This window comes from Pterocles gutturalis, unplaced genomic scaffold (genome assembly GCF_000699245.1).
Source record: "Pterocles gutturalis isolate BGI_N339 unplaced genomic scaffold, ASM69924v1 scaffold23079, whole genome shotgun sequence".
Taxonomy (NCBI): Eukaryota; Metazoa; Chordata; class Aves; order Pterocliformes; family Pteroclidae; genus Pterocles; species Pterocles gutturalis.
The window spans coordinates 9,265-76,257 of NW_010131304.1; the positions used below are offsets into that span (position 1 = coordinate 9,265).

The 66,993-nt window shown below is 41.9% G+C and overlaps 1 protein-coding gene across 2 annotated transcripts; it reads left to right on the forward strand.

Moving 5' to 3' along the window:
• The first annotated feature begins 12,488 nt into the window (after nt 1–12,488).
• PKP4 (plakophilin 4) lies at nt 12,489–56,431 on the forward strand. 2 transcript variants are annotated; one of them, XM_010080578.1, is made up of 21 exons: nt 12,489–12,617; nt 22,963–23,075; nt 31,398–31,432; nt 35,590–35,721; nt 35,879–36,069; nt 36,885–37,443; nt 38,015–38,206; nt 39,769–39,989; nt 42,308–42,436; nt 44,103–44,316; nt 46,364–46,547; nt 47,951–48,068; nt 48,535–48,726; nt 48,876–49,049; nt 49,878–50,028; nt 52,115–52,310; nt 54,173–54,257; nt 54,360–54,477; nt 54,591–54,722; nt 55,429–55,490; nt 56,071–56,431. In XM_010080578.1, exons 1-21 carry the CDS (start codon nt 12,489–12,491, stop codon nt 56,317–56,319), a joined length of 3,576 nt encoding a protein of 1,191 aa, XP_010078880.1. In that variant the 3' UTR covers nt 56,320–56,431. The 2 variants fall into 2 exon arrangements, with proteins under 2 accessions (XP_010078880.1, XP_010078881.1); XM_010080579.1 differs by lacking the exon at nt 54,591–54,722 and having other exon boundaries at nt 54,360–54,489.
• The last annotated feature ends 10,562 nt before the right edge of the window (nt 56,432–66,993 follow it).

Genomic DNA, 66,993 nt, shown 5'->3' on the forward strand with positions numbered 1-66,993 from the left:
GCAGTCTTGGTGACTGAGTTTCCCTTTCAAGGACCTTGCTGGTGGACAGCCTTGCATGGTCCAGAGTCTAGACTTCTTACCAGTGTATTTGTTTAATCTGAGTGTGGAACAGATTGCTGTGAGGTTGCCTCATGATGCAGTGTGTTACATTTTTAACACCTATGACTTCATGGGTGTACAGACACAAACTGCGCCTTTCCAGTTTTAGGTACCTGTCAGCTTTCCACCCAGCTTCTCCTTGAAGGCAGAGCTAGTGTTCAATGCAGTTCATCTGGTCCAGTAACACTAGTGGCACCAGATGACGTAGTGCTGATGTCTGACTTTTTATTTTGGTTTTGCCTTTTCTGATTTGAAGTGTGCATTGGGAGATGCAGTGACTGCGTCTCTCACCTGGCCGATGTTAAGATCACTTCTTCATCGAGGTGGAGGGATGGTGGCTGTCAGACTTTGGTCAGTGTAGGGTTTGTGTCTAGGTTTGCCTGTTCTCTTCAAACAGAATGGTGATTTACGTGTGCAGATCTGCTTGGGTAGGGGATGTTCAGCATCTCCCCAAGTAGGTTATCATTTATAGTAACACAACGGCAGCTGTGGAGGTTTTCTCCTGTGCTGCTCATTTTGGGCTGGTTTCAGGAGCCGTGGCCTTGACTAGCTCTGACCTGAGCAGACAGAATCGGATCCCCATTGCATCCCAGGTGAACTTAAACCAAAGTGTGAAGTCTTACCGTAAAACCAGGAGACAGAGACGCAGTGGCTTGAACTAATTGTTTTCAAATGCTGCCTCCTACCTTTAGACACGGTGGAACCTGAATGCATGATTCTGAAAATCCCGTGGATGTCCAGATGTACCCGGGCTGTTCCAGTGCTGAGTGGATGCTAAATGTAGTAACAGCTTTGATTATTAATAAGTTCAGCTACTGGATGAGCATACCTGTGTATATTTTATTCAGGAGCCCTAATTGAAATGGCCCTACCACCGAAGGAAGCAAGCAAATCACCTTGATTTGACCTTAACATTTTGGAGTTGCAAAGAAGCCAGCAGGATATGAATCAAAATAATACTGACTGTAAACACATCCCAGAGGAGCTGGTTGCTTTCTGCAGTTTTAGCTGTGTGATTGAAGTAGTTCGACTTTCCTTATGATAGATATGATTTTATTTGTATACCAATGTGCCCTTTTGCCATAAGAAAAAATAAATTAGATATAGCAATATGATAGGAATCCATTCTAAGGATCCTAACAGCGCAGTTACAATAGTGAAGAAAATAGCCACCAAGAATTCTATTCTCAAGTAATATATTCAGTGTATTTTTTTTCTTTTCCAAGGTGTTCATTACACTGAGAAATTTCCTAATTTATAGTAAGATATAAACTTCTTTATTGTCTTTTAAGACCTATTTGGTCTTCTCTCAAATGTCTCGTTATCCTCGTTTTTACCCCCGAGCATTCACAGAAACCATTACCTTCTCAGTCTCTGTTTTGTAATGTTTCTGCCTGACAAAAGGAGCCCTTGGTCCCTTTATCATCACAACAAGCCTTTGAATTCAGTCAGACCAGCACAACCAACTGCAAATGTGAGAAACAGGACCTGCGCCAGGCACCGGGTTAACTTTGATTTCATTGTGATGGAAGCGACCCTTCAGAATCTCTGCTGGAAGCGTATCTTTGACGTGTTCTATGATGGCACGTGACATTTCTGTGGCCATCTCCCAGGAACAGCTGGTGGGTCCATATTCTTCTCACCAGTCACTTCTTTGTGATGACCTTACTGCATGTTACAGAAGCTTTCCCTGGTCACCGTCTGCGGCTTGGCTAAAGAACAGCAGCAAGATCAGTTCCTCGAGGTCTTCCATGATAACATCCCAGCTTAATGCCCCAAGCCCTTGCCTGCTGAAGCCCCCACAGGTCTGGAAGACACATGAAGGCCGGTTGTTTTGACAATGTTAGACATGATCAATTACGAGGGAATTGCTAGCAGGGAAACTTCTTTCCAGATGGAGCTTCTCATTAACACTGCTGCTTTGTCCTCCTTCCCACAAGCAGGCTGCATACATAATCCCGATCATTTGAAAGCGGAGACCTTGTCTGGCTTATTCTGCCCTGGGTACCTGGGAGGGTATTACCTGACCGTGTTTTCTCTACATAGACACATGGTTTTGTTGCTCCTGGCATGCCTTTGCTGCTCTAGCAAGTCGTGTTTGGCTTGACTGGCTGTAACTTTCACATAGTGCCATTACTATTTGACTTGGAAAACAACAGTTGTCAAAATTCATGGCTGTGTAGATTTCTCCTCTCCCCTTAGGGTGTTCTGCTTGGTCACTTGTATCTCTTCTAAAGTAGGTGTGCTTCCCAGACAGGTAATCGGTGGCTCAGATGCATGCTGCATGCTTCTGTGTGTCGTCCCCTCCACCGCTTTGGACAGATGCAGATCTCTTTGGTAGCACCAGCATCAGGCAGCTCTGCTGAGCTCAGCTGGTTGATTTCACCACGAGTTTCCATTTCATAATATTTGTTCTTCTCAAATCAATGACTTCAGTTACAGGTCTGCCTACTAAATTATCCTTCTATTTAAAATTTAAATCAGTCTGTACCCATGTGGTCCATGGCTATTTCAGCAGCTGATTTTTTTCCTGTTCCGTCTTGAGTTTGTTGAGTAACTCATCTTTTTTTGTTGCTTTAATTGCTCTTTGGTCACCACATCCGTGAAATGAATGCCTGTGCCCCACCATTACAATGATTATTCGTGCATCAATCAGTGCCTAGAAAAGCTAGGTCTCACAGGACCAGGTTTCCAGAGGTATTTGTTGTTAATAGAGCTTCCACCCCAAAGTTTGAGTGGCCACTACTAGCAGCTGGCTCATCTCTGCTGTTGGAGAGTCACCACAAAGCGTTAATGGTGATGGTGTGAACTGTGTCCTTTGTCAAATGAAGGAGCACCAATTACAACGTGAACAGTCTCCAGAGAGGTGACTTCCCTCTGAAGCTGGAAGCTGGTAACCTGACTATTCCTTCTTTTGAATTTTGCTTTGGTCGGTGGGGTCTTACAATTCACCGAGGGATTCTGTGTATAGCTAATAAATTGGAGATATCACAAAGCAGTCTGTTGTGAAGACCCTGAGTCGATAGGGTATTAAGGAAGACTTCTTTCCGTTGAAAGTTTGTAGCGTTGAGCATGCAGTACCTGGCAGGGAGACAATCTTTCCCTCTTTCGCAACAGGTCATAGAACATCAGCTCTTCAGAACTCGCTGTGAAGCTGAAGCTCGTGTTGCCATTCCAGTGAATAAAGTGTTTCACTTTCATGAAGACTTATTTTGGGTCAATGAGGTGCCTGGCTGGGTGGTGGCTGCCCCATGCCAGATGCCAGCATTGCCCCAGTCCCCGTGTGCCGCTTCGTGACTGTGAGGACAGAAACTCTGCAACGCCGTCGGCGTGTCACTCCAGTTCTGTTGCAAGTACGTGCAACCTTTTAAGGTGCCCGTAAATGACAAGTTAAGGGACTTCTGACTTACTCCATGTGTCTGACACAAGTGCTGGGCATATCCTTCCTGTGGCTCCACAAGAGGATGTTGACAAGCAGCCACAGGATCGGTGTTGGAACTGAGCAAAGGCGGGACAAGGTAGTGCATGAGTGCGTGTGTTTACACTGCCATATTTGGGCATGTTGGTCTGAAGTCTGCATTAATAGCCTTGCCGGAGTCTATTTTTAAAACATATAAAAAAAGATTTTAACAATGTTCATCAGAAGGTGCACTGAGAGTTCTTTGGAGTTAACCAAGAGCATTACCATAGAGAAACAAGTTACAAACTGCATTTGCCATTGTAAGGAGGAAACGTCTTTAAAATTGTTACTTGAAGAAATAATTATATGCAGAACGCAGTTTTAATTGTGCTTTTGTTTGACAAAAGGAGTGTTACGCACTTCCCTTCAATGAGAAGTGTAAGGTAGATTTTTGAGCGTATTTTTGCCCATCCTTCACTGGGCACGTTGACATTTGCTCTGGCTTTTGCAGCTTTCCCTGTCTGGTCCTACGAGAGCTGAACTAATAGAGAATGTACCGGGTGAGCTTTAAAAGAAAAGGCGAAAAGGGGTTACACCCTCTGTAGGACCTCTTCTGTGCCTTTGCTGAAAAGCTCTGCTTTAAAGTTTTTTGGAGTTGAAGTGGTCTCTCACAATCAGAAAGGCAAAAAACGCAGTTAGATACGTATCCTGTTAGCATCTGTCATTTGTCCTGCTGCCTGCGATACCTAAAGATACTGACTTAGAGCACCTCGCTGAAATGGATCATTTTTAGATAGCATGAATGCTATGGGTAACAAATATTTCCCGTTCCTGTGATATAGTTATACATACGGGTGTTTCTTGTAGATCCCTCCCTTGGAAACAGGGCTGGCTTTCGTGCTTTATTCTGCTGGAGGGTGCTGGGGCTTTGTTTGGCGTGGGGTGCTCTCCCGGCTGCTGCTCAGCTGCTTCCTCTCCCTTCCTTCACCGTGCTCACACGGTTCCGTTCAATAGCAGCTATCTGAAATTGTAGAGGTTTTTGTGAAGCTTAAGTAAGGCATTCTAAAAATGGACAGACATGCCTCTAACTACAATTACTGTTTAAGCGTTACATGAAATAGCAATCTTGCAAGTTCTGGAAGTGCATTCTTTTCTGCTGCTGTCATCCGTGAGTGTATTTCCTGAGTTATTATATCGACGTTCTCCTGGACTTGCACAGTGCAAGCAAGAGCAGGCTCTCTTGATTTTGAAAGTGGAAATCCCCTAAACCAGTAATTAATTGTTGTGGGCTTTTAAGACTTAAAATTGTGTCATTTTTCAACTATTTCATGTTATCAAGAGGATTTGCTTTTGATAGCTGTGTTTTAAACCCCTCATTTTGAGCTCTATGTTAAAGCACAGAGAAGATAACTGATGATGTTTATAACTTTTCTGGTGGTAGAGTTGTTTATTCAAATATACCAGTACTAACTGTCAGGCATATCTAAATCATAACTGGGAGCACTTTTTTCTCTATTATCTGTAGTTATGAAAATGTCTAAAAAATAAAGTTTGTTTGAACTTGGAAAGGGGGAAGAGCACCCCAGTATCCCATTTGGAAGAGACAGGAACTCTGAATTAATGTCATTGATACTGCCTGACACCTGACAAGGAGATACCAGTGGCTTTTAAATATTATCCTTGATTATTGTTTTGTCTTTCCTGCAGTGACTTCAGTATTTCAGCTGCTACCACTTTTCCCGTAGTCTCTGTTTTGTATCCAAAGGCAGACAGCTCCTACATGAACTCTGCACAGCTCTGGTTGCTCTCGTCTGGCTGCCAGTGATGTGCCGTGACACTGGGCGCACGAAGCTGGGCATGCTTCCTTAGCTGGGCAGTCCTGTTTCAGAGCAAAATGAAGAGTGAACTACTGCTTAGCAATTGATACAGCTTCATTTTAGTAAAAACCTTTGCTAATCCATAGCCATGTTTATTAGAGAACAGTGGTGTTCCCCAGTCTATCTTTGATATGCATGAATTTGATGTTTCTGCAGTAGTCGTTTGACAAGGAAAAACCATAGGCTGCATTAAAGAACTTCTAAGTGCATCCCAGGTAAAAGCAGAAGTTTTGACATCAGCAGTTTCTACACTTTGGAAGGGCATAGTTGGATTTTTCTCCCTGCTCAGCCTGATCTAAGCTGCTGCTTGTTGGTCACTGATTCCTGAGTCATGGCTCCCAAAGCAGAGATGGAGCCTGCAGTGTCAGGAGGAATGTGCGGGTCTGTGTTATAGGGGAAATCACACCACTGAGCTGCTCTGGTGGGTTTCTAAAGGCAGGATGCGACAAGGGGTTGGTAGTGTCTGGTTCCAGACCATCTCAGTGATGGATAAACCTTACACTGCATCCCTCAAAAACTTGCGTTGGCAAAACAGGGAGCGCTGTGGGTCTGAAACTCTGCAGCTGTCTTGTACAGTTGTGCTCGTAGCTGTTAATTTTTACCCCCGGGAAAATTGTTTATATATTTTTTTTTCAATATGCTATATGACAAAATTGAGAAGCATAGTTACAAAGGCATATAAAATAAATTTGGTTTATAGGCGTTTTCAGGTGGGAGATCGAAAAGCATCAGGTTGGCGCTTTGCAGCCTTTGGTAGCAGCCCAGCACGCGCAAGGCAGTTACTCGGTCACTGCAGTTTTTCAGTTCTGTTGTTCTGTGACATCCATTCTGAATGAGTTCATACCCTAAATTAATTGAGAGTATTCCAACACTAAAGTAAGAATTTATCCTTCTGTGGATGGTTGAATGAAAAATTGAGTAATGTCTTTGTCACCTGGCAGTGGAAAATCGAAAATCCGCTGGTGACACTGCATATCCCTCCTCCCCCTAAGGCTGGACTTTGTCCCTGGAGATAAGGCTGCTGTTTGTTTGCCTGTCTGCGGAACTGGCTTCGAGCACTGTGCTCCGGGGAGGCAGTGGGTTTGGGTGTATCGGCGGAACAGAGCAGTGCAGGCTCGGGATGTTCCACAGGCAAGGGTCAGATTCGGGGGCTGTCATTTGTGGGGTTTTTTAAGGCACGGAACTTCATTTATTCCCAATTAGCTCGTGGTGCTCCATGTATTTGTGAAGTATGAACACTTTCCAGACATCCTTCAGGTGACAAAGATTTTATTTTTTTTTTTTAAGGTTAGCTACAAAAGGTGCCCCAGGCCTCGAAGGAGGGATTGTCAACATGCCTTTATGCAAAATGGTCGTCTCCGTACCTGCCTGATCTCTTCTGTTGAGTGGTTAGTTTGAAAGCTATAAAAATATTAATCTTGTGAGCGTGTTACGACTGGATATTTGCGGATGTAGAATCTTGCCTGCTCATTGGAGTGGAGTTGAAGTATGTAGCCATTGGCAAAAAAAAAAAAAAAAGGCTGTCTTTTACTGGCAGCTGTAACAAAAATACATTTATCCAAAAGCTAGGCTATAGTTTTTAACATTTAAAAAGGCCATAGCACGTGATGCCTTTTGAACTTGCATGTATTTAACAAAAAAGAGAGGAAAAAATGTATCCTGAAAAGAAAAGGGGAGGAGGAAGCTGGTAAATTTAGCAGTGAGATAGTTGAATGCCTCTCCCAAATTCCTCCAGCAGCGTATCGGTTGCAGGAAGGTTTCTTTTGTTACTGAGGGACTCTGTCTGCACAGTAACACAGGTGTGTTGTTTATCTTGTCATTACCAAAGTACATTTCTTCCATGTTTTCATCAGATAATCTATTTAGTTCCCGAGTTTCATCCTTAAGTCCACATGAACAGAACTCGTGTACCATGAAGACAAGTGGTATCTTAACAGAGCCTTTCGCCCACAGTGTGATATTTGCAGGATCTTGACTTACTGCATCTGGAAATTTAAAACCTATTTTCATGTAAACATTTGAGCCATCTTTCACATAATCCATTTTCAATTGCTTGCATCATCTTTGCAAGTGATAAGTAGTCGTCTGCTGTCTTTTCATCCAGACACATGACTACAGGCTGCTGGAGTTTGTCTCCGTTCAGTCCCTTGGCTGCACCAAGCTTGAGGACGTAAATCGCTGCCCGGTTTGTGGGTGAGCAACGCTCTGTCCTTGGAGCAGGATGGAGCTAACAGGAGCTGCTCATACCTAGAAGTGTACTGACATGTCTGTGGAGGAACTGAAAAAATCAGATAAACTTTAATCACGTCTTCATCTAAAAACTGCAGAAATGTCATAAGTCTTGCTTTGGTTTTGACTTTCACATACACTGTGAAGGATGAGAAATGAAGAATCTCTGACCAAGTGCTGAGATGTGCCTTGTTGCTTAAGTGTAGGTTCCTAAGAAGAATGTGGCTGTATGATCAATAACATGTCAGTGTCCCGGTGAGTTGATTTTAGCTAATTGGAGTTGTTTTCTTCTGTACTAATGAGCATTGCTCTGATGTCCTTGGTGATGTGCTCCTGTTGCTTGAGTTAATCTTGTAGCTAGATAAATATGCGGATTTTTGTTGATGAGATGCTGCTCGCTGTTCTCATGTTTCCCTCAGGAAATAGATACAGTCTCTCCTACTATCCATCCGAGCTGGCAGTGTTCATAGGAATTCTGTCACCTCTTCAGAGTGGGTTACCCTGGTGACTTGTCACTGGCTTCAGGTCAGCAATGGGAGGCTCAGGAAGAGGCAACACGGCTAAGGAGAAAATCTGGGAGAATCCCCTGTGCAAGGAAGGCAAGAGGAATACGAAGGGAAGTGCCTAGGGAGCTGTGGAAAAGCACCACTTTTCCTGTCTTGTGGGGAACCTGGGAGGGTCTGGGTTCTCCTTGGCCCACGCTGCAAGGAGAGGGATTACTCGGTGCTGGGAAAACTGTCTGGGCATCTCTAAGATAATACCAGGAGGAGCAGTGGAAGGGGGGGAGTAGAGGCCAACGAGAATGAAGAGTCAAAGCACGGTTTCCTACGCTCAGTGTAGTGATTTCTCGTATTTCTTCTCTCCTCTACTGTGTGTGCTTGTTCCTTCCTTGCATCAGTGACTGCCCGGCTGGTACACATCAGCTGGGTCAGAAAAATGCTCGCTTCCCCCCCAGAAAGCATAGCTTTGTGTGCGATGGCCTCACTGAGCCTGTTTGCCTTGCAGCTGTTTGACCCTTTGATCAGACACAAAAGAGAGCATCACCCACTCTGGCACCCTACCGCCTCCGGCTGCTCGCGGGGGCCAGTGAAAGCCAGGACTGGCTAGCTCCTGAAGGCAACCCGTGAACCTGCCCCATCATCGGTGCCGGGGTGCCAAGGGTCTGCTGCGTGTGGACAGAAGGAGAACATCTGGGGGGTTAGGAGCCGGTGCTACCCTGTGCTAGAGGGGAACAGGCTAGTGGCACATGGTGGGGGCAATGGGGGTCCTCGAAGAGGAGAGGGGCTGTTTGAACGCGGCTTACTCGGCAGATCCTGCAGCTGCCTAGAGATGGTCTGTGCCCCGTGCTGGCTGGATGGAAAGCCAGCTCTTTGATCCCACTTACTGCCTGCTTTCGTGAAAACATTCCAGTGAGCCTCCATTGTAGAGAGGACGGAAAAGCCGCTGTTTTCAGGAGTATTGCAGGGTGTTTCAGACTAGAGGCTTCAAACCGACCAGCTTTGCTTTATTTTCCCTGCACACTCGCATCTAGCTGGGAAATGGAAATGCAGGGCAGCCAGAGCTAGGTTGTCACTGCTGCTGTTCTTTTGTCCTTTAAATAGAGAATTTCAACATTCAGAATAGGTGTGAAGAGTTCTCTCAGACATATGGTACAAGATGAAGCATTTAGCAATTTTTCTGAAAAATTATTTAAATGATTGAAGATACATGATTTTGATCAGTGACTGAAATCTACAAAAAATAATAGCGAATTCTTGCTGTTCTCCTCAAGTCTGCTGTTAATCTCCCCCCAAAATTTCAGAGGATCTCCCATTTGTTCCATCACTGTGGAACAAATTTTTTGAGGGATGAAGCCTGGTTGCTTGTTTTCTAATAACGAACCAGTTAGTTATACTCAGAGGAGTGAGTGACACAACTCTGGAAGTCCCTTCAGCCAGTAAATCCCAGCCTTGCATGAGGAAGAAAGAGGTTTTCTCAATAACTCCTCCCAAGTTCTACCTGTACCTGTTTTTGAGGCTCTCGCAAATCCTATGTTTGGTGTTTCCTGTTCCCGTAAGGTGACTATGAGAACCTAAATGGACCTTGTGGTTCCTTTCCTCAAACAGCGTGTCTAGACCGAGGTGGTGGGGACGGGTCCCCTGTGGGGCTGGGCTTCAGGGAGCATCCCCCTGTTCCTTCCCTTCCCTGTGCCCCGTCACGCCAGCCTGCGCCTCGCAGCTGCCTGGCACAAAGGAGGTGGGACGGAATGAGCATCCGAGCGTGCGTTAGCTTAAGGAGGTACGTGAGTGTTTGTAGGATCAAAGCCAACGGTTGTGTAATCGTGAAATGGAGATTAGAAAATCAGTAACGTTGCCAAGAAGTGAGTTAATTGAAAGAGCAGCAGTTGGAGCAACTGCCCGTGTGGAAGGGTATAGCTCTCTGATCGCACCTCTGAACACTGAGACAGATGTGCTTTTAACACTCACATCTTTATTAATAATTAATTTGATTGGTTTTCATCAGTGTTATTATTGGAAACTCGGTATTGGGTATATTTTCTGTTCACAGAAATTACCGTATCTCCCAACTAGTTCAGATGTACATTTTCTTGACTGGTTTGTTACAGAAATTTACTATGGATAGGTTGAAGAGATATTTCAGTGTTGGGATGAGAAGAGAGTGACAAAGTTACAGAAAATAAAAATTGAGATAATCTCACATCTGTGCTCGTGGTATCATATTTTTGTAGAGGATTTTAGTCAGTCCAGTTTTAAGCATGCATTTGACAACATACTTTGATCACCTACAAGGAACTGGCACGTTTTTAAAGCACTTTTGTGGCACATCATAGATAGAAGTTTCAAAAAGTCAAGGGTTTTTTTTAAAGTGAAGTGAAAAAAAGTCATGCTTTTTTAAAAGAAAACAAAATTTGAAAGTCTCATGATGGAGTAAATATTATTTATGGAATAAATATTGCACTGATTTCGATGTTTTAAGCTATCCCATAAGTTATCTTTTTTGTAAACCATAGCTAAACCTTTGGAAAGACCAGGCAGTTTAAAAATATGACCATAAAGGCATGTTCCACTGGCTTTGGCTGGGATAGAGTTTAATCTTTTTCATAGCAGCTCCTATGGTGCTATGTTGGGGATTTGTGACCAAAAGAGTGCTGGTAACACAGGGATGCGCTAGTTACTGCTGGAGCAGCGCTGGGGCAGCCTCGAGGCTGTTCCTGTTCCTCACCCCGCCCCAGCGAACAGGCTGGGGGGGCACAAGGAGCCAGGACAGCTGACCCCACTGACCCAAGGGTTATCCCACACCATACAGCATCGTGCTCAGGAATAAAAGCTGGGGAAGAAGGGAGGACATCTGGAGTTAAGGCATTCGTCTTCCTAAGCCACCGTTATGTGTGATGAATCCCTGCTTTCCTGGCAATGGCTGAACACCTGCCTGACGATAGGAAGCAGTGAATGGATCACTCGTTTTGCTTTGCCTGTGTGTGCAACTTTTGCTTTCTCTGTTAAACTGCCTCTATCTCAAGCCAGGAGTTTTCACACTTTTACCTTCCATTATCTCCCCACCCCACTGGGGGTGAGTGAGCGAGCAGCTGCGTGGGGCTGAGCTGCCCACCAGGGTTAAACCACAACACATCTACATATTTAATTGCTCTAAAGATACAGACATGCATTACTCTGCATAACTGAGAACTCAGGGATGTTTTTTTTTTCTTTAAAACATTGGCTTTGTTTATTATTGCACTCTATTTTGTGTTTCTCACCTGGAAGACCCAAAACACAAGGGATGCTCCACTGGTTACCCTGCAGGTGCAGACGTGTTGGGATGTATGGACAAGACAGCAGCCCCTTTCTGAGCGAAGCTCATGGGTAACTTGTGAGAGTTCTTGAGATTTGGCCTTTTGATTACTTAGCAAATATTCCCAAATGAAGGAAAAGCTTGACTGGGTAGTTTTATTACTTCATGATATGCTTGCAAATTTCACAGTCCATTTAGAAACCTGAACCACTGAGTTGTAGTCGTGGAAAGTGATTTAAAAACCAGGTGTGACCCAGGGAATCGTAGCATGTATTCTGTGATTCTTTGGGTTATTACAGCGTGATGAATGGGTTGATTTTTACAAGTAAAAGCATTAACTTTTAAAAGTCCTATCGTATAACTCTTAGAGCACTTTTTAAACTCTGCTCTCTTCAATGCTATTCAACTGGTTCTTCTAGAAACAAGGGTCTCTGAAGCTCCAGGTGTATGCCGAGCTTACAGGAGTTGCTGTCTTTACACGTACTGGGATTGTTGGCGTGATGCTGAAGCTTGGGGTTCTCGATGCTAATCCTGTCAGTCCCTTCCACACTATCCATAGCCCAGGGCAATTGGTTTAACTTTAGCGCTTTAATTTCCTCTTTTGCAAAAAGAACACTAGAAGCATTGTTCCCATTAACTTTTTATTGCCCTAATTAGTCTCTTCCATGGTTTGTTCCTAACAGCAAAGCACTCTGCATGTCGCTCTTCCATGCTAAAAACTGTATGTGCTAAACTGTCACTGATCCTGGGTGGGCTTGCTGTTTAACATTAGTATTTTTCATGCATCTTGAAGTTTGCTACTTTTAGTAGCTACCACAAAATAGTATTTTTAAAACAGTCTTTAAATTTTGTGCTGCTCGGTTGCTTCTGCCTGGCTCTCACGTCCTGTATGTGATTCTGATTTCAGTCTGTCAATGTGAAGCACGGTAGTAGCAACGTACACTGATACTAGTAATACCAAGTTCTCTGCTAATGTGGTTAAGTTTGGAAAGGTTTTAGAAAAAAAAAATATAATGCTGAAAGCTCGAATTTTCTTAAACATCCCTGGTTCAAAATGTAAACTATTTTAAAATATTGTTATTTCAGGCAAAATGCCAGCCCCTGAGCAGACCCCAATGGTGGAGGAAGGGCTGCCGCAGACAACACAGGAAACTTCCCCAGGCCCAGGCATGGAACCAGAGGCCACTGCCACTACCATTTTAGCTTCTGTGAAGGAACAGGTACGTGCCTTGTGTTCAGCAATTCAGAAATTCCCTATGTGTTGTGGAGTTAACCATTGTCCTTTATTGCATTGCTGGAAAAACCCTTATTGTTCCTACAACGTCTTGCCTAGCATTGGTATAGTGTCTGTTGTAGGTCAGAATGTTAGGAGCTGGATATAAAGGGTTCACTTATTTGCACTGAACAGAAGCATCATGATGGTATTCTGTTTCCCTTGGAATGTATGCACTGTTGTTGTACATCAGACTTGAAATGTGGGTTGATTGTTTAAAAAAGAAAAAAAAGAAAAGCTAGTCCAGGATTGATGTGACACTGAGAACCAGTCCTTTCTGTACATTCTGAAAAGCTGTGTACAGTGTTACACAAATCTGCACACAAAGGCTTTGGTATGATGACCTGTGTTTTGTTAAATGAGTTCAGTTTCACTTACCAACACCAAGGTAGTGATGTATTTTAAACCTGCAACACATTCATGGCCATGTATCCTAGTGATAGCCTCTATAGGGAAAATCAAATTGTGTTTGAAATCAAGTTCAGCCTTAATTTGTAAAAGTCATTCAAGGGGAAAAAATTTTTTACAAAGAAACATTCTGACTAAACTTTTTAGTTTTGCTTTGTTTTTTTCTTTTAAGTCAGTACTCCCTTCAAGATATTAACTCTGAATGCAAACACTTGATGTTTGTCCCATGTTAATATTAAAAAAAGAAGTGTGAATTGGATTATATGGTCTTGATATCAACAGATTTCATACCCATAGAACCTTCAGTCTTACATGAAAATTTTCCAGAGGATGATGAAATTGGAATCTTCGTGCCTAAATCAGTCGTTTCAAAAGCACGTTAAGATGACAATAGCAATGCTAATAATCTCTTAGTTATATTCAAACTAATATTAAATCTTCTAATGCGAAGGATATTAATGCTGGAGGCTATGGAGAGCTGAGTAATAACAGTAATGTGAGTTACAGTGATCTTGAGTCACCGGTGGCTCATGGTCTGAGACAGCAGCTTGCCTTGTGCTGCCTTAGCTCGTCACAAATATCCGTTAGAACTCATCTGCCTGAAGTACATGGGTGGTGGTTTTAGGTTGGTCCATTTTACTTTGCAGTTCACAAACATTCTCATGATGGTAGCTTATTTGATGAGCAGCCTTGCAGTAAATGTCAGCCCTGTAACTGCTAGTGATCAGCAGGCAGTGACCTTATTGCTGTGGTTACTGTCCAGAGTCGCTGCTGTGCAGGGCTGGTGCAATCGCGATCGCTTAAACTGGACACAGGGTTATGGCAGCCTGGTCTGTAGTGGGTTGATACACGCTAAGTACACAGTAAAAAGGCATTTGTTAACATCTCCTTTCCTGTCCAAGAAATGTTTTTATCTTTTTCTTGTTCTCAGAGGAAAAAATGATAATGGAATGTTTCTTTATTTTAAATAGGCTGAAACCTCTTCCCCTCTCCATTTAACAGGATGGTTAAATATATGGACTATTAAGTAACTCAATTCTGATGAAAGGAAAAAATACAATTAAAATTGTGTTTAATAGTTTGTGAAACACAAACTTCAGAACTGCAGCCTAAATGTCTATCTGTATTAGAATGGATACAAGGGGGAGAGAGGTGTGAGTCGTGCTGCGCTCTTGATAACGTGAAAGAATGAAGAGCTGGACTGTTGCTTTCTGGTGCTTTTTCTGTTGATAGTAATTACGGACACTGCCATATTCAACACCCTTCCTGTATGGCAGAAAGCCCAGAACAGAATATTTTCCAGTGCAGTTATTTACTTTATTAAGCTTGAAGAGAAACTACTATCCATGTTTGTTATGGCTTAACTTCCCTTCGTACCGGGGTCTCTCTTCGTTTGCAGTTGGTCTTGCAGCATGTGTAAAATAGAGTTGCTGCACCTCGACTTTGTTATTTCAGAAATACTACAATGGAAGCACAAGTCAGAAAAGCCTTCATTATGATTCTACTACTGGATTAATTTTAAAAGTTCTTATTAATCTGTGAAGAGATGTGGATCACTACAGCTTTGTGCTTTTCTGACAAAGCTCAAGGTTTGTTTGAATATGAAAACACGTCCCTAATTAGTATAAATTGTGACACTGTCACCACCACCACCCCTGGCTTTGGCTGGCGCAGGGGGGATAGCTCTGTCACCAGGGTGAGTTATTCTGTTTGCAGATACACTAGTGGATGTACTTTTGGATGGAAATCAAGGGAGGGACCGACTCGCACTGCTATGAGTTGCAGCTCTAGTGCAGGAATTCTGTTTTGAACTCAAGGAAATCCTGAGGCTGACTGTAACAAAGCGGAAACATGTTTTGGCCTCTTCTTTTTTTCTTTCAGTGGATTTGATGGTGGGTTGTGGTTTTTTTGGTTTTGTCTTTCTGGTTTGGGGAGGGGATTGTTTTCTGTGGGTTTGTTTTGGAGATGGTTCTTTTTCCAAAATATGTATTTCACTTCTAAAATGTTATGAAGTTTCTGTGCTATAATGGGTAGAAGTATCCCAGGAAATCCTGAAACAAGTTGTAAGTAAAAGTAAAACATTAAAATGTATGTGTCGGTATTTCTGAATCCAGGGGAGTGCTTGGATAAAAGTGTAGTTGAGTTCTGTAGGGAGTCTCTTATCCACATTAAAAGTAAACTGAGTATTTTCATACTGAAATAACAAGTTGTTACAAATAGGAGGGGCAACATCATAGCAGTATCTTTTTTTGGCAGGGACGGAGGGGCGGCTGGTTGCCAGGGTCTCCCCAGGGATTTGTGGAATGACTGCTCCTCTACACGTGCAAGCCTCCACTGTGAATGGGGAGGGAATCGGTGCTGAACCAGGGGATTAAATGGGATCAGTTGGAATTGTGAATTTCCTGCTTAGCATGTTAGTTTTCCTTTCCAGTGACTGGGCTGAGAGAAAAGGTCTCAGGAAAAAACTACCCATGGGTCCAGTTTTTGAAAGCAACATGATGATGCAGGTTTTCATTTCTTTGCTGAGAGAGAAGCGCTTGCAGCAGCGGCAGTTTTGTTTGTTCTGTGGTCTAGTTGGTTTTGACACCTAAAGATGGACAAATTTTCTTTTGTAAATAGTTGACAATAGAGTAAGAAGGACTGGATATGCCTTTGGATGAATAATCATAAACCTCTTGGGTTTTCCTGAGTGTTTTCCTGGAAGTGTTCACTTTGTTCAGCACTTCAGCAAAACCTTTTCCTTTTGTACAGCTGTATCGAACCATATCGTTCTTAAAAAGTGTGCGCTTTATTCCCTTCTTTATTGTTTAAGTACAAAATTCTTTATGAAGTTCTTGAGATTTTTTTTTAATAGGGTTTGTGGGGGGAAGGCAAGAACCTAAGCTTTTCAGATGGAAATGGAGGAAAGAATGCGTTCCGCTTAGAGCAAAGAATTTATTATTGCGTGTATAAAAACATCTTTACTAGACTGACAGTGTTTTGGTATTAAGTTTGGGAGATTTTTTTAGTAATTCAGGTATGTATTTCTTTGTATGAAGAACTCGTTAATCTGATTGTGTAGGCATGTTGTTTCAACAAGATATGTGAAAAAACCTTACTGCATGCCTGTTCAGTAATTAGGCACAAACGCTGAACCCTCTCACTTTGAAATGCTGACTTGCACGCGTCTCGTGATCAGTTAGGTGGACAAACGTGTCAGTTCTGAAATTAAGGCAGTACTTTTTATTACAGGGACTTCCAAGCTTTGCGTGAGTGAAAGAAAAATCTTTGTCAACGTTTTCTGAATGACTGGAAGAAACTGGTTATTGTTCCAGCTCTCTCAATATTGTGTTCATTTGCGTAGGTCATTCCCTATTTAATCCCACAAGTCTGAAGTTCACTGTTTCTGCTGTTTACAGAGATTCCCAGATTTGGTGAATCAGGTCTGAGAAATCCACTTCCCAAGGCTCTTACCCTAGGACAAAACATATGCCGCTCCTGTCTCAGATGAAACAACGAACTCGTTTCCTTAATCAGGATTCTGTGGACTGCTTTATTCATGGGGAGGTCGAGAAATTAATTTTTCTTTCTAGCACGTACAGTTAGTTTTCTGAGGAGAAACTCCCCTGGAAAAGAGCTTGCCTGCAGCTGTGGGCACCCCTGAAATATGCTGGAGAACTGACGCCTTTTGGAACACTCTTGTGTTCAGATCCCTGGCCTGTCTGCTCAGCAGCAGCTGGACCCTGATCACCAGCTGGCAGAGCAGTACACTTTGCCTCGGCACCAAGTGAAAATCCTGGCTTTGTAGCACCTTCCAGAGAGGATGCTGCTCAGACGTCGCCAGTGAATACCTCAAGTGGCATTCCTCCTTTTTGCTGCTAACTAAGAGTGAGCTTTCTACGGATTGAATTTCGATCCCCCATGGGCTAGAGCAGCACTAAACTCCTGTACTAGACTAGCGAACAACGCAGGCATGGAAGTATTAAGGACTTTAATGGTCTGCTGCTGCTGAATGCAGAGTGAGTGTGATCAGCCAGTAATTGGAGCTGTGTCATTTCACATCCTCTAATCTGTGATTCTCTTTACCCTGTCCAATTTTTTTATCTTTTGTCTTCTATTTTGGAAGATACAGAGATAATGAAAGCATGCAAATGCAGTTGTGTGCGTGAGTAAACTTTATTTTTATGGAAAATGTTAAGGTTGATCTGGTTAGTTAAAGGTACAGGGTTTTTCTCAGTAGATTCTGGTAGAGTACTTTACTATTAGGTCACTGCAGTGCGATATTCATGTTGGAGAAATTCAGTATTCAGCGTGGCTTTGAGTAGTCAGTGGCTTGATCTGGCCCTGGATTACAGCAAGTGGAAACTTGCAGAGCTCCGCATAGATCAGTGCAGGAGGTTAACGGGAGGAAGGTATAAATGAACTTCATTTTGTCTGTCCTCTTCTTTGTTGCACATTTGTATCATGAAAATATCCAGAGTGTCATTGCCTTTTCTTGAGCACCATTTGAACCTCTGTAGGCAGCGGGGCTGCGTGGCTCTGCGCTGCGTGGGGGATGAGGAATGGTAAACGCACGCTGAAAGTATTCCTCTCGCATGAAGGCTGTGCTTTCTTACCTTGCCAGCTCGAGCCACCGGAAGGTGCTCAACTGAATTGTTCAACAGGCAACATTGTTATGGTTAGAAAAACTTCTCACAGTTCAGCTTGCAGTTACCTTCTTAATATTTCACAAAGACAATGACACTTGGCAACCAAAGCAACTTAGCATGTCCCAGCGTTACTGCAACTTGAAACAACACCTCGTCCCGCCCCTGTCGTTTGCCACAGCAACCCTGAGGGCTGGTAGAAGCCAAGAGGCTGCTGTGCCGTTCAAAGAGTTGTGAGTTGTCTTCCCTGCTTGTGCCATTGCTGCTGCCTCTGGCATAGCTGTCACCAGAAAACCTTCAGTTAGCCAGCTGGACCACTGTTCGCTTCAATTTTTAAGTTATCTGTGTTTTGCCAGAGGTTTTCAAGTCACAACAGGGCAGGAAGAAAGTGATTTTTATTTTTCCACATTGTGGATGTAGACTGCTCATTCTCATCCACGTTACTGAGCGATAACGGTTCCTTGTTAACAGAAATGAAAACGTTGGGTCTCTGCAACGTGGAATCGTAATGGGATGCAGAGAGAAAGCACAGAACTGCCTCCAACCCTCCTTGTATTGTCCAGAGCCTGCAACAGGAGAATGACAATCTTCATGCTGAGCCATACAAATTACATGCCCATTACTTGCTTGTTTTCAAATGTTTGCTGTTAATATCCCAGCACAGCGTGTTGCCAATTTTTTTCACTTGCCAGGGAGCCCCAAGCCTGCCAGCAGTACTCAGCTGTCAAATGGAGAGAGTGTTTTGTTTTCAGGACTGGGATAACTTGTCTCATCTGTATCCTGTGGCAGAGAAGACCTTGAAGTGTCTTCTTGAGTGAGATCTCCGCGTCGCTCCAGAGGAATGGTCCCTTGGCGCTCAGAGCTTGCCGAGAGGAGCTGCTGCTGGTCACCTTTGTCCCTCTTGGAGCCGCAGCCTCCAAAAGGAAATCACGCAGCTCTAAAAGTCGATAGGTTTTGGTTTTCACTCGTGGAAGCTGGTCTGCCCGCAGTCTGAGTGATTGCCTTCCCGAAGCCAGTCTCTTCTCTTTGGTGAGCCGTGTGTGTGCTCCCTGTTCCCTCGCTGTGGCTGCAGCTAAACCCAGCGTGCTGGTCACTGCGTGTGGACAAACACCGTCTGCGGCTTTGCCGTGGAGCTCAGCTTGTGAACGCAACGGCTGCAGTTTCAGAAGGTGATTGAGTGGTTACTGTTAAACAGGTGAATGGGATTGATGTGTATTGGATAATTCTGAAGAACAGTATCTCTGGCCAAGGCGTTGTGGCGTGTGTGTCCAGGGAGATGGGGCTGGTCCTTCTGGTGCAGCATGGAAACGTATCCTGTAACCGACGCCTGTAATTTCACCGTGTTCTTGGCACATAGATGTGCTGCACGTGAAAACAAGCTTATTAATTGTTTTGTTAGACTCCTGTCATGTTGTTTTGTCACAAGCCAGTACCACAAAGATCAGTTAACTGTGATTTTTGCCCGGGGCAGCAGCTTCGCTGATGCTAGCAGCCAGCATTGTATGGGAGCATCCTGTTCGAGGAGCGTGGTCTCCTGCCGCTTTCAGAGAAGCTGGCTGAAGAAACAAATTCAAATAGATTCCTGCAATAAGTTGTGTGCTCTCTGATAAGTAAGCGTGGTGGTGGGTGTCCATTCAGAGTGATGGCAAATATTGTAAGGGAGCCTATACCCCCGTGAAGGCGATCAGTGCACTCATTTAGAATTGATTAGGACTTGGTTTTCTATAATAATGTGGTTATTTTAGCTAAAAAAAAAAAAAAAAAAAAAAAAAAAAAAAAAAAAGAAGCTTAAAACATGAGGTTTTCCAGCTGCAAAGAAGATGGTACCTCTAAAATTATCCCTCGTATGTATTTATGCAGGTATTTAAGACATACCAACTACAGCTGTAGGTAACAAATGTAAGAAGAGACACACACAAGTCAGCAATCAGTTTCACAAAGTCTGGAAACTCGGCCAGTTCACTGGAACTGCAGGTTGTACACATGAGAACGTTACTCAGACTACAAAAGAGAGCTGAACTTATTTTGCTGCTTTGCTTGCACTTGCAAAAATACATCAGATCTTCCTAAGCATCAGAATGATTTTAAATGGCAAATCAGTTGCATGCCTTTCATAGAATGACAGAACCAACCCAAACCATTCTGTGAGTCACAATCTCATTAATACTATTTTTTTTAATTGCCTGAAATCCTCAAAAATCTGAGGCAATTATTGGAATCGGATGGACCTTTATTTTCCAGATGAAGAATTTGAATATCCTCTGAGGAGTTCCCAGAGGGGTGGGAAGGAAGCTGTGTACCCATTAATAGTGTATAAAGAAATTACACTGTGAAAGGTGAGAAACATGGTCTGTGTTCCAGTTTCTGTATTTTATCTTGACCCTTTTCTGTGCTGCAAAAAAAAGGCGTATTTTCTGTAGCTGCCACACTTTTGTAGCATTTTAGAGAAGATCTGTCTTGAATTGGTCATTCATTTAGTTTCAGTAGGGCTTTTTTTGTCTTTTAACCCTGCAGTTGTTTTACACTCGTAAAATGTAAATCATTACTGATTTTTCTGATTATCCCGGTTAACTGGTCCGTCTCCTAAACACCTTTAGGACAGAAGTGTGTGACAAATTAATTTAAAAAGTTGTGATCATGTGGATGCAAGCGTGGTTGAGAAGCCCAGGTTCCCTGTTGTGTATCTGATCTTTGCCAGTGTAACTCTTGGAACTGGAGCTTTGTCCTGGTCCTTTGTCACATCCTCCTTTTTAATTGATTTCACTTTATGTGACAACATCGACCTTTTTGTAGGATTTGGTAATTTACTGTAATTTTTTCTTTCTGGAACTCAAAATGGCAAAAGTTGCCTGGTGATAACATTTGCCTTACAAAATGCCTTCTGCAGAAATACGCGTGAGCCGGTGTGAAGGACTGTGCTAGTGCAGGAAAAGGTGGCAAAGGGAGGAGAGAGCTCGGGTGGATGTGTATTCATAGCATGTATTAACAGTATGTTTTCTAGAATAATGTTATTTTCATTAATGCTTCTGCCTGAAATGAAAAGGCAAATTAATAGAGAGTAATTGAATGGAAGACAATAATGGCAAGCATATGTTTTATTTTATTAATCTAATTAAAAGATCAGTAAATAACTATAGGCAGCTTGAGTCGTGTTCAGAGTCGCAGTTGGTATCAGTGACATTGCTATTTCAATATTGATTTAGAAGTAAAGAACAGGAAACAGCTGTAAACACAGGGTGAATGTTTTATATTGCTTCTGCAACCAAGCGGTGCAGTGCTGTTTATTTTAGAGGTTTCTGTTTGTTCCATGCTATATAGTACACCATGGTTCACTTGGGAAAAAGCTTGTCTTGCTGACACTTGCTGTAAAACGTACAGAGCTTCAGCATCTGAATGTGTTTTGAAAAGGACAGCATTCTCCACGAGCATGTCGCTGAGCGGCGGTGAACCAGCTCTCGGATGGGTCTGTGTCCTGGGATGGAGGCGGTGGCCAGGAGCAGGTTCTCTCCCGCTGCTCCCCCAGCGTGCAGAGTATCTGCTCTGCTGAACTGCTCGTGGGGGAGCAGCAGCAGGAAGATGCAGCCTCTTCTGTGGGTGCTTGTGTGCCGGGGCTGCAGGGGCTGGTTTCCGTGTCATGGAGGCAATCTGTTTTTCTGGCCAGTAACTGGCGTTCTGGGGCACGTCTGTGCGGTTCGGTTCGTGAGCTCTGGGCAGTGTTGGACAGTGCCTGCCGTGCTGATACCTTCGGGAGGGAAGGAGCTCGTGTGGGGCATCTCGAACAGGCCAGCTTGTGGTATGGGGCTCCAATCATACTTTCAGAAAGTAGGGGGCTTTTTGGGTTTGGGTTTTGGTTTTTTTTTGTCATCTAATACACAGTGTAGTTTCAGTGGTACAGAAGTTGCCGTTTCACTTGGCCCTCAGCTGCCTTCCTAATGCAGTCGATGCTAGTTAGCCTTCTGTTGGGAGGTTTTGGAGGTAATCTCATAGTGATGTTGGTAGAAAAAGCTTTATCCCTGGTTGTGCGAGGTAAATCTGGGTTTTAGTGTAGCTTTTCAGCACCCTGTTCCCTGACCTCTCTCCTGCGCTGCCCTGAAGCCCTCCGGAGAGGTGCCTGCGGGCTGCTGGAAGCCGCAGGGTGCATGACCGAGCCACGCTGCACCGAGAGCTGCACCGGCTGGAGCAGCAGAGTCCTCTTGGGGGCCGTTAGTGGGATTAAAGTATTTAAGCCGCGTTCCATGTAATGCAAGGTGTGAAGGGATAGTTTGCATTAACTGTAATCTGTGGGTGAAGGCGACACTCAGATTGACACGGCGTGCAACTGCTATATGATACAGTTACGTCATTCACGTTCAGAAAAAACCCCTTATCAGTAATTTGTACTTTAAAGGAATGCTTCTGTGCTGTCTTTGACTTCTGTGCAAGACTTGCTTCATCAGATTACCAAATATTGGTGTTCATCTCTTTTTAAATAGTATTGAGCAGTTCACTTAAACTTCAGGGGATGTAGAGTTTGAAAAATAATACAGTTGCTCAACAGAATCCTTTTCTATCGTTAACAAAAGCTAATTTAGGATGAAAACTTCACTAATATCCCTTGATGACATAGTATAGATTTCGGAGTATCATCTTTATAGAAAGTGTTTCCAGATTTTAATAAGGCACAAACATTCCGTGCAGCACTGGTGTTTCCCGTGCCGTGCTCTGAGCGTTATGTTCCAAAAGCCTTTTACAAAGGCTGAGGCTGGGTACCTTTCACCAAGAAACAGGATGAAAGCTGAAATCAGGAAACATGAAATGGCACATCTCGCCCTCAGCCAGCTTCAGATGATAAATTTTAAGTTTTTCAATACAGAAGTCAGAACATAGGGTAGCTTTGGATTTGAAGTTTTGCGATGGGAAAGGTTAGGGTGCAACGTTTTCCAGCATGCTTTGGTTAGGGATGGAATTGATGACTGACCTTATAGGCACTGCTTTTGTTAGATTGTGGTAACATAAGGATACACAAAAATTTTAATTGCAGAAGGAATAAAATCCACAAATGCTTAAACATGTTTTTCCTTTTGTAACAGGTGATAAATCAATATTTGCATGAACCACTCATTTAAAGAACCATTAAATCCCACTTTAATCTGCTAATAGTTTATTCCGCTCAGGAAGAGTCAAAAAACTTGGTTGTGATGAAACAGTGATTGTTTCAGAATTAATCCAGACCCATTTTTTAACATCAAGAATGCTTTTCTTTTTATTTTGAAATTTCAGGAGCTTCAATTTCAAAGACTTACCAGAGAACTGGAAGTGGAAAGGCAAATTGTGGCTAATCAGCTAGAAAGATGTAGGCTTGGAGCAGAATCACCAAGTATCGCCAGCACAAGGTACAAGTCCCCATGACTTTCCTTTCATATGACCCATAAATTAAAGGGCTTTTTAGTGGTGCTTATATCCTACATACATATTTTCACCGACAGCTGTTCACCTGCCATTAATATCTGAAGTATTAAAGAATGCAGATTTGCTGTAACGAGTTATAAGGCAGTTTAAAGACTAATCTGATTTTTTTTTAAATTCCTTAGAAAACTTTTTAACTTTAAATGTGTTTGCACTCATTCATCTCAAGCACATCGAATAATTGGCAACTCTTGAATCTGAAAGCCTTGATAACAGCGTGTTCTCTTACGGAACGTTTATACCTGCATTTGGGGTTACAGCAAACTTCATGGTGGCATGTACACAGAGAGTGTGGGCTGGACATTATTTTCTTACCTTATATACTGTTTGTTTCTATATTTTTTCTTTCTTATTGTCGATATCCCTTTGTAAGAGATTTGTGAAAAGCTGCATTTGAATTAGATGCTTTTGTTTCTTCATAACCAGTTGGTACCGGTGTAGTTACGAGAGCTGTTGGAAGAACCGAGGTAAAACAATCTCTCAGGGCAGCGTCAACGCAGACACAAATAGAGCAGCAAATGTATGGCCATGAAAACGTGCTTGCGTGTCCCCAAACCAGGCGATGTAAATGTGTTGCTAAGGCTGCCAAGAAGTTAAATAAACACCAAGAGGGCATGGGGAGAAGGCTTGGAAACAGATCGCGGTGCTGAGAGATGGGTCACGGGCAGCGAGCAGCCTGCTCCCGGCAGCACGGGGAGCTGAGCGTTCGGAGAGCCAGGTGATGGTGTTCCTAGGCAGAGACAAGAATTGTCTGGCAGACTCTTACTTTGAAACAAAACCAAAACAATGACAAAAAACTGAAAAAGCAAGCAAAACTAAAGCATAAGATGCCTACATATTTTTATTCTTTTCCTTTTTTCAAGTTTTCTGCCCCGAGGAAATCAGCAATGCTTTTTATTTCCAAGGCAGTGCTTTCATCTCCTTTAAGGTGGTTAAAGCGTCCGGGAGCGTTTGGTTTCAGAGGTCCAGCCGAGGGTTTTGCTGACCTCAGTGCCTGTAGCAGTGTCTCTGGTTTCCCGCTGCTATCCGGGGTTCCTGCAGGCTGGAGGTGGTGCTGCTGTGCGGAATAGACGCTGACGTGGGGTCACAGGTGCTTTTGCGGCAGCTTGTGCCAGCGGTGTGCCTGCGCTGGCGGCTGCAGCCTGGGCTGACGGCTGTTCTGTGCCGGTCATGTCATCGCAGCCGTGCACTGTGCCAGCCCAAGGGGAGCGGTGGCGGCTGGGGGGGGAGTGGGGAACGGAGCATCGCTGCCCTGCAGCACCCTCCCCTTGCGGCATGCAGCTGCTCAGCCTGTCCTCGGGGCCGTGAGCGCGGTGTGGCGTGCAGGCTGTGCGGTGTGTCCCTGCATACATCCCCCTGCAGACAGCACCAGCCGTCGGACTGTCACCGGCTGGAGCGTGCCCGAGGCTCTGGTTTCAGGAGCTGGGTTCCTTCCGTGGGACACGCAGGAGCGGCTTTGTGCACACGAGCAAAGCGAGACAAACAGAAGGGACTTGGGTGACAACTGATTGTGAGTGCCACGCGCAGGAGTGGTTGGCTGTTCTGCTCTCTTAGAGGAGCATGAGGAGCACGACAGAGGAGAACAGGAGTCATCTGCAGTTCTCAGCAGTTGCCCTGCAGTGGGTGGAGAAGGATGTGGCAGATCCGCTGCAAGCCTGCATTCCCATACGGCTTCTTTTTGTGTACCTCTGGGGTACCTGCCTGTTAAAATTATTTCTTCTCATAATTATTTTTATAAAGATGTACTGCACTCAGCCCTTCTAAGATCTCTCATGGCATTCACTTTCAAACCTCTGGAGACACCGAGATGACTCGTGGTTAGCGCTACCTGCAGGTATCAAACGTTCTCACCACGTCACACACTGCAGGATGGGAGGAGATAAGCCGGGAGAAGCAACCTGAGGTTTCAGTGTATCTTGGTGCTGTCGGTTCGTGCTGTGACACGCGCAGGTTTCTGCGAAGCAGCCACTGGCTCTCCAGCCTGCACGTGGCCGGCGTTCCCTCTGCAGGGTGCTGATGGGGCTCTGGGCTGTGGGGTGCCGGTGGGCAGGTAGCCGCGTGTGGCAAGGGTCGGGAGTCACGCTCGCTCTGTAAAACGCCGTGCCTGCCCGGCCTCTGGCTGATGACTCTTGTTGTGAGTTATGGGCTGTGTGCCACGCGTGGAAGAGGAGGGGCGCGGGGAACTGAAGGGCTCGCTCTCAGTAATTTCACTGTGGAATACTGCACTCGTAACAGCAGCTCGTCACAAGCACTGGAACAAAGGAAAAGTACATAAACAGCACAGAGGGCATCAGAACCAGCCCTTTTGGCAGTGCAGTAAGTAATCAAAAAAAGTTAACCCTTCAGGTGCTGAACAGTCAGTTTGGGTAACTGTGTGCCTACCTGAGGGCTTCTGAGTTTTCTAAAATCAAATGTATTTCAAAGCTGCCAGGTTGGCTTATTTTCTCTGCTTTACGTAGCAGATAATCTTCCGTTCCCAATGCCAACGGAAACACAACGTGCGCTCTCCATAGCAGCAGGAGACACTCCGAAGGGTTGGGTGAGATGTTGCTCTCTGTGGTGGAAGCTGCAGGCACTCTGCAAGATGAACATCGATTGCATTTCACAGACACACGTTTTGTTTGCCCCTAAAATGGGGGAATGCTCATGAAGAGTGTAAATAGAGCACGTAGTTTTGCTTGGAAGCCAGCACGCCGTTGTGCTGAGCTGCGTGACGTGTGTTCCACTGGAGGAGCAGGAACGTGCGAGACGCGTCCGAGCCGTGCGCCGCCCCCGCGCTCAGGGCATTCCTCGACGTGTGGCAGCAAGTTTATCCTGACAAGGCGGTTCACAGGGAGGTGCTCGGGCTGTAATTATCCCTATAGAAACTAGTTTAATTTTGTTCATATGACATAACCAAATGTTTCAGTGTTTCCAAAAAGGTGTATTTGAAACTGCTTGCATGTATTGCAATATATCGTATCACTAACCTTTTGTGGCAAATTATAAGCTCCATAAAAATTACCTTTAAAATCAGTATGGGCTTTTGGGGCAGGGAGAGGGGGAGGTATTGCAGTAAATGAAACTATTTATTTGTTTACACTAATACCACTCTTACTGAAATGTGAAAACAAATCAATGAAAGGGGTACATTAAATTTAAAAGTAAATAAGAAAAGACAGAGTTAATTTTCTTTGCAGAGCTTCAGCACACAATAAAAATGGGGCTAAAATGTATTTGATAGAATTTAGCTAAGCAAGGAATAATTTTAAATCAAGATCTCCTGGATCACCATAGAACTGTTGGCAGAATATTTTGGGCACAGATACTAATAGCCCATTAATCCAAACAGTTTAGAAGAAATGGTGATTAATTCCATCATTGGTAGCTAGCTAGGAACTACTTGCCGTGTTAGATAAATAACCATCGTCAGGTCCCCTGACAGCTGCTGGTGCTGAGCGTTGGGAGGAAGTTCCCGTCTCTGCTGCAGAATGAAGGAATGTCCTCTGGCTAGAAACTGGTCCGTGCTGTGATTGCTTTAGGCATTAGAGTTCTCACCTAGTGTACTATAAATCCTCTCTAATCTAGCTGTAGAGTGTCTATTCCCTACGTTACAAATCATTGCATGAAAAGATTCGGTTTTTATTTTGTTATGCTTTAGGCTGTAGTGATGTCTTGTGAACTTAATTTCAGAACTTGAAAATGGACTGTTAGGTTTGTTCTGCTTTTTAATCCAGTTTCATTGAGTGTCTCTTCCTCTGTCTTTGCTATTTGACTGAACTTTGAGATGCCATTCTTTAGAATTGTCTCAGCAAATGAACTTATCTTTTATTTCTGCTAATTCTTTAGTAGGGAATAAAAAAAGGAAAAAGAAAAAAAAAAACCAAGAACGGAACCATTGGTCTATGTGTCATCAGCAAATTTTCAGGATTTTTTTCACGTTTTCTTCATACCCTGGTTCGGGTTTGCTTTTCGGCTGTACCGATGTGCTAGACACAGGTTTCCACTGAGGGGTTTGTGCAGTTTCTTACTTGCTTAGTTCAGGTTTCAGGACGTCTTGAGAATGTAAATGCAGCGCGAGTCATGCTTATGGGTAGATTCGTTGGTGGTTTAGGTGGATGTGCAGCCTTTGATGAGTGTGCGATATGTGTTGTGTGTTTTCCAGGTTGTAGTTTTACCAAATGACTCCAGGAAGCATTGTGGGGTCCCCTGCTCTGACTGCCAGGACATGAGGAGGTGCTGTGTTTCCAGTCAGTCGGTCGGTTAGTGAGGCTGTGTAGGAGGCTCAGCTTAGCGAGCGGGGGATCACCAGCCCTTCCCTTGGCATGGAGAAGCCATCATCCCAGGCTCTGGTGCTGACTGCCGCGTCCTTGCTTTGGCACTTCAGGGGGGCACTCGGGGCAGCACCAACTGCAGTTCACAGTTACCGGGTGTGCTGCCATTTGACTTGAGTCCGCAGAAACTTCAGAAAGCTTGCTTTTTGCATGTCTGCATCAAAAATGAACGAAACTTGTCTTGTTGTAGCTCCAGTATTCCTATTGTTTTCTCCATACCCAGACCGTAAGCCTTTCTGAAATTCCATCAAAGCTTTTGAATGCCACTAGGGCTGAGGAATTTGGGGGGTTTTATGCAATTTGCTATGTTCAGATATGAAAAATGTGGCTTACTGGTAAGTTGCTCTAGTGATAAATTGGAGAGTGACGATTTAATATTGACTTCAGCTGCATGTGTAAACACTTACTGTCTTGCCCAATAGTAGATGGGGCTACAAACCAGGATTGTAATTTCTACGGTGAGTGCACACCCCCCGCACACGCCAGAGCGGGATGCAGCCAGTGACTGTGCGTCAGTTGAATTACAGGGAGTGCTCGTACGGGTACTTGTGCCAGATGACCTGGGGACAGTTGTGACGGATCAGGTGGGACATGTTCACCTGCCACCCCCGACAACGCGTGGAGGGCTGACCGGGCAGCGAGAGTCGTGGTGGTTCCTGCGGCGCATCGTTTAGCCACAGTAACACTTAAGGGCTGTTAATTCCTTCTGGAGAGAGTCCAGCATGCCAGAAACCTGCACGCTGGGTTAGGATTTAGTGGTGCCGGTAGGAAGGCGTGGGCCACGGGCAGTGTGCTGTCACTGGTGTCACAGTGCCGCTGTGCGCAGGGTTGGGCAGCACCAGGTGTAGGGCGGCAGCAGCATCCGGATGCCTTAGGGCTGGTGCTGGCCATGCCCGGCTGTCCCGTGCCTGCCGGGGAACCTGGGAGTCCCCATCGCTCCTCGGCACCGGGATTGAAACGGCAAGAGCATCCTGCAGTACGAGTGACCATGTTTGGGGGTAGGATGCCAGATGCAGGCTTCTGAATCCATACCCGGAGCCCTGCTGCCTGCCCGTGTCAGCGGGAAGCAGCTGGCGAGTCTGGGAGCGCTTGCTGCTGGGGGCAGAGCTGTTTGGGTTTTGTACACGGACGTCAGGTAGCTCTGGTGCTTTGCACAGCATCCAGCAGCGTGGGTACAGGCGTGTTAGTGAAAACAAGGAGGTAGCTATCAGAAAAAGCTGAAAATTACCTTATTTAGTTAAAATATTTGTGAAAACTTCTGCTAACCTATATCAACGAGAAAAGCAAAAAGATGAAATCTCATTATACTGATTTTGATGGTTGCTGGTTGCTTGTATTACAAGTTCATGGAGTTTAATAAATGCCGTTTATTGGAAAAATCCCCCGTACCAAGGATTTACAGTTGTACAAACCTTTAAGCCTTCATCCTGCGTAGAACTGTAAACACGTTCCTGATGTAGATATTAAAAATGGAAGATCAAGGACAAGTAAAACAATACATTCAGTCTTAACAGGCACTGAAGTTTCGGGTGGCAGCTCTGCCTGAGCAGGGAGCACAAATCCCTGTGAATAAACCATTTGCTGCTGCATGCCTGGCAGAGCAGATGTATTCCAGTGATGAAAGCTTGGCCAAGCAGGAAACTAAAATACTAAAGAAATATGTGTGACGTACATACATTTCCAACAGGATTATATATTTAGCTTTTTACTGCTTTTCACCATTTTAGAAATATTCAATAAATAATACTTATTTTTTCCACTGTTGCCTTTTTTTTGATGACAGCAGTGATATATTAAAGACAGACAATGGAAATAACAAGTTTTCTCTCAAGTGGTGCTGTTTAAATCAGAAATACATTTCATCTTATGGAATGCTAGCTAAGTATAATAAAACATGTTAGACGTATTTATCACAGCTGAAAGACCTGGTGACTTCAAACATTTCATTTGTAAGGTGACACAATTAGATGATGGTGTCAGTAGGTGGTGGATCACAGAGTCACAGAAGGGTTTGGGTTGGAAGGGAACCTGGAGATCGTTGAGTTCCAACCCCCTGCCATGGGCAGGGACACCTCCCACCAGCCCAGGTTGCTCAAAACAAAAATACTAAGAATGAAGTTAATTCCTTAACCAGTTCAGTTGTTCATGAAGTAGCTTTGTACTTATGCCCCGCAGGCAGAGCAGCCTCTATCATTCATAAGTCCTGTACAGGTAAAGAAGGTTCAACTAGCCAGGTATGTCGAGTAGAGAGATGTTTGGGGTTTTTTATAATCTTGTGTATGGGACAGTAAAGCGTTTCGGTATGCTTAGCACTTGTTACCTTTGCTAGCACCACAGAATGAGGTCATCTCCTTGTAAACAATTGAATTTCGAGAAAGTTTGAGGAATAAAGCAAGAGGTGAAGAGTGTAAACTTGATGTTCAGGTAGTATGAGAATTCTGGGGCCAGTGTTCGGAGTTATCTGTCAAGTAGTCTTCATATTTCATAATTTTAGTGGAGCAGAGTACTAAGGAACAGGCTAACGGTAGTTGAGTGAAGAACCTGTTATATCCAGGTGTACATGGTGACGGGTAAAGAACATACTCTAGAAGTCGTGTAGATTAACATTCAGAAGTCAGCTTTCAGTAATTAAAATTAATTCACTTTTATACAAATTCTCCTGAATTCAATACCAGTTTTGGTACAAATGTTCTCATGAATTTTTAACAAGAGGAATATTTTTAAAATTTGCATCAGAATGGTTGTAAGGTTCAGGTTGCAAGCAAAAAGCCGTTACAGTCACACAAAATTTACATTGGCATGTAGCAGCAATCCCCAAACTATGCACAGAAACGTTCTGGACTTAATGCTCTAGTTAGATTCAATGGTACTGCACTAGAAATGAGAAATATTTTTAACTTTTTATTTAAATTGCATGACCTTTAGCCCAAGGCTGTGCAGAAATTGAGGTTTGGTGGTCTGGGCACTGCTGGCTGCTCTGGAGGAGCCAGGTGGTGGCTGTACGTTTCTTTTGCTGCTCCGTTCCAGGTGTCTCTAGATACTTCTGTGTTTTCACAGAGCTCCCCAGCTCATGTACCATCTTCACTGAGTCCGTTCTTCTGCGGGAAAGTTGTAACAGCTTAAGCAACACCCATCTGTAGCCGTTCATCACCTCCTGGTGGCCGGGGGCATTGGCCCGCTGTCCTGAAACGCTGCAGCAGGGTCTGTCCTGCAGGGCCTGGGCGTGCTGAAACCTCAGCTGCACCTGCACCGCCACGGGCAGCTTCACCTAACCCGCCCGACTTTGCACTCACACGGCCACGGTAGCGGGGTTTTGGGGAAGGCAGGCGGAGGGAAAGGATAGCCCGCGTGTCACCTGTTCACACCTCGAGGTGTTTTGGTGCGTCAAACGGGCTCACTTAGCATCATGTGCAAAAGATAAGAATTCTCTCTGGAAAATGAAGTAACAGTACAAATTGTAGGTCTGTTTCTGTTGTTTTTGCAAACTGCGTTACACGTAGAAGCAAAATGTTCTGGAATGGGGACTCCCAGACTTCCCGTGCTAGACCCTACAGTGAGCAGCTCTCTCTGAAGTGGTTTGCTTGCTGTGGATCCCACACGCACGGCTGCGAGCGCTGGTGTCATTGCACCTTAGATAAGAAGCACGTGCCGTAAGTCATGCTCCTACCTGTCCTGTTGCAGATGGGTGACGCTGCTGGCTAATTTCCGTATGGTAAGTCACAGGGAATTCTCACTGATAATAGAAAATTAAAATCAATAACAGGCAGTTTAGCTGTCAGATACAAAGTGCTGCAGTGTTATTTACATGGGCTATTGAAGGTTTTATCTCCTGGGAGGTTTTTGTACAATTTTGTGTGCTTTGGTTAAAAAAAAAATTAAAAAGAAAGCCAAATGTGGTTAATTTCTGTGATATATTTTTTTTTTTTCTTTCTGCAGCTCTACTGAGAAGTCATTTCCTTGGAGATCATCAGGTATTATCTTTTATGTGTACATTCTGCTTTAAGCCCAGAAACCTGTATTTTCTTGTCAGTCATTGCTTGTTTTGAAGTGAACTGAACGTTAGCAGCAATGCTGTGTCTCTCTAAAGTACAACTTCAGTACCCTCTTTCTCACGCCTGAAGAGACCTGTGTGTTCCCGTTACTGTCAGAGGCTGTTTTGGCTCAGAGGTAGTTGCAGGGACATTGCTTGTGCCTTTTTTTGCCTTTGAGTTTTCGTGTGAGATGTAACCGTAACAAAAGTCTTGTGTATTGGGTCTCCTTTGAAATTAATTCAAAAATACTTTTGAGTCTTCCCCTGGGCCGGTAGGGATCATGGAAAAATGCTCTATATTTTCAGCTTGAAAACTGATTTTCGTTTTACAAATATTATTACTTCACTGAGGAAATCTCCAATAAGCAAAGGTTTTTCTGAGAGCACTTTTTTTTTTTTTTTTTTTTTTTTTTTTGTATCTGAGGATAGCTTGAACATTCTTTCCAAAACAAGAAACATTTGTCTTGTCATACTCCTACATCTGCTCTTGAGTGTATGAGGGGGAATGGGCAGGACTGGGTATCAAAAGTGACATTCAGTTGTCTGTTGAAATAATCCAATCCGTCCTTCACAGATCAGAGCATTTAACTAGTTAGGGGTTTTGCATCAGTAAAAATATTTCATGTTGAAGAGTCAATCTTCTGAGCAGCTGCCGTCTCTTCAGAGTGATGAGGTTTATGTGCAGAACGGCCGGGTCGGGAACGGGACCTGCGCTCCCTGCGAGCTGCTGCTCGCGCTGGGGCGTGTTTCTTTAATTCAATTGCGTGTTATTGACAGAACGCCCTGTTAACCAAAACTGGTCTAATGGAATCAAGATGCAATTAGAATTTTAGACAGCTTGTTAAAAGTTTTATGAACCAAGTTCTGCTCGATGTTAGTGTCGCATCTTTATATAAGGACATGGGCAGTTCTAAGAGCTATCCAGCTTCTGCTGTGCAGAGAGGAACACATCGTGGCTAGCTGCTTGTTCACTGAAGCATGCCTATAATTATCATATTGTGCCTGTTTTAGGTAAATAAGTCTCTCAAACTTTCCCTTCCCCTTCTTTTATTTTGTTTTACTTAGAGACTAAGCTCTTAAACTGTGCATAATTCCATTTACATGGCTTCAGTTGCCATCACGGTGTCACCTCAGCTGAGGTTAGGCACATACTGGTTGTCTTCCTTTCTTTTAAATCTGATATTCTCAGCAGCCTACTTGTCTTGGCATTTAAATTGTGCTACTCATGGTAGTGCTTTCCGGGTAGTCTTCTAGCAGTGTTTTTGAACAAAAGTCAAATTTGTTTTTTGAAGTAATTGATAAATTAGTTTTTTCTTATTCTTTGAATGTGAAAATTATTTTAGTGGGTTTTTTATTATCACATTATTTCCCATGGTTCTGTAATGTTCCAGTGACAGTTCACAACTGGTAAAGATACCCTCTGGCAGGTCTCGGTCGTTGTTTTACTCATTTATCTCATCCCATTGCATTCCATTTCTGTATTTCCTCCTCACTTTTCTCCTGTAACTTTGTCTATTTTTTTTTTTTTTTGCCTTTCTCCTTGACTTTCTATTAGTTTCTCTCTTTCTCTCATCTGTCCAGCTTGTGTTTTTATTTTATCCTTTATTTCTTTCTTCCTATTTGTGTGTTTCTTTTCTTTAGAAATCTCCTCGGCACATCCCTCCTAAGAAGTCACTTAACATGTGGCAAAAAAAAAAAAAAAGTGTTTCTGTTTGAATACATACTCTATGCATTGCTATAAATCTAGATGTATATTTTTCACATCTCTATATATCTAAAGGAAGACTTTTCTGGAGTAATTGCTCAGAAGTGGGCATGTGTGACAAAAATACTTCTTTTTTTTTTTTTTTTTGCTTAGAGTTTTCTGATCTGCAGTTCATTTAATGTTTCCATTTATGCTGTGATTATAGCGTGATTGTAGGTTTTACTTACTTACAGATTCACTCTTGAGCTTTGTTTTAAAGAATCATCATCAGATGGTGCTTTACCAACTGTGATCTGAAAAACACTGAAGCTAAAGATGAAGGAAAACAGTCCCTTAAATCACCTTTTTTCCTGACTGCAGATAGTATTTTATATCACAAAACATCAGCAGATGATGTGATGTGACCGTAGCTGTAATTGCTTTATGCGTCAGTAGAATTATACAGAATTTTTAACAAATATAAAACGATGATGTTTTGTAGATGCGTATAAATAGAATATGAGATCAGCAGCCACTTATAAAAAGGCTGTTATTTTATTCAGGCCACTCTCCCATGATTTGTAGTAGCAGAGAGAGATGGAAAGACAACAATTCATTTTATTGTGCATTCTTGCCTTTGCTGGACAGCCTAAACAATCTATTTTTCAGCATTGTGCAAGCATTTGCTTGGTGGTAAATGTGTGATGGAAGTGAGGTTCTGGTCCAGACCTCTGTCTCGGGAACATCTGTACGGCGCCACACAATTGAACTTTATTCTTCCTACGTGTTTCTTCCAGAATTGATTATTTGTCAGTTTGAAATCGATTTAGTGTCGCATAATATCAAGTAACTAAGGTAACAGGGCCTTGTATTATTTAAACAAAAAAGATGGAAGATTAAAATATTGAAGTTGAAGAAAATTATAGAGTAATTTAAATGTCCCAGTGCCATCGAGTCTTTTATTCTGAAGGACAGGTGATCCCCACTGATGTCTGTTCCGATCTGTTATGGAGCTTGTGTAAAAGCAGCTGTGACAGGGAGTTATGGCAGTGCTGGGTCTGTGTCATTTCCAGGGATACTGGTAATGTGTCATAATGGTAATAACACTTCTTATTACATCTTCATTAAATTCAGTCATAATATTCCTATTATAATAAATCAGTTAGCATCAAATTTTGCGTATTTCTTTACAGCTTGGTAGGTGCCAATGCTCTGTGCTTTTGATTTCTCTTTTGCAGCATGCTGTGAGAACAGCTGTCATCGAGAGTTTCCAGTAGCTCCTCTGTTAGGGTTTTTTGGTTTGTGTTTTGTTGGGTTTGCGTGGGATTTTCTTCCACAATTTCATATCTGGGTATACTTTGTCAGTTTGAGAGTTTTCAGTAGCTATTGCCTAGAGTTTATTTCAGCCCTTTCTTCTGTCTTCTCCAGCATCAAACTTTGGCAAACTCCTGTTTTGCCTCTTCCTGTAACCTGCTCTTAAGCTCATTGTGAAAGAGCACTTAGCAGGCTTTGCTGTCCACAACGGGCAACTGTTGACATGAAGCAGTCACTAAAGTTTTTACTGGACTGTTGCTCTTAGTGTGTTTGTTCCATTCTGTTTCCACTCTAGGCTCATTCACGTGTTTCTTCAGCAAGAACTCACCCCTCTGGTGTTACCTTTCCACGTAACCCGCATTCCTTCGGCATCTCTGACGCTTGTTTGTCAGCCATAAGTGCAACGTGGTGGCAGTTGAATGCTGAATATTTCTGTGAAAACAATTTTGATTCAGTTTTTCTTGTTGTTTCGCGTCCTCATCTTTGTCATTCTTTTCCTGACTAAATTTAACTTTTCCTTTCTTCCTGAGTGTTGTGAGGTCTCCTTCACTTTCTCTCACACAATGACACTTTCCTTTGCTGTCTGTGAAGTTCAGCTCATGTTCTGAGAACTAAAGTTAGCTTAAGAGTTGTTAAAAAATAAACAGTTGAGTTGTAGTATATGAAGTTAAAAATGTATAAAACTTCCAGTAACGCCTGTTGATGGCACACAAACAGGGTGACATTCAGCTCAGCCTTCTACTTATGAAGCTCCTACGGACCCTAAGAGGAGCGATGGCCATCCTCTGTGCACTGCTGCACAGCTACGCAGGGTTTCTGCTCTGCAGAGTGTACTTGCTGGGTCATCACATTCTTCATTAAAATAGGTTGGAACGTACATCTGAAAAATTAGAATTGTAGAACTAAATCAAACCTACAGGAAACAGGATTCTCAGGCATTGATGTTCTTTTCATTTAGTTTGGTAAACGATGCCTGTCTGCCAGGAGACTCTGTTTATGTTGGAAGTAAGTTCTGCATTAGCTTGTGTGAGAAGACTACTGAGTTTGCAGGAAACGTACATAGGAAACATTGGATTTATTGAATTCCTTTATTCTTTCAGATCCTCCGGCCACCAGTGTAAACAAACCTCGAGTGCCGGAGAGTGTTCATACCAATGCCTATGAGGTCAGGACAGAGCCAGAGCAGCAGAACCTCTATTCACCAGAACAGACATCTCTCCATGAAAGTGAGGGTCTGTCGTGTGCATTTTAACTATTAGAATATATTTATGTATTAACTGTACAAAAATGTCATACAATTATGAATGCAACCAGTAACAAAGCTATACAGTATTTTATTTCTGTGAAGTTGCTCGATGCTTTATTCTCATGCTGGCTTCATATCTACAGGGTCTGTGGGCAACTCCAGAAGTTCAACACAAATGAATTCTTACTCTGACAGTGGTTACCAGGAGGTGAGCAGTTTCCATAACAGCCAAAACTTGAGCAAATCAGAAAGCAGACAGCAGCATTCCCTTATTGGAACCACTAATAACCATCTGGCGAGGAGCTCGCGAGCTGAAGGGCAGACGTCAGTCCAGGTATGCTCGGAACAGTACACTTTGTCTGGCCACGGTCTGTAACATGGTTTTAAAGACAATGATTGTAGAGCTGGACCCAGCTTTGTCTAGGCTGGAATTAATGCTATTAAATTACACTTTGATGTAATGCCTTCTCAGGTGAAAAAGCAGAAATAGCGTGCAGCAGACGTAGACTGGTTTGCTGAAATCAGCATGCATGTGATCTGCTTCATTCACTGCAGCTGAAATTAAGTAAAACTTCTGGGGACTCCTGACTGCAGAGTATACTGCTAATATCATGTCAAGAAAATATCACTCACTTAAAATTCAATTGTGATATTGGGGAAAAACTTCTAGCCTGTATGTAAACATAGTGCCTAGAGGAGGATGGTATTTGTGTTCCTGTACCTTCTACTGTTTATGGCTTTTTCCCTGCTTTTCCATTGATCAGAATTATAGTAAGACAGCAATTGGCAAAACTTTATTATCTTGTACTAGAGCTCTTTGCAATACTGTTCCTGAATTTCCAGGGTGGTAGGGTAGTGAAGAAAGGAAGCATAGATGCATACTAACATAGAAAGCCAAATACGAATGAGGAATGGATGGTTTCTTAATGTTACATTGCCAATTTAGGTATTGAGAAATACTGGTTAGGAAAAAAGTTATTTCCCAGGAAAACTTGAAGGAATGGCATTTAGGGTAAAAGCTCCTCTTCGGCTGGTTTTATATATTGTTAAATCATGTGCATTTCTTGCTGACCTCTCTGTCTTACTGGAGAAAAGTATCCACTCCATGGCATAAATATAAAAATAATAAATGTTTTTGTTTTTAAACAGCCTTCAGTAAATATTGCTACCAACAGAGTCATGAGACGTGTCAGTTCAGTCCCGTCCAGAGCCCAGTCTCCCTCTTACGTGGTCAGCACGGGTGTTTCCCCTTCGAGGGGGTCGCTGCGCACATCTCTGGGTAGCGGGTATGGTTCTCCATCAGTTACTGAGCAAAGATCCATTACTTCTCATGCGTATTCATCCACTACGCTGCCAGTACAGCGGGCAGCCTCCCCGTATGCTGCGCAGAGACCTGCGTCCCCAACAGCCGTGCGGCGGATCGGGTCAGTTACATCCAGACCCACGGCAAATCCCAACGGCGGGACTGCCCAGTACCAAACCTCGGTCAGAGTTGGCTCTCCTCTTGCCCTTACCGACGTACAAACCAGAGTAGCTTCTCCATCCCAAACTCAGCTGGGATCTTCTTCCCCAAAGCGTTCCAGCATGACTGCAGTTCCACAGCATCTGGGAACGACACTGCAGAGAACAATTCATGATATCGAACAATATGGACAGCAGTATGAGATCTATGAGAGAATGGTCCCCCCGCGCCCAGACAGCCTTACAGGTTAGTAAAAAGGTAAAGACACAGCTTAAGACTTGGTACAAACCCACAGCTGCAGAAAACCAGTAATGCAAGAGTCGTTTTATGGATGAAATGCTGTAGCACTAGCAGATAGTTGTGGTGGATGTATCAAATCAGTTGTAAATACCGATGTCAGACACTATGTACCAATCATACCATAAGTTCACCATGAATACAGTCCTTCTCTTTAATTACTGGATTGCTATCCATGCACTAAATTAAATGGTATGAGGCATGTCAGTATTTTCAAAGATAAAGTACATTTAAATGTACATGCAGGTTATACACAGAGTAAAAGATACTAAGCTGGAGCTAGTTTTATGTCTAGCTCTTTCTTAAAATAAGTGACTTTTCATCAAAGAAATGCTGCTTTGGCAGTGAATCTTTCATATGGGCCATTTAATAATGGAAAGAAGTTTAATGAATAAATCTTTACAGCTGTAGATGTAACTAACACCTTTTCTGGGCTAAAAGAAGAAAGAACCAAGCATGACAGCTTTATTATTTCTAATTTATATGGGCCAGGTACATATCTCCCCCTTCTTGGTTTTAGGCCTGAGGAGCTCATATGCTAGTCAACACAGTCAACTAGGACAAGAGTTACGGTCAGCTGTGTCTCCTGACTTGCACATCACCCCCATCTATGAAGGCAGAACATACTACAGTCCAGTGTACCGCAGTCCAAATCACGGAACAATTGAGCTGCACCAGGGATCCCAGTCGGCGTTGTACCGGACAGGCTCAGGTGGGTAGGGGGCTTCCAAAGCTCCTCCATGGACCATGTCCCAAAGTTGTGTTTTGATTTACTTCCTGGAGTTTTTCTGGACCCTGTGGCAGAGAGGAGAACATATATGAGAGATGTAATGCCAATTTAAAAGGAAAAACTAGATGTTATAAATTAATGGAGAGAGAAACTAAGAAGGACTCAAAATAACCAGTAGGAACTGAAAAGCTTTCGTGATGTTTGCAAGAAAGACTTGGGGCTATGTATCAGTGTCAGCTTGGGGTCAGAATATTTTCTCTTTGATACCACACACTAGGGTACATCCAAGCAAAGTGTATTTCATTACACAAAAAATTTATTGGTTCCTCTTGCATTCTGTGCATCACTCTTTTACGAATTGAGTTTGTTCCCATTTTTTTTATTCATCAGTTAAATGATAGTTTGCACACGCAAATTACCTACCGCATCTTTCACAGTAAAAATACTGGTTGTACCCAACTTCTCAGCAAAGGATAATGTTAAAATACTGTATCTGAAGATCATATATTGGAACTGAAATGTTTTTATAGTATTTCATAGAACTGCTACTTGCACATTGTGAAGTGCGTAGGCATTGGGTTAGTATTGAACTGGTTTTCTGTAAAGAGATGTAATCCGCGCTGCAGTGCAGCTGCTTCTTTAAGGTGGATCAATAATCTGTATGGTGGAGTGATTTCCAAAAACTCTCCAAATATTAGAGTGATTTAACTAAGCAACTCTCGAGAAGTGCCCAATTCATATGTCATGTTTTCAGACATCTGAAAATTGTTTTTCAATGTTCTGCATTGTAACTGAAATACCTAGAGTATGGAATGTTGGTGGAGGCAGCAGTTCTTGCAATTCTGGCTTCTGCAGCCTAGAGTCAACAGATTAAGTGTGTCAGGACGTGCCAATGAGGAAATGCAACTAGAAACTGAAGGTCTCTGTTTACTTGTCTACCTAACATCACTTAACTTGGAAGAACAAAAGCTACCATGACAGCTCTGTGAAGTCAGGAAGATACATGTCCCTGGTTTTGAAACAATCAGCATAATCTTAGAAATCATCATCATTAATCTTTGAAATCATCATCATGAGCTTTTTGTCAAGGACAATGTGTGTGTAGTGGGGAAAAGGAAAATATAATGTAAGCTATATAAATTTGTGTTTACTTATTTTTCCTTTTTATTACTGTTGGCAAATTGACATTATTGTTGGTGTTTGAATTTTATTATAAACCTTGGTAACATTTTGCATCCTGGTTTCTGCTTAATGCTCAAGATGCATTTCTTACTTTCTTACTTCAAACACTAGTTGAGACATGCCAAGACATGAGCCTGGTTCCACCAAACCTTTCTGTAGTTCTGTGATTAACCTCTCTATCTTGCCTGGGACATTGAGTAATTGCTCCCTTAAATCTGGCAATAGCTTTCAACACTGAGCATGGTACGTGTTTTTAAGTTTGTGGGGTTTTTTTTTTTTCCTTACAATTTTAACCACATATTGCTGCTTCTCTTCAGTAGACATTTGTTACCTGGTTTGTTTTAATACTGATTTTATACTAGGAGTCGGAAATCTGCAAAGATCGTCCAGTCAGCGTAGCACACTCACATACCAAAGAAATAACTATGCTCTGAACACAACGGCTACCTATGCGGAACCCTACCGGTCGATGCAGTATCGCCTGTCAGAGGCCAGCTACAACAGGCTGCAGCATGCAGCGCCCGCCGACGATGGGACCACGAGATCTCCTTCCATAGACAGCATTCAGAAAGACCCCAGGCAAGTCCCTTTGTGCTTCCAAGAATCATACATCTTTGCCATAATAAGATTTTTAATGCATTCCCTGAACATATGTGGCACTTTGGGCATATTCCAGTTTTACATTGTTTAACCAATCGTGACTCATTCCAATATTAAGGTCTATACCTTTATGGCCAAAGTAATAAATGCGGTCTACTTTGTTTCAGTAAGAAAGAACAACTCTTATGGTTTAGTTATTATTACATTTCTCTTCCATGTTTATTTTCATGTTGAAGTTATTACAGGAAATACTTCTAAACCTAATGCAAATTGACTGGACTATTCCAAATATTTTTTAGTAACTCTGCAGAGCAACCTGTAACGTTGTAGTAAGTTCTCTCTTTACGGGAATGGGAATCAGGGTTTGAAAATTAGAAAGCACATATCTTATTTCTTTGAATGAATTTTTTGTGAGCAGCCTGCTTAAATTTCAGAACAACAAAGTTTAAAAATGATATGTAAATGTGCCCTTTTGAAAGGGAATACACATTCATACTTTTGAAGTAGTGACTAGTTTTATGTTGTGTCTGTACACAGTGTGGGCACCTGGCAAGTGTAATATTGTCATTATAATGTGTTAAGACACTGTCCAGGACACCCTTGTGTTTTAAAACGGGAATGTCAAAACCCCATCCAGGCATCGCTCAGAGGGATTGTGGTGCTGTTTGCCTTCGGCAGGGGTATGTGATTGCTAGAAATTCCCGTCCATCCCCAGGCTGTGGCTCTTTGAGGCAGCTTGCAGACACTCCTTGGTCATGAGAGCTCGTTACCTGTTCTGCTGATTGAGGAACAACAGAAAGCAAAGCGCCTCACGCCGGACGATGTGGACTCCAGTGATGCCTCCGGAGTCTCACATGGAAACATTAGTGCACCAAACAAACTTTGGAAAAGATCTGTCATAGCTGTGGTCAGGCTAGAGTCTCACCCTGAGATGTTTGGGCTTCCTGCGTCACAGAAGGCTCGCAGCGTGATTTTCTTGATTTCTAGTTTGTCCTTATCCTTCAGTCTCGGAAATAAAGCACTGTTTTTAGTAGATTTTGTTGTTTTGTTTGCTAGTGGAAATTCATCTATTTCTTTGTTTAAATAGCTGTTAGGAGAGCGGATTGATCTCATTAGCTGAATGCTGCACTCACCTAGTGCTGTCCATAAGCCAGTCTGAGCTCTGAGAATCGCCTGTTCCGGCACGGCTCACGAGAAAAGCTCGTTAGAGCAGGGTTGCTTCACAGTTGTAGCTAGGAACTCTAAAGAAATTCTGACTCGGTTTTCATTACTGATGCACCTCCTTGTCCTGCAGTGTCCCAGCGGAACAGCTTGCCCTGACATCCAAGTCCGTCTCCGTTTCTGAGCGCGTGTCACGCTGCTGCAGGGCGGGTGTGGGACAGTGGCCTCAGACGGGGCTGCTGGAGAAACTCACTCGAGAGGAAGAGTGGGGGAGCATTCGGAAAGCTCCTGGGTGTATTAGAAAGGCAGTGCTCCCTAAGCTCTTCCCATCACTAGCATGAAGAAATAAACCTCTGAGCTCCGAGCAGTTCCGAGCAGGCATGTAGCTGACCCTTCCCTTTCTGGGACTGTGGGACCCCCAGGGACACCCGGCTGGCCAGGTTGGCATCCGCCTTTCAACAGCTCCCCAAGTGCCATTCTTGCAACTTTTTTTTTCTTTACTTTGATTTTTGAGAAAGGGAGAACTTCAATACTACCTTTTTTTTTGTTTTTCAGTCTTCCTTTACAGAAGGAAGAAGGCCCAGCAGATGTTAGTGGGTGTATGTTTAATGGGTTGGTCAGTGCAAAATCACTTTGTTTAATGAAGGAGATATGTTTTTAACGATTTGAAGTTTACAATCCCTGAATAACTCAAATTATGCAAACTTCCTGCATCTGACCATGATGATGACATTGCAGGCCGTACAGCTTTTGTTGAAGTATGATTGGCTTCAGCTAGGAGGAATGGTGAGCACTGAGAGAAAAGCGTGTGGAAGAGGTGCAGGCAGGCAGCACTGCCAGGTGGGTATCTGCTGCATTATGTATTGCAGTTGTGGGAGATTTACATAGGTTGCAGTGTTTGAGTTGGTATAATTTTAGTATGTTTGTATTTCTGTGATCAACAACCAAGCTACGGCTGAAGAACAGGGGATAGAAAGTGTCCTTGTCCAGCTGGTGTGACTCGGCTGTTCTCGTTGACCTGCTCTTCCTCCCAGCCCCGATGCTCCAGAGCACAGACAGAGCTGTTGAAAAACCCTGCAGTTATAAATGTGTGTTTATTTACCAATGCTTTCTCTTGATGTGTTCGTCTAATGCAGGGAGTTTGCTTGGCGAGATCCCGAGCTGCCGGAGGTCATCCACATGCTTCAGCACCAGTTCCCCTCGGTCCAGGCGAACGCAGCTGCCTACCTTCAGCACCTCTGCTTCGGTGACAACAAAGTGAAAACTGAGGTACTGCACTGAGCGCCTTTCTGTTCCCGGGAAACTACTGAAGAAAAACTAGACCTCTTGACTCTTTTTTTTTTTTTTTTTTTCCCCATCATAACACAGCATGCTGGACCCCTCTGTGTTTCCCTTTGTACCAGATTTGTGATAACACCGCAGTGCCTAGGTGTGTGTCATCACACCGATGCACACAGGGATTTTTCCTGTCAAAAGGGGCTGCATGGAAATGATATGGAAATATTTTTACATTCAAGTTGTGTAATCTAGCAGAGCTGTCAAGGGTGTTTACCAGAGCCTGCTTTTGTGTGACCTGGTGATGACTGGAGACTAAGGAAAACAAGAGCTCTGGAGGGCACTCCACTGGTTTGGATCAGGATATCATCTTAGGGAACGAGTGAACTGCCAAGCAAAGGAAAGAAATCCAACCCTAGAAATATACAGAGGATGGAATTTATGTCATTATGATGTGGAGGAAGGATACATCTGCGTGACAATTGGGGTTATTGTTGAAATTTCTGGAAAATCTGCATTTGAAGAGCTGCTCTTTTTGCAGGGCACAAATTCATTATACAGGCTAGGACAGAAAAGGGGCCTCTCCAAGTGCTTTTAATGCTGAGCTAGAGAATCCTGGGGACTGTTAGGCTTTACATCTGTTTGGCGCAGAACCACATCCTGTTGAAGCAAAGTATTCAGGAATGACGGTGTATCTTTCTTTTCACCGCGGGATCTCCTTGGGGCAGCAGCAGTTCAGCTGCTGTAGGTGTGGGTTTTTAAAGAGATCCTGTGCCAACTTCATTAGGCGTGTTCTGTGGATAGTCTGGCACAAAGGTTATTGTGCTGTGCTAAAATAATACCAGGCTATAATATATCAATCTTATATTGCAAAATAGCTCATATTTTTTAAAACTCCTCATAGAAAATATTTTGGTAGCCTTTTGGTGGTAATACTTAATTTAAAATTAATGTTGATCTTGTCAGTAATCCTACTTAGTTATCTCATTAAAATGTTTTTGATTTAGTAAATATTACACAATTCTAAAATACTTTAATCTTCTATCATTTCTGTAAGTTGTTTTGAACAAAGAAAAGTACTACATGAAAAAGAGATCTCAAAACACAATGTTAAATTTTTTTTTAAACATTCTTAAACAAAGAATAAATGCAACTAACCTGCTTAAAGCAAACAATATAAAAATTTCTTCTTATACAGAAATCCTGCAGAATAGACTATCCTTTTAAAAAGAACTCCAGATCTGGATATGTCTGACTGGGTAGATGCTGATCTGAACTGATCTTTGTGTGCGTGTGTAGCTAAGTGTAAAAGTTGTCATTTAAACCTTTGCAACTTCTTGTTTGTAATATTCTCTAAAAAGATTCTAAGGTCTAAGAAATTACTTCCAAAACCACATTATTGCAAAACAAAACTTTAGCAGCAACGATTCTTCTCTGAACACAGCGAATGACTGAAAGTGTCCATCAGCCTTTTCCGCAAGGACGTGAGTGGTTCCCAGGAGTTTCAGCACAGTGTAACAATCAGAACATTTACCAGCAGTATTTGTCCTTGAAGTAGAATGGGATGTACTGGGTTTGTAAGAATAAAAGCCTTTTAAATCTGTGGAATGAAATGGGTGAAACCAATGAGTACTGATGTTCCCCACGTCCCATTCTCTAGGTATGTAGGCTGGGAGGAATCAAGCACCTCGTTGATCTCCTGGATCACAGAGTGCTGGAAGTTCAGAAGAATGCTTGTGGCGCACTGAGAAACCTCGTGTATGGAAAGTCTACTGATGAAAACAAAATAGCGATGAAGAATGTTGGTGGGATACCTGCCCTGTTACGGTTGTTGAGAAAATCTGCTGATGCTGAAATAAAAGAGCTTGTAACAGGTAATTTTTGAATAGAGACAATATAGAACTATACACAGATTGTTCTTCTGGAGTGGGCAGCACTGGGATAACTGGTAAGTGACTGGAATTGAGTATGCCGAGTGGGTTTTTGTTGGTGCATTGGTATTTTTTGTGATTAAAGAATCACTTATTTTGGTTACTGACAGTGTAAGTATTAGCCCAGAAGTATAGATACACTGCCACAAGTGAATCTTGAGGTAGCTGCACTAAAGCTCTGCTTCGGGTAAATTTTCCCGAGTGTGATTCTCTTAGACATGCAGCTAGATCCTGGCTAGGTGTTCTTTATTGACTCCTAACATCTGGTTTGTTACAGGCTTTTCTTTATCATCTGCTGACAACAGTTTTAGACAAGGTCTTGGCCAGATTCATAAGGACCCAAACTCTATAAATGTGTGTTAAAGTACAGACAGAAAATCGCAAGTGTGCAAATTGTAGAAGCGTCTCTGTGCCCAGCTCCGTCATGGAGTCACGGCGGGCAGCTGTGTGCACTCCTGGTGTCCTGGGTGCGAGGAGGCAGCTTTAGCTGGTAACCCAGGAACCTACTTGGCACTTGGTGGAGACAGCAAGGTCAGAAATGGTGAATGACTTGCAGTTCTAACACAGGAAGGAACTCCACTTCCATCAAAACAAGGCGCTGCGTACATCTGCTGTGCCTTTTCTTCGTATGGCGGTGATTTGTCTGGGGAGGTTTTTTGGGGCTGGAGAATATGAGAGGACAGGCAAAAGCAAGACTTCTCACTTTCTTTAAACAGCTCTTTCAGGTTTTAGTAGCTCCCTCATTTGATTTTGTTAAATTATGAAGCTTAACTACTCACCTACTAAGCAAAGCTGCACAGCAGTGCTCATGTCAGAAGTCAGCGAGGTGTCGTACCGGGAGCCTTTCCAACCTGTTCCCGTGTTCAGGAAAGCTGTTGAGCAGAGAAGGGCTCTGTGCAGAATGTATCCAGAGCGTGGCTGTTTTCCTTCAGCATTTTCTATATAAGCAAGCTTTAAGATAACCTGCAGCTTTTGTGTTCTCTCTAGCAGGATAGTTTTTTATGTAAATGGAATATTTAAAAGTAGAATTACGCATCAGCTGCCTTGTCTGCTCTACAAAATTCATGTTTTATGCATCTAAATTACTTGTGCTTTTAAGATATTAGGGATGCTTCCACGGACAAAGCCAAAGTCAAATTCTTAATTATAGAAGGTGTTTAGTCACTATTTTAAAAAAAGAAAAACTTACACTGTTATCTTTCTAAAAAGATACAGCACATCAACATTTTTCAAATAAATATGGCATTTAATTTTAATTTTAATTAAAGATTACTGCTTCAGAAAAAGTGACTCTCTAACACATGTATTTTGATTTTTTTTTTTAACTAGCTACAACAAAATGAAAAGTTTTGACCTGGTTGTACTCTCATTAAGTCAGTGGCATTGACTTCTTTCAGAGTTAGACCAATGCTCTGAGTGCTGGAGAAGAATCCACAGCAGACTTCCAGAGCTCAGGGATTTTTAAAGGCTTTCTGGAAATAGCAATATAAAGAAGAGACGCGGAAAAGATCTAATGACTATTTGTTTAATAATTAAAAAAACTCCACCAATGCCAGAACTAAAACTAGTGAAGATGAAGTAATACCTTTTTTTTTAAAAAAAGTCTTTAAAAGTTGGACTTTGGAATGCATTGGAAGAGGATGACTATTCACTGAGCTTGCTCCAGCTGCATGCAGTTTCCATTGCTGCTGCCCCGTGGCAGCCTTGCTATCAAAGAGAATATTTAATATTTAAATATTATTAAATGTAAAATATTTAATTTCAGTCTGTAAAATTAATCTTTTGATGGCAGGTTTGCTGCCCACTTATTGACCAATAATGTCAGAATAATATTCAGGTTACATTGTGGACTACTTGTATTTCTTTTGGTTTTGTGTAGGTAAATTATCTTTCTCCTGTCTAGAGTGATGTCTGTTAAGTTGTTAATGCTGTTTTACATTTGTTTGCCAAATCTTTTCTGACTTGACTACAATGGAAATCTCTTTTTAAGGGGTTCTCTGGAACTTGTCTTCCTGCGATGCAGTAAAGATGACAATCATCAGAGATGCTCTGTCAACACTGACAAACACTGTGATAGTGCCACATTCTGGATGGAACAGTTCTTCCTTCGATGACGATCATAAAATCAAATTTCAGACTTCCCTAGTTCTGCGCAACACTACAGGATGCCTGAGGTAATTCGCTGTTCTAGAAGACTCCCTTTTACAGAGTGATCATGTTAGCCAACAGGTCCTTTTTGTACTGTAATGTTTCAGATAAAAGAGCTGTTGCATTCTATAAATCCCATACAGTTCTGTCATTCAGGCAGCTCTTGCATTTGGGGTTTTTTCCATATTGGAAAAATATGAAGAGTGCAAAGTCAGTCACTGAGATGTTAGCTGTAATGGCTAGTGGTTCAATTTTGGTGGGTTTTTGTATAAAGTACAATAACTGCACTTTCCCCCTGTTAATTACTGCAACTTTTGTATTGTGTGTAGGGCTTATGAGTGTTATTTAGGAAAAAAATAGAGCGTTTGGTGAATCTTTATTGTTGTATACATTGAAGTAATGATGTTTGTATATGCATACATATCAGTAAAGAAGTGTTCAGCTATTCCCTTTGTGAATTTCTCAAACAGCAGTGCAAAGAAAAAGATGTATTCAGAATAAAAAAAGGCAAAACTGAAATATCTGGAAAGAGCATTCAAGGGCCAGGGGTAGTACCTGAGCTATTTCCGTTCACTTTGTAGGTTTGTTTATCAGATTGCAAATTGTGTTCCATTAAACAGCAGAGTATGGCTACTGCATGTAAACAGCACTGGGATTGCTTTTTATTTGCTGGGAGCCCTTCTGAACTTCACAATATTTTCATAAGCTGTTTTTCTGTTGTTGTTCGTTGGGTTGTTTTTCAAGATGGCCAGTTTTACGCTGCTGTTGAATGCAGGGCTGTGCTAGCGTGGTGGTGCAAGCATGATGTCTAGAGACAAAGCCCCTCTCTGGACAGGCACAGTGGTGGTTTAGCAGCAGCACCGATGCCTGTGTGCGTCCCGTCACAGGGCAAGCTTCAGGCTTTGCAGCATGGGCACCCTGCAGGCAAATATTTTTATTCTAAAGCACAGCGCAGCCTTTTCCTTTTCCTATGTCCGAATTTATACTTCTATACTTGTATGCTTCTGTCCATGTAGTACTGTCACAAATACTAACGCGGCTGCACCAAAGAGCAGATCGCTGAAGGATGCAGTCTAAAGCAGAGGCATCAGGGGGCATTTCTGACCCAAGCAGGCTCAGCAGTTCTACAGCATGTACAAACCACAGACCTGGACCCATGCACAGGGAGGGCTTGGCACGGAAAAGTCCGTGGGAAAGGGGTTCTACTTCTGCCTGGTCTTGTCAACGAGTCGGTGCTGTCTTCAAATTGCAGTTTTAATCAAATTTATCTTTTATAAGAACTGGGGGTGGGTTGCACAAAATGCTATGTTTGTTTTTAACTTCTCAATTATCAGTCAGCGGTATAAAATCTTCTGCAAACTTTCCAATAACGTGATTGTGTCTGTCTGCTGCGCGTACGCTGTGTTCCTGTATCGCTTCGACCCTTCAGGAACCTGAGCTCCGCCGGTGAAGAGGCTCGGAAGCAGATGAGGTCTTGCGAGGGGCTGGTGGATTCACTGCTGTACGTGATCCACACGTGTGTGAACACCTCAGAGTACGACAGCAAGGTGCGTGCGCCTCTCGCCTAAGTAACTTTTAGTGCTAAACTGTATGTCTGATCGGATCTTCTGGGGTTGGATAGTGGCTCAGCTGGTCTCTCCCATTCCCGGGTCACTGATGCACAATCACGTCCTGTGTGTAATACAGTGTGACTTGCTCCGTGCTTTTCATTTTCATCAACGTTGAAGTATTCCTTCTTTAATAAAACAACAATACCTTGTGCTTTTCCTTCTCAGAACGCTAAAAAAGCAGCCACTATATCAGCGGTTACTGTTATGAATGTTTTCCTGTTTGAGGGTATCAGAGAGATGCAGTTTTCCCAAAGAAACAGATGAAGCAATGCCCAAGGCCCAGAACTAAAATTTGGTGCCTGTGCTCCAAGTGCCTTTTAACCTTTACCTGATTTGTTTGGTTTGTTTTATTCCTACGAAAGAAAGTAACTAATTACGTGACATCTTTCTGGTCTGGTTTCAGACAGTGGAAAACTGCGTGTGTACGTTGAGAAACCTTTCTTACCGTTTGGAACTGGAAGTACCTCAGGCGCGCCTGCTAGGAATCAATGAACTGGACGACTTGTTAGGAAAAGAATCCCCCAGCAAAGATTCAGAGCCAAGTTGCTGGGGGAAAAAAAAGAAGAAGAAAAAAAAAACTTCGCAGGAGGATCAGGTTTGCCAATTTTCCTTGTATTACAAATATGTCAATGGTAATTTAGCTAATGACGGGGCAGGGTGGTGCATAGCTTGAATAAAAACTATCATCTGTTGAATTCAAATGTGGAGGTCCCAGGTAGTCACAAACGCGTGTTCATTTCTCAGTGGGATGGAGTTGGCCCTATACCAGGATTTTCCAAGTCTCCTAAAGGGGTGGAGATGCTCTGGCACCCGTCGGTGGTAAAGCCGTACCTCACCCTTCTCGCAGAAAGCTCCAACCCAGCTACTCTAGAGGGCTCTGCAGGATCTCTCCAGAATCTTTCTGCAGGCAACTGGAAGGTATGTGAATTCCTGCTCTTCCTCCTATAATTCTATTTTAGTTGTTTTTCTTTTAATAAGAGAAGGAACATGTAATTTTCTGTTATGCATCTGAGCGTTTCTCGTTAGCGTGTGTGGTTAGTGCTTATGTGCTGCAGCAATGTTATTTCCACAGTGACAAGCAATGACAGCGATGACAGACAGGAAGAGCAGTATGGGACCTGGCCTTTAAACAGTACCACTTATTTTAAATAAACAGAAAAGGCTTTCTTCCAGTGCACATTAGGTGAAAATAATCTTCTAACATCTTCTAACCGCGAGTTCTGGCAGGAAGGAACTGTCAAAATAAGACAAGCATAAATAAATTGTTGGTATTTGCTTTATTATTTGTTTTGCTTATTTCCATGCATTATTGCTTGTGGCCATTGCATACAATCTGTTACAAAAGCATCACATGGGAGCACTTTGGGAATGTTATGTATTTGTCACGGAGAGGTTAAAAAAATGTTAATTGCTTCCTTTGCTGTAGAAAAACAGCTAAGACTTTTTCATTTTATGACTATTATACAATTGATCTTTAAAAAAACACCTGTTCCCCTTTCAATAATTTGTCATCTATTAAGATATTTTGTCTGTTAGACAACTTTTTGTAAATGTTGCTTTGTAAGAGGAATGAGCAAAAAACAACAGAGAGCCAGCGCTTTATAGTAACAGAAAATATGCACATTTAACATGTCATCTTTTCTTTGGAAAATGTCCACTAACATCCCTAAGAATCACAACCTGGTAAGAGATTATTCCAGTTAGAACGTTGTCGTGCATTGGTGAGTAAGTGGAGTTTCATTGCAGTTCGCAGCATACATTCGAGCTGCTGTAAGAAAAGAAAAAGGACTGCCAATCCTTGTGGAGCTGCTGAGAATGGACAACGACAGAGTAGTTTCCTCCGTGGCAACGGCCTTACGGAACATGGCCTTGGACGTGCGGAACAAGGAGCTGATTGGTGAGTACGGGCCGGTACTGCGGGAAGCAGGGTTACCAACACGTCAGACCGGTACGGAAAAAACACCAGGTGAGATGCTACCAACAGAAACAGCATACTTCATGTCAGTTGTGTCACAGAAATGAGTCTTTTTGGCAGCAGTAGCTTTTCAGAGTAATATTGACATTCTAGTTTCCCTGTAGGCATCGTGCCTGGCAGTCTCTTTACAAAGAGTGGAAGTCACTTGAGCTAAACTGGACTGGACAGGAAACTGCCAGTGCAAAACAAGATGGAAAGCACAACTCTGCTTCCCTGGAGCTAAATGGTAACCTTCTCCGAGGGTTTCAAGGTCCCTTACATATCCTGAGAGGGATGGGACAGCTCTGCTGCCAGTACGTCAGTAAATACTGTATTTAATAGTACTGGATAGGGAGAGAGAGAAGAAATCCTCTCCTAGGCAAGTATTTCCACAAAAACCCAGATACAGAGCAGTATACATGTGTCTTTGCTGAATTAAGTAATCAACAAGGGTGCGTGCTGGAAAAACTTGCTGTTTCCCTTTTGTCAGTTTTAATATTTAATACTTTAAGCATTCATCTGTACCTTTCCCATCAAGCATTTTAAAAAAAGACAAACATCATTTTCCTGCCTTGATCAGGAATCTCAGTCTATTAGGGCACGTGTTGAACCCTCAGCTTCAGACTGCTGTGGCCTCAATGGACCCTGCTAATACATGTCATGACCTAAAAAAGTTTCATTTTTGTTACAGAAGCATTTTCTGTCTTGTACGCTAGTGGGATAAGCATATAACAATTACTTATACAGGTAAGAGTATCACAGGAGAACAGAATTTTGTTCTATATTCCTGAAGCTTCTCCATCTCGGATGTTCAGAACATGGTTTCTTGCAGTGCCGGTATCACATCCATAAGAAATTAGTAAAAAGAAAAGTCTGTTCCATAGCAGCAGCCATATACAGGTCATACTCAAGTGATGTTCTCTTTCCTGGATTTTCTTCTCCCTTCCTGGCAGAACTTTTCACTTCTGGAATGCACCTCTGCCTGTTCCTCTCCCTGTCAAAGCCTTAACCACGGAAGAATTTCTGGCTTTCTAGATACACTCTGAAACTAATCTTGGTATAAAGTACTTTGAGTCATGAAGCGAGTCATAAATTACCCCACGCTACTAACCTGTTTTATGCAGCTGTACGGCCATTGGTAGGGGCAGGAATAATGGGTTTACATGGCCTAAACCTTGAAGAAAATAAAGAGACAGGGGACTCCAACCACTAACAGTATAAACTGGTACGTGCAAACGTGCTGAGGAGCTTGCTAAGAGATTGGCAGTGACAGGGTGCTACAGCACACGGCATTGTTGCTGAGAGTTTTCCAGTATGTTTGCAAAGTTGTTCCTTTTGTTTGCAGAATTCCTTTTTGGATAATTTTTTTTTTCCTCAGGCACGTTATGCAAGTAGATAGCTAATGGCTTTGTGTAAAGCTTATCCATTATTCACTGTTACATACAAATACATGTCTTCAATAAAATCAATTAATCATTCAATTAACAGCACAGCCTAAACAGGAAAAAAATTAGCTTAGCTTTTGTTAATTTCCTTTGTTTGCGGTGTGATTATTCCTGTGCATCAGTCAGTAACTGAAATCTGAAAGAGACAAGATCTCTCTCTTATGGGTAACAAATGAGGTGAAAGAAAAAAAATCCCAAGTTACTGTAAGGATTTTCTTAACCCTCCCATAAATGAAGGCTAGGAATGTGCACCATCCTTTCAGTCATAATAGACAGCATAACATTTTTCCTTGAATGATTCTGCTTTCTCCAAATAATTCCTGTTTACAACTGCTCCTGTTTTAAAGCAAAAATGCAACTTCTCACATTTTTAAGCTAAAACTAAAAAAAAAAAAAAATTCAAACATTCATCTCTGTTCTCTCTTGACTCTGTGTAAAATGTGAATTATTGGAAGGTTTCCATGGTTTTGAACCCGTGTTTCCTCTTATTGCTTTCAGATGCAGTTTTGTGATGACTCCTACAATTTCAGATGTTAAGTACCACAATGTATTTCTCACTTGGTTCTGTCGATGGGGTTTTGCAGGTAAATATGCTATGCGAGACCTGGTTAATCGACTTCCCGGAGGCAACGGTCCCAGCATATTGTCTGATGAGACTGTAGCAGCAATCTGCTGTGCTCTGCATGAGGTCACCAGTAAAAACATGGAGAATGCCAAAGCCCTCGCCGACACTGGAGGAATAGAAAAGCTGGTGAACATAACGAAAGGAAGAGGTGACAGGCAAGTAGGCAACAAAGTTCATACCTGAACTGTCTCCCTGTGCCATTTAAAATGCTTAGGAATGGGGGAAGTGTGTTTTGAGTGAAAAAAGGGATCTGGTTGTGCAGTCCTGATGTGAGTAGCAAACCAAGCGTGAACCCCTGGGAAGGACGAGGCAGTGGGTACCACCGTTCTCATGCGTTGTGTTGTCTCTCCAAAGCTTTTGGAGGCTTTTACAGTCGCATGCAGGAATCACAGAAATGGGGGCTGTTCAGGTTAAATGGTATTAAAAAAAAAAAAATCCCCTCTTAAACACCTACAAAATTAATAGACTATTTAGAGCTTTTCAAAGTCAGGATAGATATCTTAGCAGCTTTGTCAGGACATTCCACAATAGCTATTAATTCCTTCTACCATGCCTGCCTAGCAGTTTACCCAGCCAGGGGGATTTTCTCGAATGGGCAAAGCATGTGTTAGTGGAGACCTGGCTCTGCAGACTCCCTCGGGTGTGGCTGTGCCAGCCCCTGTGCTGGGGGTTTGTTGGCAGAGCTGGGCGCTGGGCTGGATCAGGCGTGGTGCTTACGCTGCGGTGCCGAAACCCTGCGGAACTGGACAGCTGAGCATCGAGGAGCAGGAACACGAACCGGCTCCCGAGTCGTGCTGGGTCAGCGCTGTCAGCCTCAGGGACCCCACGGGGCTCTGCTCCGCAGCAGAGTGGCTGATGGCAGGCATGTCAGCAGGACTCTCGTACACGCCAGGCTATGGCAGATCTCCTTCCGTGGACAGCAGAAAGCCGGCTGTAGTCAGCCCCGGGCCCTGTTCCAGTGTTCGATCAGATGTAAAAGAGACCAAAGGTCTCTTCTCAGAGAAGTCGGTCAGTGTGAATTGAACGTGCCACATGTCTAACAAAGTCTTTGTCTCAAAAGGAACTGCAAGCTATGTTTTGAGTATCGACAATTTATAACAGTTTATACGTTCAAGGGACACAGACTCATTCCAGCAGCGGGTGTGAACACAGTAATCCTTTCCGTGACTTCATGGGTCTGTAGAGACAATGTGTAAAGCTGCATCTGCATGAGGCAACGGGGTACACTAAATGGATTTAAAGCCTTGTGAACACATTAGGAGTGTCTACTCATTGATTGACACCATCATCTGCATTTTTTTGCAGTCTTTTCTTTCAAAAACCATTTGTATGGATTGTCACAGTGACAGAGAAAGGCGTGTGTTTAACACAGGTGTCGCGCTGTGTCCAGTCACTGCGCCAGCACTACCAGCTTACTGCCGCTTTAAAGAGATGGCATGGTTTTATTTGTCATGGTAGCTACAGCAGTTTTCCTAGCCCTGGTCTTGAGAGTGCAAAAGCATTTTCCCAACCGATAAGTTTCCAGTAGTGCGACACGGAACTGAGAGCAAAGCCTCACCATGAGGATGTCTGGAGACTTTTAGTGCCAGCTCTCTTCTATTTGTTTATTCTTTTTCTACAGTTAAGAATTTTGTACAATGATTTAAAGTATGTAGTCTCAGATTTCATGAAATGCACTAAATAGAATGTTTCTTTTAACGATTTTTAACTCTTGCAGACAATGACAATAGCTATTTCAAGCTCCCTGTCTGTGTTCCTCACGTGGGTGACCTGAAGAGGAAATTTCTAGGCTGGAGGGGAAATGATTGTCATGGTTAATCAGGTTCTGCACAAGCCTTTTTGCTGAGGCTGCTGACACAGCTGTGCTCACGCCGTGGCAATGCAGGCAGTACCTGCACAGATGACTTGACTTGCTTCACAGCATCACGGCTGAGGCTGTTACGTAGCTCAGGAACATTGTTCTTTGGAAGTGGAATTAAGTGGCTTTCCAATGATGTAATGTTATTTACTTCCTTAGATCGTCCCTGAAAGTTGTCAAGGCAGCCGCCCAGGTACTGAACACATTATGGCAATACCGAGATCTCCGCAGCATTTATAAAAAGGTAAATTACAAAATCAGCCTACGCTGGAACACAGTTCTACAAAAGCTCTTCATTTAATGAAATGGGTTTGGGTTTTTTTTTTTCCTTTTTGACACTCCACAGGACGGATGGAATCAAAGTCATTTTATAACACCAGTGTCAACGCTAGAGCGAGAGAGATTCAAATCGCATCCGTCTTTATCAACAACAAATCAACAGATGTCACCTGTCATACAATCAGGTCAGTCAAGAAATGTAAAGATTTACATGAAGGGATTGAGGAAAGAAGGAAGAGAAGGCTAGGTATGGGAAAGGCTTTTGTTGCATATACTAATAATCTTTCTTTTTCATCAGTTGGCAGCACGTCCTCATCACCGGCTTTATTAGGAATTAGAGAACCCCGCTCTGAATATGATAGAACGCAACCTTCTATGCAGTATTACAATAGCCAAGGCGATGTCATTACACGTAAAGACATATATACTGGTAAGATACCAGTTAGGTGAACTTTTAACTGGAATACGTAGATTCCTTACCTGAGGAGTATATACAATCATCATATGGACAGTTGCATTAGCAGGCTTATTACTGCTGAATGTTGTTGTTTTGGAACAGAGCAGGTTTTTCATCTGTCTCTGCTATTTTCTTTAAAATTGCACACACTGCCAGAATAAGAGAAGATCTCTGTATGTATTGTGAGATGGGAGATGAGGGGTGTTTGGAATTTTTATTTTTATTTAAAATCCTATTACAGAAAATAGTTTTATTATGCACATTGTATACATTATTATAATAGTATAAACAATATTGTGAGGTTGTATATTATAATAATATTTTATTATATTATTGAATTATACCAAGATTTAATCTTTTCTCTGATCTCCCTTTTCCTTCTTACTATTTGACACAAGTTGCAAAGCAATAGAGATGACAGTGAATAAAGAGAAGGAAATAATTAGTCTGTAAAACAAAACCCAGCAACACAAAAAAGCCTCTTGGTTTCTGTTTAACTACTGCTGAGGGACAAAATTTGCCGTATTGTGGTGTTGTGTTATATCCTTAGTAGATAGTAAAATCTGCAGACTTAATTCTTTGGGTGCTACATAATTTCTTCTAGGTAAAACAGAAGCAAATAGACTTACAGACGAAAGAATAAAGTCTGAAGTTTATGCCATAAACTGTTTTCTCCCAGGTTCACCAATTTACATCAGTTCCTATTCCTCACCAGCAAGAGAACAAAATAGACGACTACAGGTGACTCCAAAATTTTATTTTGAAATGGCACCGATAACAAGACTCAGCGTACAGTGTTTAATGCAATCTAAGGGATTTTGAGTGCACTTCATAATACTAGGGTGCTTTTTTTTAGAGAGCATATCTTTAGCATAGTTAACCTGTTATTGGGCATTAGCGTGCCTAGAAGTACTTAGTCACATATATTAGTGTGTTCTGCTTATGGTGGGATCTGAGGTGACTTTTCTGACTTGACCTTTTTTTTTTTTTTTTTTTTTTTTTTTTTTGGTAGGTAAGTGTGGTTCAGGTTCTGTACTTTCTACTTAGGCTCTAAAGGTACTGCTTCTGGAGAGTTACTGGCTTCCCAGAGGATGCGGGAGGAGACATGCAGGCAGGCTTGGGGGTTTTTCCTCCATTTAGTTTCACGTAAAAATTAGGAACATTTCATGGAGGTTTGAGACCTCTGTTACTATAGTCATTGGCAGAGCTGCACTTAACGTTTTAGGGAAAGGTTCTGTATAATCTGTGTAAATTTGAGAAACAATAATTTTTTCTACTAATTACATTTTGAAAGCTTATTTTTCTATCATTTTGTCAACAGCATCAGCAGCTGTACTACAGTCAAGAAGACACCAACAGAAAAAACTATGATGCCTACAGGTTATACTTGCAGTCCCCGCATAGCTATGAAGACCCGTATTTTGATGATCGACTTCACTTTCCTGCTGCTTCAGATTACACAACACAATATGGACTGAAATCAACCACAAATTACGTAGACTTTTATTCCACCAGACGATCTTCTTATAGAGCAGAACAGTACCCAGGTTCACCTGACTCCTGGGTGTAGCATCAGAGAGAAGAACAGCGGTGTCGTTCTCATTGTGCTTGAGAAGAAATGGAATGGCCTCATGTGTCTTGGTTATGAAATGTGAAAGTGAAATAAAAGAAGGAACAAGGAAGAATTTTATTTTTTTTTTGAGTGAGGAATTGTCAGGATGAAAAACTGGAAGGGATGTTTTTTTTGCTCTGTTTAGATGTTAGTTATAATTACTTGTAGCTCCTGTAGTCTGGTGAGGGTGTGGGCGATGTGATGAAAGGTTTGAGAATTGAGTAACATGAATTTGGAAAGTGTGTAGGTCAGAGCAAATTACAGCTGATTTTTTTTTTATGTGAATAAAAGTCTTGTTCTGATAGTTTGTACAGAAAAAAATAAAATGGATGCCCTTGGCTTATTGCTATTACTAAATGTCAAGATTGTATGCTATTATGTCTTGTAAATTTATTTTGTTGGTGTAAATATGGAAATGCCACATTGGTTTAAAGTGCCATCCATTTGTAATGCGGTGTGTCATTTTAAAAGGAATTTAAAAAATCATGCACAAAAAAAAATTCCAAGAAAATGTTATAAATTTTAGAAGGGAAAAAAAAAAATAAAAAATGAATAGTGTAATTTTGAAGCACAAAGTCCAGTCCGGTATATCTGCACCTCTCCCATTCCCTGCCTATTTCATATGAACCTTCACTGCCATTTTCTAAGCACATCGAACAACAATAAATATGGAAGTCTCATCCATGGAAAACTGTTCCCTGTTCATTTTTTTCTTTTCTGTGTGCAATATTCAGAAACAAACACCATGAATACAAAGTCTAATTGCATGTTTTTAAGCAGGTTAAATATATCAAAACATTTCCCAGCTTTCTTCAGTGCATATATTCTGAATTTGTCAGGCTGTCAGAACAAAGTCTGAAGTTATGCACTTTCCTCCATTATTCCTCAGACTAGTATTTTTACTTTTGATATGGGCAATCCAAGATATTTCAGAACTCTATCCTGTTTTCTTCCCATCACTCCTCTACTCCTCCCCTTGCTCTCCCCAGGAAAATTAAGATGGTCCTGCTTTCATCGAAATTACGGTGTCAGCTACAACTGAGCAAATTACATTCTGCTTGGATTTATTTACAATAAAAATATTTTATTATTTTAACTAAATCACACACTTTCCTCACGCCGTAGAGTCTGTTAAGTTTATACTGTCTATAATCATAATTATTGTTATTGCACTTTTCTTTGGTTTTCAGTGTTTCCAAATATCCTGCTTGCATCAGTGAAGTGAGGACAGGTAAGCACAACTGCTCCAAGTTTAGGTTATACGGCAAATTCAGTTTTTCCTTAATTGGTTGGGCTACTTCAGCCCCCTGACTGTGAAAGGGGAAGAGAAATGAAGGGGCAAGCAGCACAGTAAAAGTAGTGAGTGAGGTCTGAACTGGGGTCCGCACCCATGCAACTGCCCACTGGCTGCAGCACAACGCGGCTGTTGCTGAGGGCCAGTATTGTGCAGATGGTGCCTTTTCTTTCCTAGAATACTTATTTTTTTTTATTTTAAGATAGAAAATAGTTTTTTAATTTACCTTTATTTCTTGCAACAATAATTTCACCACTGATCTTTCATCATTGTTCTAACTACTTTCAGAGTCATGTGCATGTTTTGGTGCACAGACTAATGCAGATCCGTGTTCATTATCCAGTGTGCCTATAACCTGCTAAAGGTGGTCAGCTATCTGAACCAAATACACTTACTTGGCATTTCATTGTCCCAGGAAGATTTAAATTAGCTTCAGATAACAAAACAATAGACTGCAAGGGTCATAGTCTGTTATTATTTACTCCTCTGAATCTGCTAATAACTCTCCAAAAAAGAGCAAGGTAGTCACTTCAACATTACAGCTGTGTGATGCAACGATTTTTGCTTCTCATCTGAGGCGGCTTTATCAAGATCAAAAGCAGCAAGATTCAGCATAGTACTCCCGGTTTGGATCTTTCATGCTGTAGAATATACATATATATAGCTCATAATGTTTTCTTTTGTTTTTACTAGTCTCATTTATTTATGTATTTTTACACATTATGTCTCAGTGCTATACTGATTAAAATTGTCTGTACAGTATATTTGTTGGTTAATTTCCCTTTATGTGTCATGTCAGACTAAATGTGTGTAAGTTGGGAAAAACAGGACACTATTTCATTTCATTGGTGCGTTTCATGGTGCAACCTGGGTTTTGGGCTGGTTTGAAAATGTCAGGAGCTGAATGGTTTTAAAATTCATTGTATTCACATTTTTTTATTCAGAGTGATATTCCACTGAGCAATATAAAAATTGCTAAGTTTTTGAAAAAGTGGATGTCCTTAGGAGGAGGTGATGCTAGTTTGGACGTTCAATAGTAGTAGTGCCCTGGGAAATTCCCTACTTTGTTTCCACCTTTCTAATAATTGTAAACATGGTGAAAGAAAAAGAATTAAACTTCCAAAGCCGGGAGGTAAATATGGTTCTGATTAGGACGGATTGAGGTGTACAGCAAGACTCAATAGCAGACTCGTACGTGTCCTTTTATGCGAATAACTCCCACAGAGGAGAAAGGAAAGTAGCGCTGATCTCAGTGAAACAGTTACGCTCACTAAATGCCAGAGAACAACAGGAAACAAGTGCTTAAAGTAACATCTGTCCATGATTCTCTGTCTTGTCAAAAAGTCCAAATACAATATGCTTAAAAAGGAGATGAACCCTAACTGAATTATTATTATTATTATTATTATTTAAATAGCCTTAAAAGAATCCTGACCCCTATAAAAGATACCTTTTGTTTTTCTTTGGTGGTCTTCACTCTTGCCTGAATAAGAAGAGTCCACGATGAACAAGTTAGGCAATGTAAGTCAGGCATGAATGTCCAGAACTCTCAACAGTCTGACCTGAAATTTTGGTGAACTGATATAGTTAGATACAAGAAGTCTGTATGAAAGGACAGATGAGAAATTTTTTTCAGGACAGCATTCATGAGATGATTCTTTGACTTACATTAGTTTTCTTGAAGAGTGTGCTTGAACTGTAGTCAGCTTGTGCCTCTCCTCAGACAGAGTACCTAACGTTTTAACCACCACGCGCTTCACTTGTTCAGCCAGGGATGTGGGTTAGCCGGCTGCCAGCTGCTGCCCGAGCTGGGCGTTGCTGCTTCACACCGAGCGAGTCCCCTGTGACTGAAGGTGACACCACTTGCCTCACTCCATCAGTCCTTGAACGGGACAGTTATTAAGACTGACTAATGCTCTTGTGCACAATGTTGCCTTCCTAACAACCATCAGCATCTATTGAGATGTCAGTCTTGTAGCTTTGAAAAGATTCACTAGTCTTCATCAAAAAGACAACAGCCCCTTTTCAACAAAAACAGAACTTGAGAATAGCCAGCCCACAGATAATGACACTCCTGTCTTCCAAGCAAACCTGGGCTCTCTGCAGGCTTCAGTCAACCTGAGTATGGGCAGAAATACAACAGCATTTGGCTTCCAAAAACCTCAAGTGTACAAGCCTAAAAACGCCTTAAGGGAAGAAATTGCTATGCAACCTATAAAATGGAAAGAGCAACAAAATTCTTTAGGTACTTAAAATACACAGTTGTGACACTGTGTCACAGCCTGTAACAGTTAATTCAGCACATTAGGAGTTAAAACTTGGCTAGGCTAACTGTACTGAAATTACACACAACAATCCTGGGAATAGGTATTCAGAAACTTTTACATTGTAATGTGATTTTTCTCTTGCAGTCTGTGAAACAACTAGCATCCAGATCAGAACCAGGACTTGAACTTCTCAAGTTTCCCAAAAGAAACAGGTAAGCTTTACAGATGTGAAGCTAGATTTCCTACAGATTTTGATCATCCACAAGGGAAACAAGATAAATCAGGTAATATTTAAGCTGACCCATGGTAAGCTAGGTGACGGTACCACACCTTTTGAGATCCACGTAAATTGCTGACAAGAATAGGATTATTTTTCTGTGCCTTTTGTTTAGAAACAAGTCTCCAGCTGACATGTGAAACTCATGCAACAGCCCTAACATCATACGTTGTTCTGTATGAAATTAACAGTTCTTCAGAAAGAAATCATGGCCTTTATTTATTTTCTAACATCTGATGTTTTTTCACTGAATTTACATCTGATGGCTCATGTTTATACAAAGTCAACGAAATGTCACTGCTGGAGTGATCAGAACTAATTATGATTATTCAATTTTAGCACATTTGTATAATTTTATGACATTCTGTAAAGATTATCAATTATAACATTTTCCTTGTGTTAAACTTTCATTTTTATTCCTCTGTGTAAATACAGCAATTGCATTTTAGCTCTGTACTACTACAGTGTTATCCTGACCCTGCTATGAACGATAACCAGCCAAACAGAGCAGGGGCAATGCACAGTTCTCTCCCTCCATTTTCAGCCTGTTGATATGCTCCCAAGGAGTATCCCGTAATCACTGCTGTTTCAGAAAGCTGCTATTCTAATGGCAGTTACTGGAGACTGTGAGTCAGTTTCTAGCCGCCATGAAGCAGGTGAACCCCTGGTTGAGAGCTGGGTGCAGTGGGAAGCTCTGCCTGGTGCGGGATCGCCACGCCATCCCTGAGCACCCCGTGCCCTCTAGCGGTACCCGCTCTCACACAAAAGCTGCCTTCGGGAACTTGCTCTGCACAATGGATACCACCACAGGTAATGTGCAGTTGGCTAGCTCCAAGGAGTTCGGACCACGACACATAAAACCTGCAAGATGCTAAAAAATACTTCATTGTGTTTTGCTTCCCACCATTAAGCTGTTTTCTGAGGGTGAAGGTCAAAAGCCACGATCAACAGCAACAAAATACAGTGAGCTCTCGTGTTCAGCATTTGAGGAAACAAGCGTTGCTGTTATGATATGACAGAACAGTGAAATCTGGGTAAGGGCTTCCATACACCTCAGTGCGTTGCATTTTAATTCTTTAGAAATGATGTACTTATTCCACTACGCAGTAATTTTTTTTTTTAACAAGGACACTTGGGTGGATAAAACGTGATGAATGACAAAGGTGTATCTTTTCTAGTCATTCTGTCAAAAAAGTTTGAATCTATAACAAAAAATTAGCCAGTAAGGTATATATTCTCCTTAACGATACTACCCTTTACCTTCCAGTGCTATCATGCAGTGCCTGGACACTTCTTTTTCTCTTGCAGTCTGTGAAACAACTGGCATCCAGATCAGAACCAGGACTTGAACTTCTCAAGTTTCCCAGAAGAAACAGGTAAGCTTTACCAATGTGAAGCCAGACTTCCTACAGATTTTGTCAAATGCATAATATATGTACTAGTGAACAATTATATCAATATAAAAATCACTGAACATATGGCTGCCCTCAATAATTGGTCTTCTCCATGCTTTAGATATTTAATAATAATGTTCTTTACAACATTAATAACTTTATGCTGAGCTACTATAAACAAACGTTAAAAACCGAGGACAGAGGGAAAAAAATTTAAAGCACGTATTTATAAAAAGTAAGTCATACACCTGCACCAGAATATTTGTTGTCTCCATCATGCTCCTGCAGCATCTGAAAATAGCTATATGACTTCACTGAAAAATGTATTGCCTATCTGTAACTGAGCTTAAGAAAACAGCTATAGTATTTCATCATTCCATTACCAGGTGTGCAAACAGTATCAGTTTATACCAGTAGCCCCAAATCAGTAATTCTGACATTTGGAAACGAGCAATACTGGAGATAAGGTGGAAAAGGGAAAAACAGCAGAGTCCTGAGCAATAGATTTAACAACACAGTGATATGCATTAAAGTATGATACATGAGGAAGATACTCCATACGCCTGTGTGCTGAAGCACTTGTTTTAGATGTGGACTGTGCCTGGTGTATAATTATGCTAATAGCTGTTACCTAGATTAGATCATGGAAGCAGACAGTCTGCTTGGAAACATGGTGATTCTTGATTCTGCCAAGTGACTGTTCAAACTTTGCAATCAGGTAACAACTTGCCTGTAGAATGTAGATTCTAAAGGAGGAATTGTCATGAAAGGTGAAAGAGTTCCAGAGCACATAGAGCACAGCTCAAAAAAATTTCCTATGACTATTGCCTCTTTATGACAGTTAAAATTCTGTGTCTGTGCCAGGCTTTCCCACATTTGCCTCCATTATGAAAAAAACCCACTATTTCTAAAAACACATAGAACCACTACAGTATAAATTCCATTCCTAATTCAGTCATTCATAGACCACTACCATTAAAAGACGTCTATCCCCAGCATCAAATGAACACCTCTGAAGCCCAATATTTATGTGATTGGGACTTCACTGGAAATAAGACTGAGAACCACAGGAAAAGGAAGAGATTTCAACTGTGCTATCCCACGGTCACAGAAGAATGATTCTCTCACCCAGACAAACCAGTCCAATAGTCTCCAACAGAAAGAAATCTAAATAAATTAAAGCATTAAATAAAATCAGATTTACAAATTTATGCTGATGTTGTGTTATTTTAATAGTGCCAAGGGCTACCTGTAAAGAACAAGGTACACTGATAAACTATGCAGGTATGATTTCCATTCACGACAGCTTCTGTTTTAAATATGTAACAAGTGACAGAGGTATGGAAGTTAAGAGGGCAGAAGAAAAACAAAAAAGAAATGGTGAATTGTATTTAATATCATAAGGAATCCACAACATCAACTTAGTATTTCTTGTTTAAACCAAGTTCTCACAATTTTCACAGGAATTTCTGGAGCGCGCGTACAATGGCACTAAACTTTTTCTCATTAATGCTTTAGGCAGCACACCAAATCCGTCTGACATGACTGCCTGATGTGGTAAACTGTGTTCCATCACCTCTCCAATCCGTATGGCAAAACCCAGTTGCTTTTATGTTCCCTTACTACTGAACAAATACTTCAGAAAAAGTTTCTTCTGTTACCACTCCTTCAGACTGTTTTATCTGAAAGAATTTCTTCTCCCAATCAAAACTGTCGTCATCCATTTCAAGCTAAATACTTATTGGCAGAGACATGCAGTACTATTGACTTTAATATTTGCAAAGTAAGTTGCTTTTCTATGGAGGAAATTGCTGCATTTCAAAGCAATTTCCTGCCTCATACATACAGAACTGAAATATCAAACAGATATGGTTTAGACTGGATGCCCTTCCACTTTTTCTGCTCTAAAAATCCAAGCCAACAGTAGTCATCCAGAAGGTAGGTGTTGTGCTGTAAATCCCTACTGTTTTCTTACACCATGTTCTCTTCTACTTTTCCTGCTTCATTTCTCCCTTCTTCTGATTCCACTTAATGACATCCTATTTTTACATTCTCTCTCTCCTTTTGTTTTTAATTGTTGAGATCCAAGAATAAGACGATCCCAAATAAGTCATTATTCTTCTTCATGTTTTGCTTTCAGAATCTCTAAAAGGGCTAATTTTTGTGAAGAAATGCTTTGGCACAGCAAAGCAGAACATGTTTACAGCATTCTAGAAAAATTTCTTTGGTATTATGTGTTATGGTTTCAGCAACTGCTTGCAGATAAAATTAACACAGTCTCATCACAAGAGATGCAGATTTTGCTCTCTGACTCAGGCAGGGAACTGTGAGCAATGCTTTCAGAGCTCTTTTCAAGCCACCGGGTATTGCAACACAACCAAAGAGCAGGCGCTGGCAGGACTCTAGTGTTGCTTTCTCTTCTCCCTCCCCAGCACACCTGCGTACACAGGCACAGAAAGGCATACGCACACACACCTTTTTGACTTGTCTGGTTAGGGACAGAGTAAGAATGGAGCAGGAACTACCTTCTACTCTAGCTGCCCATCATTTTACATAATACCTAGGGACCTGAAGGTACCATTATCTCAATACCAAAAGATTATGATCACTGACAGAGTCAAGAAAATGCCAAAATTTGTGATGAAGATTTCTTAATCCACAACATGGTTTACAGCATAGATATCATTCCTTAATGGAATTCTTCATTTTAAATACTGAAAATGAAACTGTGAAGAAGTTTATAAAATAAATAATTCCAGATTAGCTATATCTACTTCCAGTTCTTGTATTTCATTTTAAGATTATGATTACTAGACATTTATCTTTGGTGACATAGGACATTTATTTTGGACAAGGCGATTTCCAAACAGGATGAAACAGGGCTAACTACCAGAACTCTGAGATGACAAAAATCACAGACAGGATTCAGAAAATCTAAGCAAGTAGTAGTTCACAGTAGAGTTATTTTAGAATTAGGTATTAAGCACACAAAAAGCTTCATATGTAGTAAGAAAAAAAAATAATGAACACTACCTTTGAAAGCAGGTCCTCTATTGTTTCCAGCAAGTACTTCTCTTCAACTTTTGCAGGGTATTCCAGGATATTGATATTGATCTGAGGCAATAAAAACAGTTTAAGAAAACATGCTAGCTCTTTAGATGTCTGCATCATCAATGACAGTATTTGAACAGAATGTACTATATTTCATTAATACTCTGTAACTCAAAGTTGTTGGTTTCTTATTTAAGAAGGAAAATAATTACAATGACCTATTCACAGGAAATTATGTAAAATCACACATGAAAAATCTGCTTGTGCCATCCAGTGCTGGAAAATTTTTAAGTGAAGCCTACTACAACTAATTATACCTATTTAATATATTAAGCAACAAAGAAGAATTAATGGATGTTCCCAGTTCACTGCAGCTTTGAATGTCATTTTCACTGGTACAAAATTTTATCACTGATGTCACCACTTTGAAAATATAACTGTTTAACACAAATATCACCCTTATTTTATGGACATTCTGCATTAATTAACAGAGAAATTATGGTGCTACTGAAGGCAAAGAGACTTCATTGTGGCCAAAGATTTCATACCACAACTTTTCAAAGAGCAAATGAAATTCAGGCTTGACTCTCTGAATGACAAAATTGTATCTTTTGCCTGAAGTGATAAAATACTTGATAATTTAAACATTAAGACAAGCAAGTATTTATAATAAATTTTGTGAAACTTTTATACAGCTTGAGTAGTATAACTCCTTCTCACTACGCATTAGATAATTTAGAAGGGTTTGTTAAAGGCTGCTTTGTTGTATTTTTGAAGTGTGACAGCAAGTTATAACAGCCCTGGAAACAAAGGAGGTTTTTTGAAACTTTTTAAAACACGTATAGAACTCACAACAGAGAGAAAGTATCTGTGTCCAGCAGCTAACAGTCTTCCAGGCTTGATTTCAGAGTGCAAGGAACTCACCGGTATGCTGCATGTGTATTTTGGATACCATGCATCCAAAGTATTTAGAGTATTTTGAAACAGTCTGTGATTTTAATGGATTCTTTCTCATGCACTAATAATAAAAGCTTGTATCATCATGCCCTTTTTGTATTGTTGCCAACATACTCTTACTAAGTTTTCTTCTTTAAGCACACAAGGGCAATAACAAATACTTAAGCAGGTTTTGTACACTGAAATGCACAGGGGGGTTGCTTAAATTACTCAAAGACTAGAGTGTCTGCTGCTTTAGCACGAAAGCCGTATTTAATTAAACCATATTTAGGCTTTTAAAAGTGAACTGTGATGTTTTTCAGTTGAACAGGCTGCTTCTGACCTCCCTGATAGCCCAAATGTTAGTTTGGGACAACTCCTTATGCCACGTACAGCAGCAGAATTCTGAACCCAGCTGTACAGAAAGGCTGCCTCTGCTTTCCCTCACAGGTGTCGAAGGGACTTGCAGGACTGACACTGGGTGTTCCTGGGTACACTCCTGCTTCCACAGCTGTACCTCATATTGCAAACCACGGCAGCAGCACCTCACCCCCTCCCCGTTCTGTCCAGTCCCAGGACACCAACCATTCCAGACAAGAATAATAAAATCATCTGGATAAAGAGTCTACATATGCATTTCTTAACTTCTAGCCTCTTTTTATCAAAATAAGGCTGCATTTCAGCAGCAGGCTTGCTGGATTGTCCATTAAAAAACTTCACAATACAAAGTCGGTTATGTCCAAAAGACTGCAATTCAAATAGAAAATTAAAATCTAACCCCTGCAACAGTGGTCTCCAGACCTTTTTGATGGCACATGCCTATCAGTAAAAAAAATTTTGAGCTCACACCCCCATACATGCATATTAATTGATAAACTATGTACATCTACTGCTGTACTAATAAAGTACATTATAAAGCATATACTAAAATAGAATTTTTAAAAGGATAAGGATTATTTTTTAAAAAATAATTTTATTAATGGTACAAGAAACCTTTTTGCTCTCACAAAATTAATATTGGACAATATTAATAATATTTCAGTGAGAGCTATATGATTTAACATTTATTACTGATTTAACACTTTGTGATACAGCAATTTGAAGGTCTCATTCCACATTGTTTGGTTTTATACTTGGTTTTAATGGGCGTCACAGCTGGAAAAACCCCCAGCGCACACAAATGCGCAGATCCACACGGGGTAACTGCATTGTTGGCTGCACTTACTAAATCGTGACACTCATTTGTTAACTCACACCTGGTAATCGTGCAAAGGCTTTTCTTGAAACGTGGCTGGTAAATTTTCACCTTCCCTGATGTTCATCAGTTGTTCTTGCGGACTAGCGGGAAGGTGCTGCATTTTCATATTTTTAACTCATAGGTTCAAATCCCACCGGAACACTTCAGTTGGAAGA

Excerpts from the sequence above, each read along its gene's own strand:
- PKP4 (XM_010080578.1), top strand. The coding sequence starts at position 12,489 with ATGCCAGCCCCTGAGCAGACCCCAATGGTGGAGGAAGGGCTGCCGCAG. Across the intron at positions 31,433-35,589 it reads ATTTCCTTGGAGATCATCAG|ATCCTCCGGCCACCAGTGTA; the intron begins GTATTATCTTTT and ends TTATTCTTTCAG. Across the intron at positions 48,069-48,534 it reads CCTCAGAGTACGACAGCAAG|ACAGTGGAAAACTGCGTGTG; the intron begins GTGCGTGCGCCT and ends GTCTGGTTTCAG.